This window comes from Myotis nattereri, assembly GCF_964212035.1.
Source record: "Myotis nattereri genome assembly, chromosome: 5".
In the NCBI taxonomy this organism is placed as follows: domain Eukaryota; kingdom Metazoa; phylum Chordata; class Mammalia; order Chiroptera; family Vespertilionidae; genus Myotis; species Myotis nattereri.
Genome location: NC_138080.1, coordinates 4,914,440 through 4,985,864, shown reverse-complemented (window position 1 = coordinate 4,985,864; position 71,425 = coordinate 4,914,440). Strand labels below are relative to the sequence as shown.

The 71,425-nt window shown below is 50.4% G+C and overlaps 1 protein-coding gene across 11 annotated transcripts; it reads right to left on the bottom strand.

Annotated features, from left to right (window-relative positions):
- Positions 1-17,094: 17,094 nt before the first annotated feature.
- Positions 17,095-47,472, bottom strand: MGAT1 (alpha-1,3-mannosyl-glycoprotein 2-beta-N-acetylglucosaminyltransferase). 11 transcript variants are annotated; one of them, XM_081091919.1, is made up of 3 exons: positions 47,028-47,170; positions 45,586-46,017; positions 17,095-19,642 (listed from the first exon to the last, which is right to left on the bottom strand). In XM_081091919.1, exon 3 carries the CDS (start codon positions 19,523-19,525, stop codon positions 18,182-18,184), a length of 1,344 nt encoding a protein of 447 aa, XP_080948045.1. In that variant the 5' UTR covers positions 19,526-19,642; positions 45,586-46,017; positions 47,028-47,170; the 3' UTR covers positions 17,095-18,181. The 11 variants fall into 11 exon arrangements, 6 of the variants coding, with proteins under 6 accessions (XP_080948045.1, XP_080948048.1, XP_080948046.1 ...); XM_081091922.1 differs by lacking the exon at positions 47,028-47,170 and adding an exon at positions 46,813-46,838; XM_081091920.1 differs by lacking the exon at positions 47,028-47,170 and adding an exon at positions 46,245-46,834.
- Between the last annotated feature and the right edge of the window lie 23,953 nt (positions 47,473-71,425).

Here is a 71,425-nt window from a genome sequence, read left to right as displayed (position 1 = left end):
GGGCCTAAGCCAGCAGGTGGACATCCCCTGAGGGGTCCCAGACTGTGAGAGGGCACAGGCCAGGCTGAGGGACCACCCCCGCCCCCCAAGTGCACAAATTTTTGTGCACCGGGCCTCTAGTATTACATATAATAATACATATTAAGCCCTAGCCAGTTTGGCTCAGTGGATAGAGCATCAGCCTGCGGGCTGAAGGGTTCCAGGTTTGATTCCAGTCAAGGGCACATTTCCAGGTTGTGGGCTCAATCCCCAATAGGGGGCATGCAGGAGGCTGCCGATCAATAATTTTCTGATCATTGGTGTTTCCATGTTTCTCTCCCTCTCCCTTCCTCTCTGAAATCAATATATATTGAGTATATATATTGCTCTTTGAATACACAGTGGAGGAAAAATTGGCTTGTGCCCAGACTTAACAGCTGGGTTTTCCATGGCCCAGCTGATGGGAAGTAGCACCACTTCATGCTTGTGAATGCTGACTGCTGATTTCTGTGTATGAGTCTATGGGATGGCAACCCATGCACTTGCTTTCCCTCTTCTCACCTGCCCACTGGCCTCACTTTGAGCTACATCATACATACCTACTGTATGTTAGGAAATGACTCATGTCAACTTTACTCTTTAAAATTTTTTCTAGTTTTCTATACATTTAGATCAGATAATCCCATCTAGTCTTCACCAAGCTTCTTTTTTTTTTTTAAATATATTTTATTGATTTCTTACAGAGAGGAAGGGAGAGGGATAGAGAGCCAGAAACATCCATGAGAGAGAAACATGGATCAGCTGCCTCCTGCACGCCCCCCACTGGGGATGTGCCCGCAACCAAGGTACATGCCCTTGACCGGAATCGAACCCGGGACCCTTGAGTCCGCAGGCCGAAGCTTTATCCACTGAGCTAAACCGGTTCTGGCACCAAGCTTCTTCTTATGTTAACAACTTATAGAACAACTAGAGGCCTGGGGCACAAATTTGTGCACAGGTGGGGTCCCTCAGCCTGTCCAGTGAGTGATCAAGGCCTATCCGGGGGCCAGTTGGCAGGGGGGAGGGGCTGTGGGAAGTTGGCCAGGGGGAGGAACTGCAAAAAGTTGGCTGTGAGAGCGCACTGACCACTAAGGGGCAGCTCCTGCGTTGAGCATCTGCCCCCTGGTGGTCAGTGTGCATCATAGCGACTGGTCGACTGATCGTTCTGGTCATTCGGTTGTAACAGTCTCTTAGGCTTTTATATATGTAGATTATTGAAACCAGAAAATTAACACTGATACAGTGTTACTAGCAAAACTTCAGCCTTTAATTAGATTTCCCCATTTTTCCAGTAAAGTTTTCTTTCTGCCCCAGTATCAATCCAGAATCCAACAGTGCATTTGTTTTTCATGTCTCTTTAGTCTCCTCCAAGCTGTGACCATTTCTCCATCTTAATGTCTTGTGTGACCATCTATATCTATAAAAGCTGATAGGCATTTAAGTTCAAACACATTTTTTTTCAAATATATATTTTATTGATTTCTGAGAGGAAGGGAGAGGGAGAGAGAGAAACATCAATGATGAGAGAGAATCATTGAGTGGCTGCCTCCTATATGCTCCCTACTGGGGATCGAGCCCTCAGTGGGGTCATGTACCCTTGACAGGAATCGAACCTGGGACCCTTCAGTCCCCATGCCGATGCTCTATCCACTGAGCCAAACACATTCTATAAGCACTACGTTTTTATTCCTCCTCCATGCTTTATTTTTATGATCTCCTATTTTATATCTTATTGTTTTGTGTATCCCTGACTATTACTGTTATAGTTAATTTTGCTACTTTTGTTTTTTAACCATCATATTAGCTTTTAAGTGGTTGATTCACTGTGTTTATTATATACTAGTGGCCTGGTGCACAGATTCGTGCACATTGAAAGGAAAGTAATTAGAAGAAATATTTTAATATTGCTATTCGCGCTTCTCTATAATAGAAGTGCCAACTAAATTCACAGTCAACAATGACAGATCAAAACACACACATGCAATTGGCACCAGCGAGAGCTCTATATGTATCGCGCATGTGCAAGTCAACATTTATTTTTAAATTGCCAGTGCACGTCATATGTACCGGCCGGTCAGTCAGTCAGACTGTTGGACGGACGGACGGTCAGTCACTAGTATTTTATATATATACTAGAGACCCAGTGCACGAAATTCGTGCACGGGTAGGCTCCCTAGGACTGGCCGGCGATCAGGGCCGATCTGTGGGGCGACCAGCGGGGCGATTGGGAGGCCCCTGCTGACACCCACCTTGGCTGGCCTGGGGCCTGTGGGCTGGGGGAAGCTCCTGTGTTGAGCGTCTGCCCCCTAGTGGTCAGTGCACGTCATAGCAACTGGTTGTTCTGCCGTTCAGTTGATTTGCATATTAGGCTTTTATTATATAGGACTAGTAGATTTGCCTTTATCGGTAAGATTTTTATTTTCTGTATTTTATTATTTCTGGTTATGACCTTTTCTTTTCTACATAAAGAGGACCATTTAACATTTCTTATAAAGCCGGTTTAATGGTGATGAACTCCTTTAGTTTTTTGCTTGTCTGTGAAAGTCTTTATCTCTCCTTCAATTCGGAATAACCTTGCCAGGTATAGTGTTCTAGATTGTAGGTTCCCTGCTCTCAGCACTTTAAATATTTCTTGCCACTCCCTTGTGGCCTGTAAAGTTGCTGCTTGATCCTGTTTCAATCTTTTTAAAAAATATATTTTATTGGTTTTTTACAGAGAGGAAGGGAGAGAGATAGAGAGTTAGAAACATCGATGGGAGAGAAACATCGATCAGCCGCCTCCTGCACATCTCCTACTGGGGATGTGCCCACAACCCAGGTACATGCCCTTGACCGGAATCGAACCTGGGACCTTTCAGTCCGCAGGCCGACGCTCTATCCACTGAGCCAAACCGGTTTCGGCTCAATCTTATATTTGTTAGGCAGCTTTCCTGTTTAGGTTTAGTCTATATTTTGTAAGCTTGAGTTTATCTTTCAGAGTCCTCTCCTGGGGCTGCTGGGCTCCTGCTTCATCCCTACTAGCGCTGTCTAAGGGACAGAAAGTGTCCCTGGGCTGCCTGAGATCCTCGGGCCAGGGGGCTGGTTCAGAAGCCATTGTTTCTGGGTCTCCTTATGTCAAGGAGACCAAGGGTTATTACTGCTGTTGGATTATTTTTCTTTCCTTTCCTTTTCTTTCTTTCCTTTCCTTTCTCTTCCTTTTCCTCTTCCTTTTTTTCTTTTTGTATATGCCTGTTGGTAGTTCCAGGCTGACCTGGCTGCAAGTCCTAGAGGTTTTTAAAATATGCCACAGGGAACTCATTACATGCCATACCTCAAATCCCTAGTCAGCCTGCTTTCTTCCTTCCAGCCTTCAGTAACCTTTACTTATCTGCGTGAATATTCCCGAGGCAGTAGAAGGGAGAAGCAGGGGAAAGTCCGTCTGCAGTATCTTGTTGTGGAGCTGGTGTCTTGAGCATTGCTTGTGAAGAGAGGGTGTGTAGGCCTCCCTGCTCTGCGATTCTGGAAGTCCCATCCTAAATCAGTTTAATTATAAATTCCCTAACAGAAGTTACATTTATTCCGTATGTCCTTTTCAAAGGTCCTAGCACAGTTCAAATACCCATTGACTATTCCCATGAGTTTTTATTGTTATTTATTTATTTATTTAAACACATTTTATTGATTTTCACAGAGAGGAAGGGAAAGTTAGAAACATCGATGAGAGAGAAACATTGATCAGCTGCCTCCTGCACACCCCCCACTGGGGATGTGCCCCCAACCAAGGTACATGCCCTTGACCGGAATTAAACCTGGGACCTTTCAGTCCGCAGGCCGATGCTCTATCCACTGAGCCAAACCGGTTAGGGCTTTATTGTTATTTAGACATTTATGTTTTTTAAATGGGTAAATAAACTAATTCTATTAGATGATTACACATTTCTGGGGTCGTTTTTCATGCATCCCTGGTATATTCTCTGGGTCCACCTTTGTTCTTGCTGTAATCATTTTTCAATAGTTCATGTAGTGGGGCTGTATGGAAGTAGGCCTCTTAAACATTCTGCATCTTTAATGACTCTTTTTAGCCCTCAGTTTTGAAAGATAGTGTAGATAGGTGCAATTTTTCTATTTCTACATAAATATTCTCACCACTTTGATAGTAGTGTGTGATCATTTGAAGACACTATAAGGTTTGAGTCTGCTGGGCAAGTACACTTTCTTGGATAAGATTTTGTGTTTTGGCCCTAACCGGTTTGGCTCAGTGGATAGAGCGTCGGCCTGCAGACAGAAGGGTCCCAGGTTCAATTCTGGTTAAGGGCATGTACCTGGGTTGCGGGCACATCCCTGGTAGGAGATGTGCAGGAGGCAGCTCATCGATGTTTCTAACTCTCTATCCCTCTCCCTTCTTCTCTGTAAAAAACCAATAAAATACATTTAAAAAAAAAAAAAGACTGTGTTTTGGTGTCAGGATCAGTCATTCCAGTGTGGGTGCCGGTACCCCCCGGCCTGTGCCCTGGGTAAGTCGCCGATCCTCGGTTTACTTACACGTAAAATTGGGGTGATAAGTGGGAGTCGCACGGCGCCATGAGTCCTCCGTGGTGTCAGTGCTTTGTCTCTACCTCCCCCTTTATTTTTCACTGCAAAATCATTGTTGTTTTTGTCTTCGCAGGTGATGGAGCTTAGATCCAGAGCAGTTTAATAACTTGAGGATGGCAACATCGTGACTCATCCCTGTATGAGCCGACCCTTAGGCCTGAGGCCATACTCTGTCTTCATGGTGCAATATCATATTCCTTGTAGGGTCATTTGATACTTAAAAAATATAGTCGCCTAAAGAGCTAACTGTAGTGTCTGTCTTATTAAGTGTTCGTACATGTAATCGCTTATTACCACTTCCTCCCCCCTCTGCCCGCCACATGGGTTGCTGGGGTCCAACCCCAGCAGGTCCAGGGGTTCCCAAAGGTGTGGACGGAGTCGGCGAAGAAGGAATGACACGGAGACAGCGTTCAGTTGATCAGCAGCCTAGCCAGGATCTCCAGCCAGGCTCTCCAGCCAAGTTCTGGTCTGGATCTCCAGCGAAGTTCTGGTTAGGATCTCCAGCCAGGTTCTGTGTCCATGTTCTCTTGCTAGGTTCTCCAGCCAGGTTCTGTAGCCATGTTCCCTCACTGGGTTCTCCAGCCAGGTTCAGTCACCAGGTTCTAGTCAGGTTCTCTTGCCATGTTCTATCCAGGTTCTGTAGCCAGGTTCTGTCTCTAGGTTCTTCAGCCAGGTTCTCTCGCTAGGTTCTGTCTCTAGGTTCTGTGGCCAGTTTCTGTCCAGGATCTTTTGCCATGTTCTCTCCAGTGAAGTTCTTCTGTCTCTAGGTTCTGTGTAGGTTCTGTCTTCTAAGTTCTGTCTTGTTACATCTGTATTTATACCAGTTGATTCCAATCCTATCAATCTCTATTCCAAAGGTTAGGGCGTTTCTTATCTCCATTCCAGGGAGTAAAGATTATGTAGCTTAAGCATGATTGTTCGTAGTTAAAGTGATTAATTACCCGCCTGGCACTTAGTTAAGGGGTTTTATTCCCTCCCTAACTTCAGGGGAAAATCCCTACCTGGGGAAACAACCTTTCTCAGAGAGGTGACCTTGGTTAAAACACATAGTGCCAAGAAGGTGAGCAAACATATTAAGAACAGTATGCCATATATGCCAGGTCCCTTGAAACAGCAAGCATGGACCGGCTCCCGGCAATGGGTGGCCCACGCAGCCCCTTGGAGAGTCCTCCCCTTCCCATGGTGTCAGGAGAATTCTCACGGTCCACGGAGGCCCTGGCTCAGGGTGCTCCTCAACCCCCTCCTCCTCCGTGCACCCCCGTGGGGCCAGTGTCCAGCAGCCTGGGCGAAGCCCTTTCCTCCTCCTGGAGCACTCTATGCCTCGTGCCACTGAAGCATCCGTACCTGTGTCTTGAGCATCTTAAAACCCTTCTTCAGTGGCACCAGCAGCTTCAACCTCTGCCCGCGCCCCCCCCCACCCCTTACCGAGGTGCTCAGCTCAGGTGTGTGGGACCAGGTGGAGGGCAGATGCCAGTCCACTGTCCTGCACACACTCTCCTCCTCCTCTCGCCTCTGTTTCTCCAAACTTCCCAGGACACTGTCCCACTCCCAGGCACCAATCTCCACGTCAAGCTTTATTGAATCCAATAGAGAGAGAGAGAGCCTGAGACCTGAATCAGAGATGAGTCCTGAAAGAGGAGGAGGAGGCTGAGGCCAGACGTGCCACCCACAGAGGGCTCCGTGAGACCAGTGCCAGAGGAGGGAGATTTTTCTGGATTTGGGGAGGACAGGTCTGGTGAGGAGAGAAGCTAGCATTAGGTAGAGAGGGGAGCTGCACCCTAAGTCATCCCCCTGCTCCCCAAGGGCTGAGGAGTGGCGGTCCCATTGCAGCCTGTCTTGGGCTGGAGTCACTCACTGTGGAGTGAGACACCAGAGAGGCAAAATGTGAATGGCCTGCTGCGTGGGGGTGGAGCTGCCATGTGTTTCCTGGCCAATGCCGAGCAGGAGGGACTCACAACAGGACTGGCGGCTCCGGGGAACCTGGCAAACTCCACAGGCTGAGCTGCAAGGGGAGTGCTGGGGCAGCAGCTTCCGGGGGAGTAAGTGCCAACGGGGCAGCGTCCCCTGCTGCTGCTCTGAATGGTCCCCGACAAAAACAAGGCCCGGGCTCCTACAGGTGAGCCTCTCTCACAGGCTTAGCTGTATGATCGGAGATGTTGCATTTTGTATATATATAATTTTTTCTTGATTTCAGAGAGGAAGGGAGAGGAAGAGAGAGAAAGAACTATCAATGATGAGAGAGAGTCATTGATCAGCTGCCTCCTGCATGTCCCCTATTGAGGATCAGGGGCAACCTGGGCATGTGCCCTGACTGGGAATTGAACCCGTGACCTGGCTGAGATGTTGCATTTTGTGTTGTATCTGCTTTGTCTGTTGTGGCCATGAGAGGCGGGGTCTGGGTTGTTCCTGAAGGATGTGGATAGCACTCTCGCTCCTCACCTTGTGAATCAAGATGTCCACAGACAGCGGACAGACATGGAAAGGTGGGCGGAGTCAGGAGAAGAGGGGAGGTGGGGACCAGGGGTTGCTTCCTGTGAGGTCAGTGGGGTCAGAAGAGGTGCGTGCCTCTTCTTTCAAAGTACAGCTTTGAAAAATGTTTTACTCTCCTTGCCTTTTATCCAATATCAATGACATTCACACGTGAATGTGTATGTATAAGCATACAGGGTGGGGCAAAAATAGGCTTATAGTTGTTTATAGGGAAATAGTACACTAATAATAATACGAGATAATCTATAATAATGAAAGCTTAATATGCTAATTAGACTGGATGTCCTTCCGGATGAAACTGGGGCTGCGAGAAAAGCCCAGTCCCGGCTGTCAGAGGGAAGCCGATGCCAGCAGCCAGGAGAAGGAAGGTCTACTCTTGCACATATTTCCTGCATTGGGCCTCTAGTAAATAATAATAAAACTATAAATAATAAAAATTAATAAAACACTGTGTTTCATGTACTCACAATTGTAAACTACTTTTGCCCAACCTTGTATGGCACACAGAAAAAGGTTGGTTGTCATCTGTTTTACAAAACTGGGATTATAGCCCCGCCAGTGTGGCTCAGTGGTTGAGCATCAACCTAGGAACCAAGAGGTCACGTTCGATTCAATGTTTCTCTATCTCTCTCCCTTCCTCTCTAAAAATCAATAAAAACATATTTTAAAAAATAGGATTATAATATATGCATTTCTCCGTATCTTTTCCTCCTTAACATCTAAGAGATCTGTATGAATCAGCACATTCCTTGTATGACCCTAATCCTGAGTCACCTTAACCTAAGGCCCTAACCTTAAGGCAACAAGCCAAATCCTAACAGTGAAATCCTAAATTTAATGCCCTACCAGTGAGGCCTTACCCCAACCCTAACAGTAGGGTCCTCAGGTCCCACAAACCCTAATGCTGACACCGAGGCCCTAACCCCTGGTGGAGATAAACTGCAGTGTACTGGGTTCTCAGTATTGAGGAGCACCAGGAAATTTTTGGTAATATCATCCTTGTATGTGACCTTAGTGATTCTTTCCTCAGAATGGATATCCAGGAAGGATTTATAGAGATAGAGATAGAGATAGATAGATATAGATATATAGATATCCTATCTAATAAAAGAGAAACATGCAAATTGACCATAACCCCGACACCCTTCCCATTGGCTAATCAGCAGGATATGCAAATTAACTGCCAACCAAGATGGGGGCCAGCAGCCAGGCAGCTGAAGCGAACAGGAGGCTTGCTTGCTTCAGTGATGGAGGAAGCCAACGTTCCCCGCCTACTGCTGCCGGCCTCTGAGCTGCAGTCTAAGCAACTATGTTGCAATTATAGAACCTAAACAAACTCCAGAAACCTGCTTTCAGTCAGCCAGGCTTCAGCCAGCAGGACCACAACAGTGTTTCAATTATAGAAGCCAAACAAACCCAGTACCTGCTTTCAGCAGCCGAGGTCTCAGAGCTGGAGCCAAGCCTCAGAGCTAAAGTCAGCTCTCAGCTCCAGTGACAGCCATAGAAATAAATCCCAGAATTAAAAGAAAAAAAGGAGAGGTTGGGAGCTTCAGTCACCTGCCAGCCTGAAAACAACCCTCAGCCCCTCACCCAGGCTGGCCAGGCACCCAAGCGGGACCCCTACCCTGAAGCAACAAGATGGCGGCTAATTTGCATACTGAAGACGGGCAGCAGCGGGCAAGGCTGTCTGCGGTCCAGGACCCAGATCTGTGACCCTGCCGGGTGGGGGGCAGCGCTTGAGGTTGTCCACGGTCTGGGACCTGGATCTGTGACCTGGCAGGCAGGGGGTAGTGCTTGAGGCTGTCCATGGTCCTGGGACCTGGATCCGTGACCCTTCCCGGCGGGGCGGCAGCTTGCACAGGGGCGGATCGGCCAGGGTTGGGCAGGGCAGGATGTCTGGCTTCCACCCAGCCCCAGTCACTCTGGGCAGGTGAGCAGCGCAGAGAGCCTCTGGACAGGGGAGGCAGGCCGGCAGAGGGCGGCCTGTACTCCTCACATGGCGGTGGTGACAGCTGTGAGCGCACCAAGCAGAGCCTGCAGGCTGAGCTGAAGTAGTGCCTGCAGGCCATCAGCGCCCAGGAGTGGCTGAGCAAGATCTGCCTCCTGGCCCAGAAGGTGCAGGATCGCAGGGACAGCCACCGTGGCAGGCCAGATTGACATCCTTCTGGCCGCACCACGGGGGTTTGCGGATCTGCAAAGCCAGAGGCCTCCGGTGTGCACATCCCCCCCCTGGCATGCGAACATCCCCCAGCACACTGTCACCCCCCCGCGCCTGCAACAGTTGCAAACCAAGGCATGCACAAGTTCCCCCCGCCTCTCCACCGCACTTCCATCAACCCAGCATGCCTAACACCCCCACAGGATGTGCACACATCCCCTCAGATGCGCTCACATCCTTTGGAGAGTGTCTGGGTGTTCTGGGTGCTGAGGGTGGGCGCCTGTGAGATGACAGTGAGAGGGCAGAGTGATGATGCCCTGTTCCCACGGAGGCCAGTGCAGCTAAGAGATCACCTCTGGGGGGTTAATGCAGGTGCTGAGGCGGAAGTAGGTGCAGACAGACACACCTGGTGGGCACGGGCGGCCCTCGCTGAGGTGCCTTCAGTCAGCGTTCAAGATCAAGAACCCAGAGGCAGAGAGGAATTCCGTCCTCTCAGTGAAACAGAGGGATAGTCGGGGCAACTATAGAGGAGGAATGTGCACTTTGGGTGCCAGCACCCATGAGCAAAGGCTGCCCTGACTGAGCCTCGCTTGCTTGGGGCCTAGCGCACTCCTGCCAGGCAGCGGGTGACAGGACGTGCTTTTCCGAATTAATGAGAGAAAACGTTGATTCTCCTGCTGCCCACGAAGGTGGAAAGTGAAGTGGGGAGACATGTGAGGAGTAAGTGAGGTTCCCTGTCTGGGGGTTCCAAATCTGCTGTTGGTTTCTTTCACCGCTGACTAGAGATATACAGGGTGTCCCCCCAAAATGTATACACACTTTGAATACCTACTAATTCCAATGGTTTTAAGCATAAAGAAAAATCAATGGAGCTGTTATCTGTTAAAAGTGTGGGCACAAACAGGTAGTTGGACATTCCCTGAGGGGTCTCAGATTGGAGAGGGTGAAGGCCAGACTAAGGCCCCCCCCCCACCTCAGTGCACAAATTTCGTGCACTGGGCTACTAGTATAGATATATAGATATATAGATATAGATAGATATAGATTTCAGAGAGGAAGGAAGAGGGAAAGAGAGATAGAAACAGCGGGTCCCTGGAGACCCCCCCGGAAGGAGGGCACAGGCCAGGACAGGTGTGGGCTCATCACAGGGTAAGGAGGGGCAGAGGGTCCTCCTGGTGCCCCTCGGGCAGGGCACGACCCCGCTCTCCTTGTCGCTTGCCAGAAGCCTCCAGGCCACACAGCTGGCGTCCGTGAGCCCCACCAGACCAGGCCATGGCCCGCTTCTCTGAGCCAGCCACCTGCACGTTAAACATGGGAGCACATTGCCCTGACCGGTGGGTTCCGTGGTTACAGTGTCAGCCTGCACCGAGGGGTCGTCCAGGTTTGATTCCCCATCAAGGGTATTTGTATGTGTCTGGGTTGCGGTTTGATCCCCGCCCGGTTGGCGGGGCAGGAGCAACCAATCCACGTGTCTCTCTCACATAGATGTCCCTCTCCCTCGCCCTCTCCCCCTCTCTCTCCCTCTCTCCCTCCCCTCCTCCTTCTCCCCCTTCCATTCTGTCTGACAACCAATGGGGAAAATATCCTCGGAGCACAGCTGTTTCATTGGGGCGGGAAATCCAGATGGGACATTGGCAAGAGGGTGGGGGCAGAACGGGCCAAAGGAAAGCAAAGCTGGGAGGGGAGGCCGAGTGAGCGAGAGGGGACGCAGGCGAGAGGACAGAAGGAAGGAGCCGAAGCTGCTGACGGGGCTCCCTAGGTCCCCAGCCCCGCGCCAGCTCTGAACCCCAGGAGCTTGGGCTAAGGATTCTAGGAGCGTTGCAGGCCCGCCCCCCACCCCCTACCACCACCCCCTGGCCCCCATCCCAGCAGAAGAACCGCAGGTGGCAGGGCCCCTGGGACTGGAATGCTCTTGCCATTATCAGGCGCAGCAAAGGCAACCCATTGTAAGAGCATCATGAAATGAGAATTTCTAGGGGGAAAACAGCACACGACAGGGGTTGCAGCGTGAAGAGCAGGGAGAAGGAAAGGGGAGGGGAGAGAGGAAAAGTCAAGTGCACCCACAAAATGTGGGACGGAGGAGAGGTGGCCATTAGGTGCCTCCAGCCTCAGGGAAGGGGGGCAGCTCTGGGGGTCCTAGGGGCGGGCTTAGCCCGGAAGGCAGAGGGGTATGCCCTGGTCTTCCATGTGGGCCTCGCTCTCATGTTGGTCTGGCCTGCACTGCGTCATGGGGTCCCAAGGCTCTTTCTAAGGTTTGGAAGATGAACACTGTTTCTTATCTTCAAATGGGAAGTTTCGCCAGGGGGCCCTGGTTTCACGGCAGCTTGAATGATGCCTGGTCCCCTCCACCATCTCCAGTCCAGCAGGGCCCCCTGGGCCAGGCCACAGTCAGGGCGGCCTGGCCACCGTGCTGAGGTCTGGGCTCTGCTGGGTCTGGGTGGACATTCCTCGGGGGCCAGGAGCCTGGTCAGTAGTAACGGACAGGCTTAGCGGCAGGCCAGAGGTGGTGGCTATGCAGGCGCCTTGAGAGGAAGGACAGCCTGCCTGTGACAGGGCAACGGTGGCCTCTCTGGGGACCCCACAATAGGCAGAGAAACAGGACAGAACCCCCTGAAATGGCGTCTCTCTTCAGGAGGAGCCTGGGAAAATAGCCTGAATCTTCTACGAGTGGCTTTTCCTTTGCCCTCTCTCTGGAGGCTGCCCCTGCCTAGCCCCTGCAGACCACCTGCTGCTTGGCCCGGGAATCCAGCCCCACCCACCACCCTGGGGCCTGAGAGACGGAGACCAGAGTGAGAGGGGCTGAGGAGGCAGCCTTGCATGAAGGCGGTAAAGGGTGGAACAGCCCAGCATTAGGGAGTGGTAACAGCATGGGTTCCATTCAAATCTCTGCTCCACCTCAACCACGTGTAACCCTGGGCCAGGGAACTTCTATGTGTCCAATTCTCACCTGTAAAACAAGCAGGAGCAGTACTTACTACCACAACTGCTTTCAGGATTAAACGAGTTAATAAATCATTATCCATGATTTGTGGGTTTCCCTATCCACAAATCATGGATAATGACCATGTCCCTACCCCAAACAGGGTTAATTATTCCATCCAGCAACACATGGGAAGACAAAACTAGCTCTACAAATGTCTAAAAGGTTAAAATGAATGTCTGAGCATGTTAGGGACAGGAGGGAGAAACAGAATATTGGGGTCCAGCTATAATTATAAGAAATATCAATCAGGCTCTGTCAATTGTGATTTTGTTCTGATTAAAGAAAGCACATTCTGGGAGGAACCAAGATGGCGGCATAGGTAAACGCCTATACTTGCTGCCTCCCACAACCACATCAAAATTACAACTGAAATACAGAACAACTACCATCCAGAACCACAGGAAAGCTGGCTGAGTGGAAGCACTACAACTGGAGAAGTAAAGAAGAAAGCGCATTGAGGCTGGCAGGAGGTGCGGAGGCGCGGAACGGGCTGGCACCCGGGTGTGCCGCTTCTTTAATCAGGAGGGAGATCGCCTCTTTGGAGGCTGCCTGGAGGAGCAAGGAGTCCCAGCCCCACACCAGACCCCCAGCCCAGGGTTCCAGAGCTGGGAAAAGAAGTCCCCACAGGCAGTAAGAACTACGGACTGTAAAAACCAGTACGGATTGGGGCTGAGTGACACACAGGCTGCTGGAGACCCAGCTGCTCCTCTTAAAAGGCCAGCTCCACGAACTGAATTTACAAGCTCCCACTTACTCTGAGCTCCAGTGCCAAGCGAGGCTCTGGGGGACCCAGACAGGTACGGGGAGAAACTGGACTGTCTGGCATCAGGGCAAGAACGCAGGGGCGGCTTTCTTCCAAACAGCAGTGCTTTCAGTGGTCATTGTTCCCATGCTGGGACCTCCCTGGTGCAGGGCTGACTGGCAGACATCTGTTCACTCTGCCCTGGAGATTCCCTGAGACCCTGCCCCTCTGAATTTACAACCCCACCCAAGCTGTGCACAGCAGCTTTTGCATATGAATGGCCTGTCCTTTCTCAGCCTAAAACCTGTCAAACAAGCTGCAGCTGGGTCAGGGAGCCCCAACTATATCAATAAAAGGCCCAAGGCCAGCACCAGCACCAGCCTGCCTTGCTTCACAGCTGTGCCTCATCTGGGCACTTCCAAACCTGATACAAAGAGGAGAAATCTGCAGATCTCTCTGTAGCTCTTGCTGGGTGGTCTCAGGCAGTAGTTGACTTTGCACCTCCTTGGAGATCCAAGAACGTGTACCCAGTGCTGAGTGGGAGACCATACAAGATTATACATCCATAAGTGACACACTCAAAGGGCAGACTCAGTGAGCACCAAAGCCCCACTGAAGCAACTCCTGCCCCATAAGGGTGTCTCCTGCACAGCAGCTCTTCCACTGTAGTCGCAGCTGGTGCCCACAGCCAATTGGCCTGGAGGTCAATTCCTCCCAGTGATACCAACAGCAATCAAGGCTCAACTATAACAAGACTGTGCACACAGCCCACGAAGGGGTGCACCAAGAGTGTCCATCTCAGGTGACTGGGGAGGCTGAGCCACTGGGCCCTATAGGACACCTACTACACAAGGCTACTCTATCAACTCAAGGAGACTTAGCAGCTACCCAATACATAGAAACAAACACAGGGAAGCAGCAAAAAGAAACATGTCACAAATGAAAGAAATGAAAGAAAGCAAACTACTGATACAGAGTTCAAAACTACAGTTATAAGGTTACTCAAGAATCTTCTAGAAACCTCCAAGGAACTTAGTGAGACCTTCAAGGATCTTAGTGAGAATGCCAAAAAAGTGGAAAAGGACCAGTCAGAAATTAAGCATACACTGACTGAAATAAAGAATAATACACAGAGATTCAGCAGACTAGAGGATCCCAAGAATCAAGTCAATGATTTAAAATACAAGGAAGCAAGAAACACCCAACCAGAAAGCAAAAAGAAAAAAGAATACAAAAATATGAAGACAGTGTAAGGAGCCTCTGGGACAACTTCAAGCGTACCAACATCCAAATTATAGGGGTGCCAGAAGAACAGAGAGAGCAAGATATTGAAAACCTATTTGAAGAAATAATGACAGAAAACTTCCCCTACCTGGTGAAAGAAATAGACTTACAAGTCCAGGAAGCGCAGAGAACCCCAAACAAGAGGAATTCAAAGAGGACCACACCAAGAGACATCATAATTAAAATGCCAAGGTGAAAAGACAAAGAGAGAATATTAAAAGCAGCAAGAGAAAAATAGTTAGTTACCTACAAGGGAGTACCCATACGACTGTCAGCTGATTTCTCAACAGAAACTATGCAGGCCAGAAGGGGGTGGCAAGAAATATTCAAAGTGACGAATAGCAAGAACCTACAACCAAGATTACTCTACCCAGAAAAGCTATCTGTTAGAATTGAAGGTCAGATAAAGAGCTTCACAGACAAGAAAAAACTAAAGGAGTTCATCATCACCAAACCAGTATTATATGAAATGCTGAAGGGTATTCTTTAAGAAGAGGAAGAGAAAGAAAAAGGTAAAGATAAAAAATTATGAACAAAGTGACAACAAATACATATCTATCAACAAGTGAATCTAAAAATCAAATGAATAAAAAATCTGATGAACAGAATAAACTGGTGAATGGAATAGAATCATGGGCATGGAAATGGAACAGACTGACAATTCTCTGAGGGAAGTGGGTGTGGGGGTGTGCGGGAAGAGATTAGACAAAAATCTTATATGCACGTATGTAGTACCTATAGACACAGACAAGAGGGTGGCAAGGGCCTGGGGTGGGGTGGGAACCGGGAGGAGGGGAGCTATGGGGGGAAAAAGAGGGACATCTGTAATAATCTCAATAAAGATTAAAAAAAAAAAAAGCAAGCAAGCACATTCTGACCTGGCTGGGAGTTAAAATGTGGTCCGTGGTCCATTCTCCTTATCAGAGAAGAGAACTGCCTATCAAGGAAAGATTAACAACCTTGTTGCCAAAGCAATGGAGTCTTGGAGGTGCCCGCCCTTTGCAACCCTCAGCCCACATTGCCTGTGGTATGTAACCATTATACCCATTCTTATTCCTTTTGCTTACTTCCCCATGTAATTTTTGTCTTTCTACCCACTATATGAGCTAGCTTAAGAGGGAAAGGGGGGGAGACAGCAGAGATGATTTTTGTGGATGACCTGCTGCTCTCCCATGCTGCCCACAATATTGGAAAATAAAAATGCTCATATTCTGCTTAATTGGCTCAAGTAGTGACAAGCAGCCCAGACCCATTCCTGGTCCGGTTTCAAGCACACTGGGAATTCCTGAGCCCGGAAGAGGGGCCGCAGCTGCTCCGGTAGTGACCAAGTGATTGCCCACTGACCGCTGGCCCATCTGGTGTGAAGCTCCAGAATGGTGTCTGTCAACAAAGCCTGCAGTTTTCAAATCCATTAATGAAATCAAGTGGGTAGGTCACGGCAGCATTTAAACAAACTGGCAAATAGACACTCTCGGAATGCATTACACGATATGGGTGAAAGTTCCAGAAAACGTTAGCCAGTATGTGCATTCTGAGTGGCAGTGTAAAAGGCATTCACACGGGGGCCCTGGTCACTAACACAGCTTATCAGGAGTGCATGAAAAGGGGCCACAAACTAAACCCGACAGGCTCTGAGGAGGCCTGCATGGCAGCCTTAAAAACACAGAGACTCAAAGTAACCACATAGGATGGTCTGAAACTAAAACGTTTTTAAAAATCCTCACCTGAGGATATTTTTTCCATTGATTTTTTAGAGAAATTGGAAGGGAAAAAAGGAGAGGGAGAAAGAAAAACATCTGTGAGACAGACACATTGATTGGTTGCCTCCTGCTCGTGCCCCAACCAGGGCTGGCTATCAAACATGCAACTGAGGTATGTGCTCTTGACTGGGAATCGAACCCTTCAACCGTGGTCCGCAGGCCAACGTTCTAACTACTGAGCCAAACTGGCCAGGGCTGAAATTAAACCTTTTAACTAAAAGCAGTTTATGGTGGGTGGTCATGTCCTAGGCTAGAACATTCCCTGACAAAGGCCAACTTTCACCTTGAGCCTGTATCTTTGGAATGTCAGGGTAGCCTGCCTTTTTCCTGACCGCTCAGGGCAGACGCTACACATCCTCTCGTTGTTATAGTTAATGGTTGACTGTAACTGCCCTGCACCCACCTATGTAAAAGCAGCATGTGTCTATCATTTACTTTTTATGCAATCCCACAGGTTTCCCGCTTTGCTTTCTCCCACCTCCCCCACTCTGTCACCAAGGATTTCATGTAACCCACCCACTTAGGTCTTCTCTTTTGATTGTAATGTAGAAAATAACATGCAAGACTGCCATTCTCTGGAGCATTATCTCCATCCACTGAGATTTTGCTTCCTGGCAATTGTCAGTTTGGCTCAAATAAACTCACAAAAACTCCCTACAGGCTGGAATGTTTCTTAAGCTGACGGAGTATCAGCTCTGCATCCTGGAGGTCAGGGCAGTTCCCGAGGCCCAGAAATGCTGCCTGAGCCAGCAGAGGGCACCCTGCACACAGCACCCACTTGAGCTCTCCTCCCGCCCAGGGCTCACAGGAAGCCCAAGCCCACCGCAGCCCCACAGCCCCCTCTAGAGATGATTATGGTCTTGGGTCCTGTCCATACTCAAGCCTGGACTCTGTTTACCCCAGACCCTGCAGCCTTCCTGTGCTCTGCCCCTCCTCCTCGTCATCTGCTTTCCCTTCCTCCAAACGATGCACTCACTTCCTCTTGCCGATGCACTTCCTCTTGCCGGCTCAGCCTTCCTGTAATCTTCATTCCCCCTCTTCCTTTCCTCCTCCACCCTCATCTCCTTTTCCAGGACACATACACACGTTTTTCAGACAATTCAGCCTTTTATTTTTGAAAATAATTCTGAAGCTTCAACTTTCTTCCATGAACTGAGGTCGCGCAAGAAACAAAAGCACAGACGTTGCTCTCCAAGCCCCCATCTGCATCCTAACCTGAACAGATACAGGGTGTTGAGGGGTGGGGTGGGCACAGGAAGGAGGGTTGTGTGGGTCATCCTGTCCTGGCTGCTTTGCCTCACACTGAGGGGACCTCTAAAAGCCAAGGTCTCAGGGAGGAGCTAACCTCCCTCCCAGCAAGCCGGCTCAGAACCCTCCTGGAATGACAGGAAAGGACCCGCTTGCAGACAGGATGGGCTGAGGGGCAGCTTCTGTTTCTTCGAGGCAGGATGAGAGAGGGTGCCCCGCACACCAAGCTTCCCCCCATCCCCTTTCCCCCACTGCCAGGGAGGAGCCAAACTGGCCAGGGCTCTGGTGAAGGTCTTACTTTTCCCCTTCAATTTTCCATCTTGGAATCATAACTGCTAGGCTGCAGGGAAAGAAGAGCTGTGATAAGGAGAGAGGAAAAGAGGGGGGAAATAGGCGGGAGGCATAAACCCTGACAACCTAACAAACTCTGCCCAGGCCTAGATGACAAAACCCCTTTGCTTGGTCTCGTTCTGGCCACAAATCTGTCTGTTCTCTTCTCACCGGACCCAGCTCCCGCTCCAAATGGGGGTGGGGTCAGGCCCAAGAGAAGGGCCCATACCTGGCTGTGAGAGCCAGGACAGGGAAAAGCGGCCTGGGCAAGAGAACTCAAGTTGCCAGCCTCTCTGCAGATGCCCTAGGAGGAAAATTGGCACATGAAAGCATGTGGCCCCAACAAGCCGTCTCTGCCTACCACACAGTGAATTCTTGCTCAACATCCCCCAACGTACCCCAGAAAGTTTCCCCTGATTTGAACCTCTCAATGGGCGAGTCATCTTCACCTTCTCATCTGTGCACTCGAACGCCACTCAAAAATAAAATAAAAAGATAAATGGGCCCAAGAGAGACACACAGAGGAGGGTGCAGCCAGGACTGCAGTCTGTCTCAGCATGTGCCGTGGCAGGGAAGGGGCCGGGAGACAGGCAGCACTAATTCCAGCTGGGATCGTAGCCCTCCCAGGTTTGCGGGGGCGCCAGGTGGACACGGCGGCCCCTGAAGAGAAAGCTGACGATGCCCCTGTAGCCGGCCCTGGGGACCCCCGACTTGAGGTCATCCATGACTCCTAGGGCCTTGGCGAAGGCTTTGAAGCTGTCCCTGCTGGTGTACTGCACCCGCACCTCCCCCAGTTCATTCCGCTCACTGGTCCTCACTTTCTCCACCTGCAACAGAGGGGCGCCATAGACGCGGGCAAGGAAATCCCTGTCATAGGCCTCCTGCCGCAGGTACGACAGATTCAGCTGGGTGAAGGGCACAAAGTGCTGGTTCAGCTTGATGAACTTGAGATGCTGGTCAAAAAACTGCCCGTGGCTCACACCCTTGCGGCCGAAGGTCATGGTTCTGGAGATCTCCGGCCGCAGGCAGGCCCGGCCCTGCCGCTGCTCAGGCCGCCGCATCCAGTCATCCCAGAAAGCCTTGGGCCACTTGGGCTCCAGCTCGGCCCACAGCTCGGCCAACAGCAGCCAGCCCAGGCCGGGGAAGAAGTCGGTGCGGTAGAGCAGCTCCGGCTTGCTCGAGTCCACCATCTGCTCCTTGCCGTTGTCGTTCCAGGCAGACACACACCAGAGGGAGGGGTCGGCCCTCAGCAGCGGGTATGTGGCCTGGAAGTACTCGAAGAAGTCCGGGGCCACCTCCAGGTCATCCTCCACCACGACCACCGCGGGGAACTTGAACTTGTGGAAGATCTGGCCCAGTGCCCAGCGGTAGTGGCGCGCGATCTTATAGTAGCCCTGGAACTTGCGGTGGTCGGGTGGCACCGCAATAGTACTCAGGTCAGGCTGTCGGATGTGTGTAATGGCGCTGCCATAGGAGGCTATCACCTGAGCTGTCTCCTCGTGCCCACAGTCCTGGCTGACAATGATGGGGAAGCGCTCGGCTGAGGGCCGATAGTGCAGCAGCTTGTCCAGACAGCGCCGGACAGTGCTGCGGTCACAGGCGATGACCAGGACGGGGATCACAGCTGGCGGCAAGGTCACAGGCCCTCGTGGCGGCACAGGTGGGACGGCAGTGGGCACCCTCCACCGCTGGCCCCGCCGCACAGAGTACTCCCAGATCTGCTGCAGCAGCCCCCGCTGCCGCTCCAGCTCCACCTCGGTGTCCTCGGCCAGGCGGATCACCTCGCGGGTGAGCCTGGTGGGGTCGTCATCCAGAGCGCTGTCTGAGGGCAGCCTGCTGGGCACAGGGCGCGTCCAGAAGAAGAGCAGCAGCAGGGCGTTCCAGGCCACAAAGAGGATGGCGCCCCACAGCACAAGACCTGCAGACTGCTTCTTCAGCATCCTGGCCCCCGCGGGGAGCCACGAGAGGGGCGCTCAAGCTGCCCTGCTGGCCGGCCTCACCCGCACAGTTCTAGGGATGTGTCCTCTGGGCTTTGGGATTAGGAAGCAGCCATGCACCTAGGGAGAGAAGAGAGAACAGCAGCCATCATCACAAAGGCATGTGGCAGCATGGGGTGGGGTGAGGGGTATTCCAGGAAAAGGTGAACAGTACAGGAGGCAGGCATTCTCTTAGAAAAGAACTGCCCATCCCCTAATCTGGGTGGTCATCTGAATAAGAGAATAGGGCTGGGACAACATGCTTCCCCATTCGAAGATGAGTTTGGCCCAGTCATGGTGGCTCAGTGGTTGAGCGTCGACCTATAAACCAGGAGGACATGGCTCAATTCCTGGTCAGGACACATGCTCAGGATGCAGGAGGCAGCCAGTCAGTGATTCTCTCCCATCACTGGTGTTTCTATCTCCCTCTCCCTCTCCCTTCCTCTCTGAAATCAATCAATCAAACACACACACACACACACACTAAAGGCCCAATGCATGAAAATTGTGCAAGAGTAGGCCTTCCCCCGCTGCCAGTACCAACTTCCCTCTGGCACCCGGGACCCATGCTTCCCTCCGGCTTCCAGGAGGCACCCAGGACTCGGGCTTCCCTCGCAGCCCGGGCTTTGTCCGGAAGGACGTCCGGTCTAATTAGCATATTACACTTTTATTATATATCTACACTAATAAAAGAGAAACATGGTAATTGGCATACGACCCCTACCCTTCCCATTGGCTAATCAGGGAGATATGCAAATTAACTGTCAGCCAAGATGGCAGCCGGCAGCCAGGCAGCTTGAAACTAACATGAGGCTTGCTTGCTTCAGTGACGGAGGAAACCAACGTTCCCCTCCTGCTGCTGCAGGCCTCTGAGCCTGCAGTTTCAAACACTGTAACAAATACAGACACTAAACAAAACTCCAGAAACCTGCTTTCAGCAGGCTGGGATCTCAGAGCTGGAGTTGATACAGAGTTTCGAGAACCGAAACAAACCAGATACCTGCTTTCAGGAGCGGAGGCCTAAGAGCTGGAGCCTCAGAGCTAAAGCTGGCCCAGAATAAAAAGAAAAAAGAAAAAAAGGAGCAGTTGGGAGCTTCAGTTCAAGCCTGAAAACAGCCCTCAGCCCCTCACCCAGACCGGCCAGGCACCCCAGTGGGGACCCCCACCCTGAAGGGTGTGTGACCAGCTGCAAACAGCCATCATCCCCTCATCCAGGTTGGCCAGGCACCCCAGTGGGGACCCCCCCCCCGATCCAGAACACACTTCAGGGCAAACCAGCCAGCCCCCACCCATGCACCAGGCCTCTATTCTATATAGTAAAAGGGTAATATGCCTCCCAGCACCGGGATCAGCGGAGCTGAGAGGCCTCCCGGCACCGGGATCAGCGTGACAGGGGGCAGCGCCCAAACCCCCTGATAGCCCTGCGGCTCTGTGTGTGACGGGGTGGGGCCACAACCTCCCTATCTGCCCTGCTCTGTTCGTGACAGGGGAAGGCGCCCCAAACCCCTGATTGGCCCTGCTCTGTGGGTGATAGAGAGCGGCGCCCCAACCACCCCCCCCCCACGGGCCCTGCTCTGTGTGTGATGGGGTAGCGCCATAACCTCCCCATCAGCCCTGCCCTGAGTGTGACAGTGGCGGTGCCCCAACCCCCTGATCCACCCTGCTCTGTGTGTGACAGGGGGCAGTGTGCCAACTCCCCTATCGGCCCTACTCTGTGAGTGACGGGGAGGGGGGGAGCTCCTCAACCCCCTGATCAGTCCTGCTCTGTGCGTGACAGGGTACGGAGCCCCAACCCCCTGATTGGCCCTGCTCTGTGCGTGACAGGGGGCAGTGTGCCAACTCCCCTATCGGCCCTACTCTGTGAGTGACGGGGGAGGGGGGGGGGAAGCTCCTCAACCCCCTGATGGGCCCTGCTCTGTGCATGACAGGGGGGAGCTCCCCAACCCCCTGATCAGCCCTGCTCTGTGCGTGACAGGGTACGGAGCCCCAACCCCCTGATTGACCCTGCTCTGTGCGTGACAGGGTGTGGCGCCACAACCTCCCCATCGACTCTGCCTTGAGTGTGACAGGGGGCGGTACCCCAACCCCCCAATCGGCCTGACTGAGGCCTGAGCATGACTGAGGATGGCATCGCAACTTCCCAATCTGCCCTGCTCTGTGCATGTCAGGGGGTGGCGCCCCAACTCCCCAATCGATCCTGCTCTGAGCCCAACCAGGGGCTGCACCTAGGGATTGGGCCTGCCCTCTGCCACCCAGGAGCAGGCCTAAGCCAGCAGGTCGTTATCTCCCGAGGGGTCCCAGACTGCGAGAGGGCACAGGCCAGGCTGAGGGACCCCTCCTTCCCCCCGAGTGCACAAATTTTTGTGCACCAGGCCTCTAGTATATATATATATATTTTACATGAGTTTGTGAGTCCTCAGAAAAGCAATACCTGTATATGTTTGAAGGGTAAAGTGATGTTGGTGGAAGTAAAGAAGCAAAGGAACCCCACCTCTCCCTTCCCTACCTGACAGATTTCATTTCCCATTTTCTAGCCCAGGGGTGGGCAAACTTTTTGACTCGAGGGCCACAATGGGTTCTTAAACTGGACCAGAGGGCCGGAACAAAAGCATGGATGGAGTGTTTGTGTGAACTAATATAAATTCAAAGTAAACACCATTACATAAAAGGGTACGGTCTTTTTTTTCAATAGTTTTATTCATTTCAAACGGGCCGGATCCGGCCTGCGGGCCATAGTTTGCCCACGGCTGTTCTAGCCAGAGCTCAGGGGGAGGATGGATGGGACCAGCTGCCTCCCATTATAAATCAAAATGCCCAAAATTACTGAATTAATCAAAGTCAAATATCACACTTCAGGACTAAAGCCAGCACCTTGTTCAGTAAGGAAGACTGGAGGCATTCCCACCAGCAATGCCAAGCACATGCGATCTACATGGCTATTTAACATTCTATTGGAGGGATCAGCCAGTGCAACTGGAACACAGAACAGAATTAACAGTGAAGACGTGGGAAAGAGGCAAACTACCCTTATTTGCTGATTCTGTGAGAATATGCCTGGAAAATTCTACGAGAATCAATGATAAAACCAACCCAATCAAAGACATGACCAAGGTTTCATGATATAAAAATTAACACGCAAAAACCAATAGCCTCCATACCCACAAGTAACTCATTAAAGAAACAATACATGAGAAAACCCTATTTCAATAGCCATGAAGACAATAAGCTATTTAGGAATAAACTTAACAAGGAATATTCAAAACTTATATGAAAAAACTGTATCTCCTAAAAGACACAAAAGACTTAAAAATCCCTTGTTCTTGAATAGGACATCTCAGCATAATAAAAATTCTCAATAAGGATACCTTTCTATGGAGCTAGACAGACACTACTAGTTGTACTGGTTAATAATGCGGATTTTTTTCAATAGATGGAGTTACACATACTATGCTGAAATATATGCGATTTGATGTGTATGCTATTTGGTGCATTGACAGCAAGCTTCAAAACTTCATATGTCAAATTTCCTGAAGGTGTTAACATCATAGATATTTTTACGCTTAAAAATGTCGAATTTCATGCCAAAAAACGAGCATTTGCGGGAAGTTTTAATTCATTACTTTATTTTGAAGAAAAAGTTATCATATACTTCAGGAAGCTTATGGTGAACATGCTCCATCTCAGGATACTTGTGAACGCTGGTTTAAACGCTTTAAAAGTGATGACTTCGACGTGGAAGACAAGGAACGTCCAGGTCAACCAAAAAGTTTGAAGACCAACAATTACAAGCGTTATTGGATGAAGGTGCGTGTCAAACTCAAAAACAACTTGCAGAAAGATTAAACGTTGCTCAGCAAACAATTTCTGATCGTTTACAAGCACTGGGAAAGATTGTAAAGGAAGGAAAATGGGTGCCATATCAACTGAAGGAAAGACAAATGGAAAACTGAAAAGTCATCAGTAAAATGTTGCTTCAATGGCACAAAAAAAGACTTTTTTGCATCGAATTGTGACTGGCGATGAAAAGTGGATTTATTTTGAGAATCCCAAATGCACAAAGTCATGGGTTGATCCAGGTCAACCATCAACATCGACTGCAAGGCCAAATCGCTTCAGAAAGAAGACAATGCTCTGTGTTTGGTGGGATCAGGAAGGTGTGGCGTATTATGAGATTCTAAAACCAGGTGAAACCGTTAATACTGATCGCTACCGGCAACAAATAATCTATTTGAACCACACTTTGATCATAAAATGACCAGAATGGGCCAGAAGACATGGCAAAGTAATTTTGCTTCATGATGACGCACCATCACACACTTCAAAACCAGTTAAAGACACATTAAAAGATCTTGCCTGGGAAGTATGAACCCACCCGCCGTATTCACCAGACCTTGCTCCTTCAGATGACCACTTGTTTCGATCAATGGCACACACACTTTCTGAGCAGCACTTCAAAACACACAAAGTGGAATTGGGTCTCTGAATGGTTTTCCTCAAAACAAGAGAAGTTCTATTGAGACGGTACCCACAAATTACCTGAAAGATGGGGGAAATGTGTAGCTAGCGATGGACATTACTTTGAATAAAGCACTTTTGATGTTTCTCTTGAAATTATCGTTTTCTTTGATTACAAAATCCGCATTATTAACCGATACTCCTAGTAAAGTTCACATGAAAAAATTAATCTGCAACAATATCTAGAAAAATAATGCAAGCAAGTAGGAGAGGGACTCACTGTAAACAGATAGTAAAATACTATACATTACAAAGCCTCTATCACTTAAGCGATTTAGCACTGCTTTGGCCTGTATGTTCAGTGGTTAGAACGCTGGCCTGCGCACTGAAGGGTGGTGGGTTCAATGTCTAGTCAAGGGCACGTACCTGGGTTGCAGGTTCGATCCCTGGACCCCGGTCGTGGCGCATGTGGGACGCAACCAATTGATGTGTCTCTCTCACATCAATGTTTCTCTCTCTCTCTCTCCCCTCCTCCCCCTTCCCTTAAACTCTCTCTAAATATCAATGTAAAAAATATCCTCTGGTGAGGATTAATAATAACAAAACAAAGGAACTATGTAGCTCTGTTATGTAATAAACATCATTCAAGGGAATAGAATTTTTTTATTTTTATTTTTAATAAATCTTTATTGTTCAGATTATTATAGTTGTTCCTCTTTTTCCCCCCATAGCTCCCCTCCACCCGGTTCCCACCCCATCTCCTGCCCTTACCCTCCCCACTGTCCTCGTCCATTGGTGTATGATTTTTGTCCAGTCTCTTCCCACACCCCCTTCCTCCAGAGAATTGTCAGTCCACTCCCTTTCTATGCCCCTGATTATATTCTATTCACCACTTTATTCTGTTCATCAGATTTTTTATTCATTTGATTTTTAGATTCACTTGTTGATAGATATGTATTTGCTGTCACTTTGTTGTTCATAATTTTTATCTTTACCTTTTCTTCTTCTTCCTCTTCTTAAAGAATACCTTTCAGCATTTCATATAATCCTGGTTTGGTGCTGATGAACTCCTTTAGTTTTTTCTTGTGTGTGAAGCTCTTTATCTGACCTTCAATTCTAACAGATAGCTTTTCTGGGTAGAGTAATCTTGGTTGTAGGTTCTTGCTATTTGTCACTTTGAATATTTCTTGCCACTCCCTTCTGGCTTCCATAGTTTCTGTTGAGAAATCAGCTGACAGTCGTATGGGTACTCCCTTGTAGGTAACTAACTGTTTTTCTCTTGCTGCTAATATTCTCTGTCTTTTGCTCTTGGCATTTTAATTATGATGTCTCTTGGTGTGGTCCTCTTTGGATTCCTTTTGTTTGGGGTTCTCTGTGCTTCCTGGACTTGTAAGTCTATGTCTTTCACCAGGTAGGGGAAGTTTTCTGTCATTATTTCTTCAAATAGGTTTTCAATATCTTGCTCTCTCTGTTCTTCTGGCACCCCCATAATTTGGATGTTGGTACACTTGAAGTTGTCCCAGAGGCTCCTTACACTATCTTCATATTTTTGGATTCTTTTTTCCTTTTGCTTTTCCGGTTGGGTGTTTTTTGCTTCTTCGTATTTCAAATCTTTGACTTGATTCTTGGGATCCTCTAGTCCAGTGGTCGGCAAATTCATTAGTCAACAGAGCCAAATATCGACAGTAACGATTAAAATTTCTTTTGAGCGCCAAATTGTTTAAACTTAAACCATATAGGTAGGTATATTGTTATTAACTTAATTAGGGTACTCCTAAGGCTTAGGAAGAGCCACACTCAAGGGGCCAAAGAGCTGCATGTGGCTCACGAGCCGCAGTTTGCCGACCACAGCTCTAGTCTGCTGTTGGATCTCTCTATTTTATTCTTTTTTTTTTTTTTTTTTTTTTTTTTAAATATATTTTATTGATTTTTTACAGAGGGGAAGGGAGAGAGATAGAGAGTCAGAAACATCGATGAGAGAGAAACATCGATCAGCTGCCTCCTGCACATCTCCCACTGGGGAGGTGCCCGCAACCCAGGTACATGCCCCTGACCGGAACCGAACCTGGGACCCTTCAGTCCGCAAGCCGACGCTCTATCCACTGAGCCAAACCGGTTTTGGCTCTATTTTATTCTTTATTTCAGTCAGTGTATGCTTAATTTCTAATTGATCCTTTTTCATATCCTTGAGGGTATCACTATATTTCTTGGAGATTTCCAGAAGATTCTTGAGTAGTCTATAACCATGGTTTTGAACTCTATATTCAATAGTTTGCTTTCCTCCATTTCTTTCATTTGTGACCTTTTTCTCTGTCTCTGCATTTTGGCTGGTTCCCTGTGTTGATAGAGTGGCTTTGTGTGCTAGGCGTCCCATAGGGCCCAGTGGCTCAGCCTCCCTAATTACCTGAGGTGGACACTCTTGGTGCACCCCTTTGTGGGCTGTGTGCACAGTCTTGTTGTAGTTAAGCCTTGATTGCTTTGGTATCACTGGGGAGAATTGACCTCCAGGCCAATTGGCTGTGAGGACCAGTTGTGTCTACAATGGGAGAACTTCTGTGCTGGAGACACCCTTATGGGGCAGGACTTGCTTCAGTGGGACTTTGGCACTCACTGAGTCTGCCCCCTTAGTGTTTCTCATGGATGTGAAGAGTTTTAATCTGGATGGTCTCACTCTGACCACTGGGTACACTGGCTCTTGGATCTCCAAGGAGGTGCAAAGTCAGCCACTGCCTGAAGCCACCCAGCAGGAGCTACAGAGAGATCTGCAGATTCCTCTTCTTTGTTTGGGGTTTGAAGGTGCCCAGATGAGGCCCAGCTGTGAAGCAATGCAGGCTGCTGACTAGCCTTAGGCCTTCTTTTGAAAGCTCTGGGGTTCTCTGACCCAGCTACAGTTTGACAGGTTTTTAGGGGGAGAAAGGCCAGGCCATTCGTACGCAAAAGCCTCTACACACAGCTTGGGTGGGGTTGTAAATTGGGTGGGGCGGGGTCTCAGGGAATCACCAGGGAGGAGCAAACAGCAATGGTTGCCAGTCAGCCCTCCCCCGGATAGGTCCCTGGGTTTCTGTGTCCCGCGGCCCTGTGCAGGAACAATGATTGCTGCAAGCACCTCTGCGAGATAGACGCCCTCAAGTTCTGGCCCAATGCTAGACAGTCCAGTTTCTCTTGGTATGAGTCTGGGTCCCCAGATTCTCACCCAGAACTGGAGTTCAGAGCAGTCGGGAGCTTGTATCTCCCTCCCAATTGAAAAAGACAACAGCGTACCCAGCTGCCAGCCCCTTTCGCAAGCGCCTCCGTACCTCCACACTTCCACACCTCTGCACCTCCTACAGGAAGGACTCAATGCGCTTTTCTCTTTCCTTCTAGTTATAGAATTTCCACTCAGCCAGCCTTCCCCTGGTTCTGGATGATATTCGTTTTGTCTTTTAGTTGTAGTTTTAATGTGGTTGTGCGCGGCAGCAAGTTCAGGTGTTTACCTATGCTGCCATCTTGGTTTCTCCCCTCAATGGAATAGAATTTAAACTCCAGAAATAGACCCAACTACACATAGAAATCTAATGTTTAGAAATCCTGGGGCAAAATATGGTCTTATTACTAATAACAACTATATAGCTTTTTGGAAAAAATAAAATTAGATCTGTACACAAGAATAACTTCCAAGTAGCTCAGAGATTTAAAAAAAAAAAAATACACACACACACACACACACAACTATAGCCCAGCTGGTGTGGCTCTGGTTGACGAGCATCAATCCATGAACCGGAAGTCACAATTCGATTCCCAGTCAGGGCTCATGCCCGGGTTATGGACTTGATCCCCAGTAGGGGGCATGCAGGAGGCAGCCAATTCTCTCTCGTCATTGATATTTCTCTTTCTCCCTCTCCCTTCCTCTCTGAAATCAATACAAATATATTTTAAAAATCAATTAAAAGTAACATTAAAAATAAAGTGCTAGAAGAAAACATGGATCAAAACCTCTATAACTTGGGTATAGGGAAAAGCTTTCTAAATGAGTCAAAATCCTGATACAATAATAAATAAAATACTTTTGCACAGCTAAAAACACATAAGCCAGTGTGGCTCGGTGGGTTAGAGCGTCATCCTGTACACCAAAGGGTGCGGGTTCGATTCCTGGTCAGGGCAGGTGCAGTAGGCAACCAATCGATATTTCTCTCTCATATTGATACCTATGTCTCTATGTCTCCCTCTCTTTCTCTCAAATCAATGAAAAATATCCTCAAAAAACAAACAAACGCATAAGCCAAGTAAAAAGTCAAATGACAAACTGGAAGAGAATATTTGCAATATACATCATAAAGAACCAATACCCTATAGGCAAAAAACTTAAACCCCTGAGAGCAAAAATGGCCAAAAATATTTCTCTAAAAGACAAGGGCAAAGACACTAAAATGGTCCTTAGACATATGAAAAGATGATCCATAATAAGAAAAATGTAGCCCTGACCGGTTTGGCTCAGTGGATAGAGCGTCGGCCTGCAGACTGAAGGGTCCTAGATTCGATTCTGGTCAAGGGCATATACCTTGGTTGCCGGCACATCCCCAGTAGAGGTTATGCAGGAAGCAGCTGATTAATGTTTCTCTCTCATTCATGTTTCTAACTCTCTATCCCTCTCCCTTCCTCTCTGTAAAAAATCAACAAAATATTATAAATATGTAAATTAAAACTAATTGAGATAACATTCCTCACCCATCCGACTGATACAAATGCAGAAACTTGTCCTTCCATCCTAAGTGTCAACAGAGAAAGGAAATTCTTAACTTTGATGATGTCCAACTATCAGGGGCTTTTTCTTTTATGGATCATGCATTGTATCTAAAATCTCTGCCTAACCCAAAGTCACAAAGACTTTTCCCTGTTTTCTTTTTTAATTTTGTAGTTTTAGGTTTAACATTTAGGTTTATGATTCATTTTGAGTTAATTTTTGTATATAGTGTGAGGTATGAAACTAATATCCTTTTATAGCAGTTTGTCAGTTTGTCAAAATGCTAAACAGAGAATTACCATTATGACCCAGCAAGTCCACTCCTAGATATATATCCGAGAGAAATGAAAACATATGCCCATACAAAACCTATATGGAATGGTTATAGCAGCTTTATTCATAATCGCCAAAATCTGGAAACAACCCAAAAATCCATAAACAAGGCACTACGAAAAAACAAATTGTGATTTACCCATACAATGGAATAATATTTAGCAATAAAAAGGAAGAAGCTACTGATATACACAATACATGGATGAATCTCAAATAATTAAGCAAGATGTGAAAGACCAAAAAAAAGTACATACACTATGAATCCACTTATATAAATCTCAAAAAATACAAAGTAATCTATAAAGACAGAAAGAAAATCAGTGGTTGCCTAGGGATGGGGGCAGTGAGAACAGCGGGGGAGGTCTAACAAAGGCGCATGAGGAAATTGGAGGGTGGATATGTGACAAGAGCTTCACACTTATCACATTGTACTTTTTAAATATGCACGTGCAGTTTAATATATGTCAATTACACCTCAATTAAACTGTGTGTTTTTTTAATGACATGTTTGGGTCAAATGACAAAACTGGAATACGAGGTGGACAACAGTAGGTTTATAATTGTGAGGATTGAAAAGCACAGAGTTTATTCTATTATTCTTTACTAATTGTTGTATTTTCCAAACAAACAATTGTAAACCTGCTTTTGCCCACCCCTGGCACAGCAGTTAAGGGCGATGGGATAATCCCTGTGTCCTGAATTCCTCAAACACTCAACGACGTGCAACACACACCTGCAGTCTACCAGGCTCGGGAAAGGGGCTGGGACACACACCCAACAAGAAACAAGCAGAGTCCCACTAACCCCTCACTCTGCCAGATTCCATGACTTGAATGTGGAGAGCGGCTACAGTGTTTGGACAGGTTCAAGCCTCAGACTAATGAGAGGGCACAGACTTCTCATTGCCACATGCAAGTCCTCCCAGCACAATTATAGCCAACAGCTATAGTTGTAAGCTTGAACCTATGGTCCGAACACGTGGCCCCACGTGCCTGAGTGATATGGGCTTGATAGAGTTCAGGTGCATGTAATTGAGTAGGATCGAAACCCACAAGAATGCTGTAAACATCTTGACCACGCCCTTACTTTGCCTCATGGAATGTGGCTATAAAATAAAGACAGGGCTTGTAGTCTCTCTCCATCCAGGAGCAGCGTCCCACCCAGACCCAGCTTTTATTCTCTTGTCTGTCTTTTCTCCATCCTTCACCCCCACCCCCCGCCCCGTCTCAGGGTCACTGAACCAGGCTGAGCTGACATGGCTCATAAGGCGCCCTGGGGCTGAGTATGCCATGGCCATGCTGGCTCGCCACACTTGAAAGGACCTACTAAACCAGGGGTCCTCAAACTTTTTAAACAGGGGGCCAGTTCACTGTCCCTCAGACCATTGGAGGGCCGGACTATAGTTTTAAAAAAAACTATGAACAAATTCCTATGCACACTGCACATATCTTATTTTGAAGTAAAAAAACAAAACAGGAACAAATACAATATTTGTATTTGCATGTGGCCCGCGGGCCATAGTTTGAGGACCCCTGTACTAAACCCTCCAACTCCTGGACAGCAGCCATTCCTGACCATGTGATCTCTCGTTTGCCTTCCTGCCTCTGGTCTTGCCCCTTTACACCCCAAACAGTCAGGTATGTGCCCTCCTATGACAGCTTCTCTGCCAGATACCCTCTGCCTCACAGCCCAGTTCTCTAATCCTGGTCAAAACCTTGGTCCAGATGCGATCTCTGTGCTCCTGGGCTCTCAAGCAGGCAGTCTCAAAGGGGCTGGTCCTGAAGGGCCTCTGAAGGGACCTGGAGACGCCCTCAGTGCCTGCCAGCACCGAACCACCTGTCTTTCCTCCCAGAAACCACCCACCTGCGGCTCCACACCCCCAGCCTTCTCAGAAACCACAAGTCTATTTCCGTTTTACGGTGTCATTAACTTCCTATCTTATCAGTGGCCATATGCCAATCAGGCTTTCCAGTTTCTTCCTCACTCCCCCTCAGGATGTGGTCCATGTCTGAACCTTCACCATGCAGATCAAAGCAATTTCTGAAGGCCCTCAGCAGACTGGATTCTTAGCAAGTCTGTAAACATGACAGTGGACCCATGGCCAACAGGAAACAGCTGCCACAGTACAGGCAGGCCTCCGCCTTAGCACTCTGGCCCTTGTTCACCAACCCATGACCCTTTTCTCTAACTTCCCAAACAGAACGTGTTCCTCTTGCCATAAAAGAACACAACACACCCGTTCCCCGACCCCACAGCTTCCTTCCCCACACAAGCTGTTCGAGTCCCAGTGCCGTCTCCTACTGCTGTCCACAGATTCTCCAGAGCAAGACTGTCCACTCTCTGGTCCGGGTGCATGCACAAACGTGAGTGCATGCACTTCTAGCAGCCGGCTGTGCCCTAGAGATGAGAAAGCCCTTTGGGCCAGCAGAGCCCACATACTCCTCCAGGAAGCACTGCCCTGAGTCCTACCATCAGGAAGACATCGGAGTAACAAGGGCAAGCCGGAGAGCCTGGGGCCATGCTTGGCATCACCCCACATTTCTTCATATCTCTGAGACTCAATTTTCTCACTTCATCAAATACCCCATTGGATGCTGTGAGGACTGGGAGAGATAATCCATATCAGGTGTTTAGAGCAGTGCCTGGCACATGACAATATACACACTAGCCAGTCACTCATCTGTCCCCTTTCTGCTGGCTCGCTTTGCTCCACTCTTACTAGTTTCCTTCCAGGCCCCAAATACGCCAGCCCACCTCAGGGCCTCTGAATGTGCCTGATGCCTGATCTGCTCTTCCTTGTCTTCGCCTGGTGCACTCTGACCCGTATATCTACCAGGACAACTTTCCTGATGTCTAAAGACTAGGGGAGCTCCACCTCCCCTTCAAACCATCAGCACCAGCATCTCTTGCTCAACATCTGTCAAATCTCTCAGCTACAAGCTACTTGGGGATGAGGATCAGCTGCCTCAGTGTGCCAAACTGCTGTGCTGGGATCCTCAACATTCAAGAGATTTGCTGTGACCTAAAAACTGGCCACACACCCACAATCCCTTAATGGCAATTCCCAAGTCCACAGAGAGCTAAAAAACAGAAGTTTTCTACACTCATTTGGCAGTAAAATCCAACTTACCCTCATTTGGTGAAATCTGATCTAATCTAATGTGAGGCTATTTATAGTCTTTATTTATCCCACTTAGTGTGACTAGTCATACATTTTGCTACAGAAATAAATATGTTGGATTATGGTGTGCTGCTCCAGACCTTACACTACATCATTTATGCACCAGATTGTTACTTATTTATTTACATACATACATGGGGGTGACATTTGTTAAGAGGATCATATAGGTTTCAGGTGTAAATTTCTGATACAAGATCTACATATTATGCTGTGTGTCCATCATTTACATACATGGGAGTGACATTGGTTAATAGAATTATACAGGTTTTAGGTGTAGATTCTGATACAAGATCTATATATTATGCTACGTGTCCATCACCCAAAGTCAAATCATATGTTATACCCACTTCACCCACTCACTTGCCACTGGCAACCACCACACTGTTGTTTATGTCTATGAGTTTCAGTTTTATATCCCACATATAAGTGAAATCATATGGTTCTCAGATCATCTTTTTTTTAAAATATATTTTTATTGATTTCAGAGAGGAGGGAGAGGGAGAGAGAGACAGAAACATCAATGATGACAGAGAATCACTGATTGGCTGCCTCCTGCACACCCCTACTGAGGATTAAGCCAGCAACCTGGGTATGTGCCCTTGACCGGAATCAAACCTGGGATTCTTCAGTCCGCAGGCCGATGCTCTATCCACTGAGCCAAACTGGGTAGGGCTCAGATCGTCTTTTTAAAATCCAAAAAATTCTAAATTCTGAAACACATCCAGCCACAAGAATTTCAGAATTATGAAAATAGAAGACAGTTACTCACTGCCATTATCCCATTATAAGGCCTCAAACCCTTTATTCTGAACCGTTTTTCCTTATTATAAAACTAGAGGCCTGGTGCACAAATTCGTGCAAGGGTGGGGTCCCTCAGCCTGGCCGGCGATCAGGGTAATCGGGCCATCTCGCCCAGTGGGAGAGCACTGACCATCAGGGCAGCTCCTGAGTTGAGCATCTGCCCCCTAGTGGTCAGTGCGCATCATAGCTACGGGCCAGTTGTCCAGTCATTACGGTCACTTAGGTTTTTATATATATAGACTAGAGGCTCAGAGCACAAAATTCGTGCAGGTGGGGGTTCCCCCCAGCCCAGCCTGCACCCTCTCCAATCCGGGACATCCCTCTCACAATCCACGACAGCTGGCTCCTAACTGCTCACCTGCCTGCCTGTCTGATTGCCCCTAACTGGCCCCCCTGCCAGCCTGGTTTTTAAAATATTTTGGATTTTATTTTACTTTATTTTTAAATGAGTTTATTAAATTGATATGCAAACACAGCAGGGCCATGGTGCAATAGCATATGGGATGGTTATACATATTTTTTTTAATATATTTTTATGATTTCAGAGGGGAAGGGAGAGGGGGAGAGAGATAGAAACATCAATGATGAGAGAGAATCATTGATTGGCTGCCTCCTGCATGTCCCCTACTGGGGATTTGAGCCAGCAATCTGGGCATGTGCCCTTGACCGGAATCGAACCCAGGACCTTGCAGTCCACAGGCCAATGCTCTATCCACTGAGCCAAAGCGACTAGGGCTAAAATTTTTTGGATTTTAAAAAGAACTGCCCCCCCCCCCCCCCGCCAGCCTGGTTGCCCCTCACTGCTCCCCCTACCAGCCTGGTTGCTGCCAACTGCGCCCCTTGCCGGCCTGGTCGTCCCTCACTGACCCCCCGCCCCTCCCCGCTGGCCTGGTCGCCCCACGCAGCCTGCTGTTCGGTCGTTTGGTCGCCCCTCACTGCACCCCCTGCCGGCCTGGTCGCCCCACACAGCCTGCTGCTCAGTCATTTGGTCGTCCCTCACTAACCCTCCTGCCGACCTTGTTGCCCTACTCAGCCTGTTCGGTCGTCCGTTTGGTTGTTTTGGATGTGACAGCCGCTGGCTCTTTATATATAGACTAGAGGCCCAGTGCACAAAAATTTGTGCATGGGGGGGGGGCAGAAGGGGTCCCTCAGCCCGGCCTGTGCCCTCTCGCAGTATGGGACCCCTTGGGAGATAACGACCTGCTGGCTTAGGCCTGCTCCTGGGTGGCAGAGGGCAGGCCCAATCCCTAGGTGCAGCCCCTGGTCGGGCTCAGAGCAGGATCGATTGGGGAGTTGGGGCACCACCCCCTGTCATGCACAGAGCAGGGCGGATTGGGAGGTTGCGATGCCACCCTCAGTCACACTCAGGGTAGGGCCGATTGGGGGGTTGGGGCACAGCCCCCTGTCACACTCAAGGCAGGGTCGATGGGGAGGTTGCAGCGCCACCCCCTGTCACGCACAGAGCAGGGCCAATCAGGGGGTTGGGGCGCTGCCCCCTGTCACTCACAGAGCAGGGCCCATCAGGGGGTTGGGGCGCTGCCCCCTGTCACGCACAGAGCAGGGCCCATCAGGGGGGTTGGGGCTCTGTACCCTGTCACACACAGAGCAGGGCCCATCAGGGGGTTGGGGAGCTCCCCCCTGTCACGCACAGAGCAGGGCCCATCAGGTGGTTGAGGAGCTCCCCCCTGTCACTCACAGAGTAGGGCCGATAGGGGAGTTGGGGCACCGCCCCCTGTCACACACAGAGCAGGGCGGATCAGGGGTTTGGGGCGCCGCCCGCTATCACCCACAGAGCAGGGCTGATCAGGGGGTTGGGGCACCACCACTCTCACACTCAAGGCAGGGCCGATGGGGAGGTTATGGCTCTACCCTGTTACACACAGAGCAGGGCTGATCAGGGGGTTGGGGCGCTGCCCCCTGTCACACACAGAGCAGGGCCGATCCGATCAGGGGGTTGGGGCACCGCCCTCTATCACCCACAGAGCAGGGCCAATCAGGGGGTTGGGGCACCGCCACTCTCGCACTCAGGGCAGGGCCGATGGGGAGGTTATGGCTCTACCCCATCACACGCAGAGCAGGGCCCGTGGGGTAGGGGTTGGGGCGCCGTCCTCTATCACCCACAGAGCAGGGCCGATCAGGGGGTTGGGGCGCCGCCACTCTCACACTCAAGGCAGGGCCGATGGGGAGGTTATGGCTCTACCCCGTCACACACAGAACAGGGCCGATCAGGGGGTTGGGGCGCTGCCCCCTGTCACACACAGAGCAGGGCCGATCAGGGGGTTGGGGCGCCGCCCTCTATCACCCACAGAGCAGGGCCAATCAGGGGGTTGGGGCGCCGCACCCAGTCACACACAGAGCCACAGGGCGATCAAGGGGTTGGGGAGCTCCCCCCTATCAGGCACATTGCAGGGCGATCAGGGGCTTTGGGCGCTGCCCTCTGTCACACGGATCCCAGTGCCAGGAGGTCTCTCGGCTCCGCTGATCCCAGTGCTGGGAGGCATATTACCCTTTTACTATATAGGATAGAGGCCTGGTGCACAGGTGGGGGCCGGTTGGTTTGCCCTGTAGGGTGTCCTGGATCAGGGTGGGGGTCCCCACTGGGGTGCCTGGCCAGTCTGGGTGAGGGGCTGAGGGCTGTTTTCAGGCTGGCGGTTGACTGAAGCTCCCAACCGCTCCTTTTCTTCTTCTTCTTTTTTTTTTTTTATTCTGGGCCAGCTTTAACTTTGAGGCTTGGCTCCAGCTCTTAGGCCTCCGCTGCTGAAAGCAGGTTTCTGGCCTTTGTTTACCTTCTGTATTTGAAATAATGTTGCGATCCTGTAAAGCAGGTTTCTGGGGTTTTGTTTAGCTTCTATATTTGTAACATAGTTGCTTAGAGTTGCAGATCAGAGGCCAGCAGCAGCAGGAGGGGAACGTTGGAGTCCTCCGTCACTGAAGCAAGCAAGCCTCATGTTCGCTTTAAGCTGCCTGGCTGCTGCCCGCCATCTTGGCTGGCAGTTAATTTGCATATTGCCCTGATTAGCCAATGGGAAGGGTAGCGGTCGTACGCTAATTACCATGTTTCTCTTTTATTAGATAGGATATTATTTTTTGTTGTTGTTAACCCTCACCCGAGGATATTTTTTCCACTGAGTTTTAGACAGAGTGGAAGGAAGCAGGAGAGACAGAGAGAGAAACATCGATGTGAGAGAGACACATTGATTGGTTGCCCTGACCTGGGCCAGGGATCAAGCCTGCAACCAAGGTACATGCCCTTGACCAGAATCAACCCTGGGACCATTCAGTCCACGGGCCGATGCTCTAGCCACTGAGCCAAACTGGCTAGGGCATAAAATATTATTTTAAGCCTGAATTAGTGATGGGGCCTCTCAGCTGGCCTGTCTATCACTAACCTTGCTTCCCTCTAAGCAAAGTCCCCAGAGGACAAACATCCTTCTTTTTTTAAATATATTTTATTGATTTTTTACAGAGAGGAAGGAAGAGGGATAGAGAGTTAGAAACATCAATGAGAGAGAAACATCAATCAGCTGCCTCCTGCACACCACCTACTAGGGATATGCCCGCAACCAAGGTATATGCCCTTGACCGGAATCAAACCTGGGACCCTTTGGTCCGCAGGCTGACGCTCTATCCACTAAGCCAAACCGGTTATGGCCAAACATCCTTTCTACCGTGCAGCCTGGTCACACACTGACCTATCTTGAAAGTCACAAGGCTGTCCTGGCTGGTTTGACTCAGTGGACAGAGCACTGGCCCTTGAATTGAAGGGCCCCAGGTTTGAGTCCCATCAAGGGCATGTACCTCAGCTGCAGGCTTGAACCCTGACCCTGGTGGGGGCTCGTGTGGGAGGCAACCAATTAATATGTCTCTCTCACATCTGTGTTTCTCTCTGTCTCTATCCCTCCCTTCCTCTCTCTAAAAATCAATGAAAAAATATTCTCAGATGAGGATTAACAACAACAACAACAAAACATGAGGCTGTCACTGCTTGCAGAATAAAACTTAAACTTAATATTATGACACACAGTCTTCATAACAAACTGACTCAAACATCGCTTTTCAAACTCACCTCCAACCACTACCCCACGAAGCCCATCCTCTGGCTCCAGCAGGTTACTTATTTCCCCCAGAAGTATACTTGTGCGCTGCTGTGTCTTTGCTCTGGCTGGTTCCTCATCCTGAAGTATTATCCACTGCCCCACTTGCAAGGACCACACATCTTTTATAGCCCAGTTCAGGTTAGTCCTTCTGTAACATTCCTGGCAGAGCCAAGTCTTCCCATGACTATACTCCCACCACACTCTCCCACATCTGTGTTTGTCCTCCACACTATAATAGAATCTGTGGCCGTGCCTTCCCTGGCTCCGTAGGAAAAGGGCTCTATGACCTCTAAGCCTATCACAGCTTGGCACACATATAAAATACAAGTAGTTGGAAGGAGGACTGCCTGCATTATTAACTAAATCAAGGAGCAACAAGACCAAACCAGCAGCATGAGTGAAGGATTACGTTTTCCAAAGACGACTATGACAAGTCCCACGTCAATGAGGACAGCCCTCCGTCCAGCGGTGGGAGAGGAGGGCCTGTTCCCTCCCTTTGAAACGTGTGACTTTGAAACTAGTTTGAAACGTGTGACTTTGAAACTAGTCATGAAAGGCAATCGTTTCCACCTGGTGCTCCTGAGATGCTTGCTCGTGGACCCTCCAGCCACCAATGCAAGAGCAAGTCCAGGCCACATGGACAGGACACCCTTAGGTATTCCAGTTGACTGGACATGAGGAAGCCTTTCAGATGACCCCAGCTCAGCCACATCTGACTGCAACTTCACAGAAGACCAGGAGCAAGAACCACGTAGCTGAGGTAGGAATAAAATGATTCTGTTGTTTTAAGTCACTTAGTTTTGGGATGATTCATTATGAGGCAAAAAGTACCTGAAACAATGAGTGAAACAGAATTTATGTAGCCTTGACATGGGCAAGAGTTCTTCCTGCCGCTGTGCTCAGGCCCCATGCCCAAACTCTGAAAGCTGCGTCTACTCACATCCCCTTCCTTATTAGATATCAACTGCTGAATGGAAGCACTTACTGGCTTAAAACGAGAGCAATCATGTATTCCCTCTCACAGTGTCCAGAGGTCAGGACTTTGGACAGTGGGACAGAGGGGATGACCTGCCTCTGCTCCACAATGTCTGAGACCTCGGCTAAAAAACTCAAAAGCTGTGGATGGGCTCCCCTAAATGCTTATTCTCACATGTCTGCAAGTTGATGTTGGTGTTGGCTAAGACAGTAGCTGGAGCACTGGCTGGAACCCTCCACTGGCCTCTCCATGTGGCCTAGGCTTCCTCTGAACATGATGGCTGAGCTCCAAAGGTGAGCGTCCCAGGAAAGACAGCAAGCTACGTGTCCTTTTCAGGATCCAGCCTTGGAGCACGTCTGCCTTACTCACAGGTCAGGAGTATCACAGTCCCTGCCCGCATTCAAAGGGGGAGAGCCACAAACCCACCACCGGGTGGCTGGAGGACACTGTCTGCTTGTAACGTGTGGACTGGGATATTTACGGGTGTGCCATTCTGGGAAAATACAATCTGCCACACCTTCCTTTCTAAAATAGATCAACAGTCCAGAACACTGACTGGAGTCTCTCATGTTCTGTTATTAATGACATTTGTCTGCAAGGCACAGACTCAAAACTGTTTTTGACTTGCTACGGTTTTTCTTTAGGGAAGTGACATACAGCTGTCCACACCACCAAGTACAAAGACACCTGCACCATAGTGGGAGCCTTTTTCATACATAAAACCCTCAGCCAAAACCCAGGAGGCACTGGGCAAGCCCCACCATCCCCTGTGGGTCTCCATTTCTTCATCTGCAGGGCTGCCTCGGAGCTGTGAGATCCCTTTCTAACACTAATCCCATGGCATTCTTCAGCCAGTTCCCTCTTTCTGGTAAAAATGTTTCTTAAATACCAAGAGAACCCCAGATAGTCAACTTCCCATTGTAGGCAATAATGGAGAAGTCATATTTAGCTTCTTAAAAGTAGAGGAGCTGAAGGAATATTGACAGACTTTCCCTTCTATTTCTGCCTTGCTTAGTATGTTTAAAAGCACTACCTAGCCCTAGACGGTTTTGCTCAGTGGATAGAGTGTCAGTCTGTGGACTGAAGGGTCCCGGGTTCGATTCCAGTCAAGGGCACATGCCTGGGTTGTGGGCTCAATCCCCAGTAGGGGGCATGCAGGAGGCAGTAGCTCAATGAATCTCTCATCATTGATGTTTCTATCTCTCCCTCTCCCTTCCTCTCTGAAATCAATAAAAAATATCTTTAAAAAAAAAAAGCACTACCTAAAATATCCAGAAAACAAGAGAACATGGCACAAGTAATGAAGACCTAACTGAATTACTTTCTTGTTCAATATTAGACCTCCACTAGACTCCTGTATCACATACCAGGCTCCATAATTTCAGAAGGATGGAAGAACTGAAAGGGAGTCAGAGAAGATACACTAAATAATTCAAGGGCTTAGAAAATAAGACCTAGGACAGAAAGGGTGCAGGTTATATCCTGGAAAAGAAAAGGCAAGGGGGAAGTATGATGCTAGCCCAACAAAAGCATGAAGGCCTGGGTTTCAGGCAATCCAGCACCAGCAAACAGGTGACTCCGGGCAAGTCACTTGACCCCTTGTGACTTGGTTCCCTCATGTGAAGAGAGAGAGGGTTGATCTGGATCATCAAAGTCCCTGATCTCTGATGATGAAGAGAAAATGAGTTTAAGCTGTCACATATGCCACTGAGGTGAGACACGCGACAATGCGTCCGAACTGTGAGCACAAGGACACGGGAGTGGGGACCCGGAGCTCAGTGGTCTCCAGGATGGGGTCAGGCAGCAGTGACTCACCCTGGGAGGCAGGGCCTGGAGGATGACATCTCAGAGAAAAGGCTACATACCCTGGAGTGCGCTGCAAGAATTTTTAACACATGCGATGCCCTGCTAGGTAGTCAGAGGCACTGACCTCTTTTCCTTAGACTGTCAAATACAGAAAGGACAACAGCCAACACAATGACAGCATCCGGTGTGAATGAACCGAAATTATACCTACACTTCTGTCAGATCATTAAAGGTTTGGTAACTGGTTTGTGTGCCATGAGACGGAAAAGGTTGAACATCGCTGTTCTAAAGCAAAGACTAAGTAAACACACACAGGAGCGAGGGTTAACCCGGTGGAGCCTCGCCGGCCCGCTGTTCTGTGGAGATGCAAACCGGCCTGCACGTCCCTGCGGCTCCAGTTTACAAGATGGGACCGTGCACGTCCCGGGAGCCCCTACTTCACACCCAGCAGCAAACAGGAAAAAAGTTTTCTTGCCAATTTACATATTTTCACATAAAGTTACGTCTTCCTTGCGGCTGAGAAGAAGGAGCCCCTGTAGCTTGTGGACAGGACGCTGGGTGGTTTGGGGACAGGCCACCTCGTATCTGGCTCCCCAAACCCTCCCCGGCGACCCCACCTCTCCCGCCCGCACCCACGACGCCCTGCGCCTGAGTTGCACAACCGCCTCCGTCCAGCAGCCGGAGGCCCGCGCTCCCAAGGCGGAGCCACAGCCGACTTCCAGCTCGGGAGGGGCGGCGGCCGGGCGGCGGGCTCACGGCCCGGGGCTGTCGGGGCCACGATGGGCTCGGAGAGGGGCCGCTGCTCCAGCCGGGACCGGAGCCGAGGCGCCCTCTCCCCTCCCGCGGGCCTCCCTCGGTCGGACTCCGTCACCCCCGGGGCCAGCTCCGAGCTGCGGCCGCCGGCTCCCGGCCCGACTCACCAGGTCCCAACTTCCCGGTTCCCGCTCGGCCGCCTCGGCTGCGGGAGCGAGCCTGGCGCCCGGCGCCTTCCGCCTGCCCGGCCGCCGACGGGCAACGTGGCCCTTCCCCGGGGGCGGGGCTGCCAGGGGGCGGGGCTGCCAGGGGGCGGGGCTGCCAGGGGCGGGGCGGCCGCCGGCTCCCAGGCCGCTCCTTCCCCGCCCGCCCTCCCGCCTGACAGCGCGTTTCCCGGGGCCCCGATGTCGGGAGGCGCTGTGAACGCCGGGCCCTTTCCCGCTCGCATCGGCAACTGCACCGGTCGCTACCGACCCCGGGACACCTTGACTCTCCAGGCCCGCCCTCTCGCCTCTCCCTGCCCAGCCCCGGACTGGGGAGCAGAGCCTCCTGAGACGGGCAGTCCTGGGGAGTGCGTTTGCCAAACTCGAGGCCAACAGTCTGGGGGCCAGCTCTCCCGAACCCCGCAAACGCTCCTTCCGGGAAGGAGTCAGGGGCAACATAGGGGCCCCAGTACAACGTGAGAAGAGGAACCGGCACCAAAAGGGAGGGGGGGTGCATGACACCTGTTGCCCAAAGCAGGAGAGGCCAGCTGCGTTTCCCTCTTTCTTTTCGGTGGGGGTGGGGGTTAGGGGGTGGGGGTGGAGGGTGGGGCTGGGGAAGGAGAGCGGTTAGTCTGAGCAAAAGCAGAGACGGACATGTCCCAGGGTAGAACCAGCACCCACCTAGGGAGGAAAGGACTCACTCACAGGGTTGAGAGCCCTGTGAAAGGGGGTGGGGGCAGAATCCAGAAAAGCCTGCAGGCCAGCGTCTGACATGAGCTGTGAGGGTGGGGAGCGGAGCACTGCCTGCTCTGCAGACTTCCCTGAGAAGGGCCAGCGCTGACCTGTGCTCAGGACACCCTGCACTGGCATCGCACCTCCCATCCGCTTCCCTCCCGCCGCGGGCAGAGCAGGCTGACCTCTGTGCTGCTGGTTCCTCACTGACTTCGCTGGCTAACTCGTTTCTACATGAAACGTGAATTGTGCAGGTTCTAAAGAAGCAAAAGGCAGGGCATGCCCTAAAGGCCCTACATGGACTAGAGGTGCTGAAACCAAAGTACACAGAGGCCTCCACAGGCCAGACCCCTCCCTCAGCCTCTCTAACCCCCCTAGCAGCTCTGCATTATCATCCTGTTCCCCAGATGAGGAACGTGAGGCGCAGGGTGAAAGTGCCAAGTAATGGAGGTCATAAGACCTAGAGGGGACCTGGCTGAGTTTTAGACCCAGGCACCCCTGCCTCCAAAGCTGGAGTCCTCACGCACCCTTTCAGCAAGCGCTCTCCGAGATGTCTGTGTGTCCAGCCTGACAGGCGCAGCGTGGGCAGCAGGGAATCTTGGTAGAAGTAGCTGGAGCTCAGCCCTGAATGATCAGAGTGAGAAGAGAGCGGACACATCTGTGAGGCGGGACTGTGTGTGTCCCCGTCTCCAGCCTAGCCGACTATGTGGACTATGGCGGGCGAGGCGAGCCCGTGCTCATGTGCCGGCCAGTGGCCAGCATCTGCACCTCTGCCCTCTCGAAGCTTTTCCTCCTGTAAGGGGTATGGGAGGTCTACACACTCACACTCCATGTCAGAGCAAGAGGGAAAGCAATAGTTTCCTAAAAGTGTAAAAGGTTAGGAAACAATGGTTTGTAGATCCAAAATATCAGTAGCCGAAACCACTCTTCAGGACAAAGGACATAGTGTGATGCTGTAAGGTGGGGAGCCCAGCCAACCCATGAGATGTCAGATTCCCACCTCTAACAATAATTCTTCTCCATCGAAGGCAGTTCAATGGGGAATAAGATGGAGGACTGTCTGTGCACCAACACTCATACCACATCACTACCGTCCTTTGTTTAAATGCCAAGGCTCACAGGAGGACCTGAGTAGAAACCAGCCAACTGCAAGAGGACTGTCCCAGACAGAAAAGGCCGTTAGAAGATTGGGAGGGGCTGATGGAGGTTTCATGGGGAAGGATTTTGGGGGAATAAGGACAGAAGAAACAAGGAGTCTGATTCCAGGGATGAAACTCAGAATTGATTATGTAAAAATGGGTAGAATAGAAGGATCTGCTTATAGGATAAGAGAACACAGAAGGGGCAATACTGTAACCTGCTCACCCTACCACTTCCAAAGGATGACTAGAGGGGTAAGGTGAAGGAGGTGAAAATTATTCCAGGAAACTGCCCTCCATAAATCATGCCCAAGATAACCTGAATTTTTTTCCAATTTGGAAAGAATTCATGCTCTGAACTTCAGACAGATCTTGGCTTGAAACCATCGGAAGTAAAAGACATGTTTTAAATCAATGTTATTTCTATTTTCCCCCTCCCTTCCTCTCAACATTCCCCACTCCCCATGGAGACCCAGAAACTCAGCTCCTCAAGATCAAAGAAAGGAGAAAAGATTAACACAATCGTTATTGAGCAATGTGTGTGAAGGGGAACTTTTCATTTTGGAAAAACGGATATAAATAAGTTCAGTTAAAACACACTCACATTTGGTCAAATCTGTCACTGGTCCTGGCTAATCGGCCTAAGCATCCTTCCTGGCGCCTGTGAGAAGGCCGACGGCTGTCTTGAGGGGACTGTCTTGTGGACGGGTCAGGCCGAGGGCAGGACTAGTGATTTCTATGGAAATGACAGGGGAGAGGAATCTGGCTCACTTACCAGAGAGCCTGTATGACCGAGTTCCCCTCCCTGGGGACTTGCAGCAGAATCCACATGGCCCTGGCAGGTCAGACGCTACAGAAGAGCACAGTGTTGGCAGCCCACCACAGCCTGCCATTCCATTCTCAGGCAAGCATTTCTTGCTCAGCGCTTCTGTAGCTTCCCCTCACATATCAAACTAGGGAGATAATCCCCTCTTTCCTCCTCACAACAATGTGGTGACACAACACAACAGCCTGGACACTTCATATAATGTAAGCACTATGTAAACACAGCACAGCCCCATGGTGCTCCACGTGTGCCGAAGTACTCGCAGGCCTCCCAGTAGGATGAGGGCCACAGAGGCATCCTGGGAACCACGTCTACCCGAGGGATTGTTGTGACCCCAGTTCCAAGCAGTAACTGACACCAGGAATCTGCTGGGCGAAGCTGGGAGAGGTGGCATCCCCCCCTGAAATCTGGGCCTTCTATAGTAGAAACGTGGCCTCAGAGAGAGCTCCCCCAGGCATCCGACCACAGAAGAAGGAACAACTCGGACCAGTGACTCCACCCAGACCTGCCTGCCCCGCCCTCGGGCCATTAGGGGAATCCGGGGCTCCAAAGGCAAGGAAGGAAGGAGGGGGTAAAAAACTGAATCATAAGTACAGGATTTTCAGCTGGCAAACGGCCGTATTATGGTGCCAGCCCCGCCCAGATGTTCACATAGTTAGATGGAGGGATTCTCCAGTAGAGGGATGCTAGAAGCCAAGCGTCCTGCCCCTCACCCAGGCCACCATACCCCACTGTCTATCAACATTCCCAACACCTCTCCTTTCTCCCAATACTTTCTCCTTTGCTGTCACTGAGAAACGCATCTTGGCCCAGGTAAACTGGAGTCCCAAGAAGGAACGGGCAGGAGGTGAGAAGGTAACTCTGAACAGGTCTTCTGTAGGCGGGTTCAGAGCCTGTGAAAATATAAAGGGCTAAGAGATGGCAGTTAGGAAAAACTGTCATCTTCAAGGGCAGGAGAGAAGACTACAAGGAAAGGCCCAGTGCGCACTCCAAGAATGAAGCTCCATCTCCTAACCAGACACGTGGCCCTGAGGCCTTGGGACGGAAATTCCTCCCCGCTCTTGAAGGGGCACCTTGCACACGGACGGAGAACCCCGAGGGCTAGAGTCCCTCCATCTAAGTCCCATTACCTTCCCACAACTTGATGACCCCAGGTATTTAATAACAACAAGATGAGACACATTCAGGGTAGGCTTTTAATTGAGGCCATTAAGGCTTTGCCAGCACGCTAATTCAATAAAAGAACAGAGCTTTTCTCTATATAACAGTTACACAAGCATATCAAACGATGTCAGTGTTACTGTGATATATGTACATGGCCCTGGACACTTGTCAAAACCTATCGTTTCCTTTGCTCCTTGTAACAGCCTGTGAGGGGCCTGGAAAGCTGGTTATTCCCATGTTGCAGGTGAAGAGAGCACGGCAGAGATGAACCAACATACGTATCTAGGGCTGTGCAATAAGAGAGCAAGAGCTAGAACACAAATCCTACTGATGCCCAATCCTGTCTGTTCCTCTGCTCTTTCCACGAGGTTTCACAGCCTAAACTCCCTCGTAGGAGAAGGTGGAGAGGCAATTTAGGAGGTTTCCTAGACCATCTCCAACCCTCTCTCGACGCAGTTCTACTCAGCTCCTCAAACATAACAGCCTGCCCCTGCCTCGTAGTTTGGCCCCAACTGACTTGGAATCCTACCATCTCCGTGTTAGAAAGGTCCTTACGGGTCCTCTAAGCCAACCTCCCTTCAGAGGGCTGAATTCTTTTCATGTTCTCCTTGGCCTAACCTCATAATTGCTATTGCTGACAACCCCTCACAGGTCCTCCTTCCCCGGGAGGAGTGGCTGGGAACAGGCCTGCTCCCCGAGAGTGAGGGAGGTGAAGCTTCCTGTTGCCCAGCCCAGGGGGGCACTTCCTGAACGGCAGCATCCCCACACTGGCCCCACTCCACACTTTCTGCAAAGGAGCAGCAAGACACACAAGTGGAAAACGAGACGGGAGCCTTACCTTTCTTCTCTTCTCTCAGCTGCTCCCCTGGAGATCCTCACACCCCATCCAGCACTCCATTTCCAAAACTGAGACTTCCAAACCGGAGACACCAAACAAAGTGCAGCTTCTCTCCTCTGATCCGCGTCCAAAGTCCATGGCTGAGTGTCCTCTGAGGGGGAGGAGTCTGGGGGGGAAGGGGCAGGTCCGGACCCCTCCCCCCCCTCTGCGGGCGTCAGTGTCCCTCCCAGGCGTCTGGTATGGCCCTTCATTCAGCTGGCTTCTCAGGCCCAGATCCTGGTGGTAGGCGGGTCCCAGCTACTATCCCATCTGGGGCTCAGGGAGGGGAAGTCATCCACTGCGAACACTGGCCCCTCTGTCTCCTGCTGGGGCTCCGGAGAAGACACAGGCCTTCGAACCGGCATGGCCCAGGCGGCTGCCTCCTGCGTTAACCTGCAGAAGATTTAAACATTACGCCACTTTCTAATCTATTCTACTCCCAAGTGGATTCCCAAGGCTTCCCACCTACATCAGAGCCCTTGATTACGCTCTACCGTGAAAAGCCCAGCCTCACACACTCCACAACATACACAAGGTACCTTCTCCACTCACATACGGCCCCACTGCCACCCTGGCATGGATCCACCTGGCATGGATCAGGATAAGGCACCTACTCTCACCAAAGAAAAGCAGCCAGAAGCACTGACGGGCGTGTGGGGGCTGCCTTCCCAGAAACGTGGACAAGAGCCTGCCCTCCCGTCCTGCCTGGTGGGTGCTGCATTGATCGCCCTGCATCTCCCAGGCTCCTCAAGGTGTCAGCGCTCCAACCACCGCTCTCCGCGACGGAGCTCCATCCACTCGGACCTTCCACTTGCACTCGGCAACCTCGCCTACATGCAACTCTGCAACCTCACCTACATGCAACTCTGCAACCTCACCTAACATGCAACTCTGCAACCTCACCTAACATGCAACTCTGCAACCTCACCTACATGCAACTCTGCAACCTCACCTAACATGCAACTCTGCAACCTCACCTAACATGCAACTCTGCACCGCCACCTCCCCCTCTGCTTCCAAAACTGCGCCGGGGATGTAACTCCTCATCGCTGTCCCACTCCTTCCCGGGCCACTCCCGGGAGTGTGCGAGGCCCGCCCCGGCCTGCAGCAACCCCACGGGGTTCCAACTCCTCGGTCCCGGAGCCCACCCGGCGCCCCTCCCCTCCGAGTTTATTCCTCAACACGCACACAAACACACACTCCCATCTCCTTCCTGTAGGGGCGTGACGGCCACATGACCCCCACCCGTGCCCCGCCGCCAAGAACTTAACTCCTCCCACTCCTCTCCTCCGAAACGCCGGGCTCTGGGTTCGCCGGAAAGGGGGTGACAGCGACCCTGCCCACACGACCCCCACCCCTCTACCGCCGGGCCGAGCCTCGCCCTATCTGCGCTGGGTCGTTACCTCGATCCCGCCCGCCCCGTCTCGGCAGGAAGCCGCGTCCCGCCCCGGGTCCGACAACAGGCCCCATTCCGGGTCCCCAAGGCCGGCCCAGGCCCCACCCCCTCGACCCTCGGCGGCCCGGCCCTCCCCTCGCGCTCGTCCCCGCCCCTCCCCATCCACCGCGGCCACTTCCGCCCGTCCTCCGGAAGTGAGGCCAAGCAACGGCCACCTCCCCTCTTCCCGCCTTATCTACCCCACAGCCCCTGCCCATCACCACCGCCGGCACGGGAGCGTGAGACCTGGGTCTGCAGGGCCTGAGGTGGTTCTACAGTCACTGTTCACAGGACTGGAGACCAGGTGTGGACGCGGCGGGGCCTGGGAGGGAACAGAGCGGGGGGCTCAGGTGCTGCCGCGCCAGGAGGGGCGGAGCAGAGAGTGTGGCGAGAGCCGGCGGAGGCTTCGCGGGAAGAAGGGCGCATGCGTCACGAGCCTCAGCCTGTCGCGAGTGTTGGTGCTCGGCCGGCGTGGCTCGGCGGGATGGGGGCGGGGCGGGGGCGGGGCGAGGAGGGCGGAAGTGGGGGCGGGGCCTGCGCGCTGCGGCCAAGTCCCTTTCCCTGACCTAACATCGCCTGGCGACCTGGATTCTGGGGAAGCCTCCGGCCGCTCCTCTCCCGGACGGCGGTCTCCGGCGGAAAGCGGTTCAGAAGCTCTAAGGCCCGGGTCGGCCGTGGTTGTGTTGACAGCTGCGGCAGGGCCAGAGGAAAGTTATCTTTTGTTCAGCCCTTGCTCTCCCGCTGCGCCTCGCGGACCTTCCTCGGCGATGAAAAGAGAAAGAGAAGGGTGAGCGGACTCCAAGCCCTTCTCCCCGCGCGCACTGCGAGCTGCCGAGGGATTTGCCGGCGGCGACCCGCCTAGAGAGCCCTGCAGGCCGGACGCGATCTCCCTGGGGGCTGACCACGTCTGAAACACTAGCCGGCGGGGCCCCTGTTGCATGCCCCCTGGGACATGTCTCCTCCGAGAAACCTCCCCCCTGCCCCCCCCCCCAAAACAAGGGGTCCGGGCCGCCTGTCCCTGCTTGAGCCAATTCAGCAGAGACAGGGGTGAATCATGAGCGTTTATTGCAATAGCGCCGGCAGCAGGGAGAGCAGCAGGTCGTCCACAAAATCGGCTCTGCACCCCACCCCGCCATAAGCCAGCTGCTTATATAGGGTAGAAGGGCAGAGATTCGGTGAAAGCAAGAATTACAGGCATGGGAAAGTAGGCAGGGTATATGGTTGCAGGTAATGGGACTGGGGGTGCCTTTAACCATTATACCACCGGGACTAAGTTGTTTCAGCGAGATGGTAAATATTTCCATAATGATAGGCAGCTCTGGGAAGAGGAGGGTGGGCTGCATTCCGATGTTAGCGCCCATGTACCAGGGTGTGCAATGCTCAGCCAGGTTAGAATGTGCGTTTTCTAATCAGCAAAACAGTCACGGTTAACAGAGCATGATTAAGATTTTTTGTAGGGGAAAAAAAAAAAAAGATTTTTTGTAATTATAGCTGGTCCCACTATTCTATTTCTGCCCCTAATAATTAGACTTACAAGTTCCGAAAATGCCTTTTTTCTAAATATATTGAGCTGACTTGTCCCTGACTTAACACTGAATCCAAGAGGAGTTACTGAGTTTTGGACTCCATTATGTCGTCCATTTAATGACATGCTCTAGAATCTTGCCAGGACCATGGATAGGCAGGCTGTTGTTTGTTTTTGTTTCTATCCTTTTTGAAAACTGGAACCTAGAGCACCCTTTTGGCATATCTTCTGTGATGTGATGAATTTGTGGATGAAAAAGGGGCCACATGCTAAACCTGACCTCGTCAGGGGAGGCCTGCAAACTCAGAGACCTACAGTGACCATGCAGGATGATCAGAAATTAAAACTTTTTAACTGAAAGCAGTTCGTGGCGTGCTCATGTACTAGGTCAGTGGTCGGCAAACTGCGGCTCTCAAGCCACATGCGGCTCTTTGGCCCCTTGAGTGTGGCCACGAAGTTTCAATCCCACTGTACGTGGGCGCCCGCACGTGGTATTTTGTGGAAGAGCCACACTCAAGGGGCCACAGTTTGCCGACCGCTGTGCTAGGCTGGTGTTTTCCCCTAACAAAGGTCAGTCTTCACATTAACTGAGCTTGTCTGGGTATTTGTCTGTTTTTTCATCCCTGATAACATACCTTTGGAATATAAAGTAATTTCCTTTCCCCACCCCTCAAAGCCTGAGCCAGGGCAAGAAACCACAAGTCCCCCTCCCCCCTTTTTTTTTAATGTATTTTTATTGATTTCAGGGAGGAAGAAAGAGGGAGAGATAAAAAAAAAAATCAGTGATGAGAGGGAATCATTGATTGGCTGCCCCCTGCACGTCCCACACTGGGGATCAAGCCCACAACCCGGGCACTTGCCCTGACGGGGAATCATCCCTAACCTACTTCATAGGTCAGCGCTCAACCACTGAGCCACACCGTCTGGCAATCCCTCATTCTTATGTTGATTGTTAACTGTTAACTGTCTTACACCTGCCTTTGTAAAAGAAGGATATGTCTGTTCCTTTTACTTTTTATCCAATCCCAGAGATTTCCCAGGTTGACTTTCTCCCACCTCCCTAATCTATCATCAGTGAATTTCATGTAACCTCATTACATGTCTTCCCCTTTGATTCTGATGTATAAAATAAGTGGTAAAACTGCCATTTTCGGGAGCACTTTCTCAATCCGTTGAGATTTTGCTTCCCAGCAGTTGTCAGTTTGGCTCAAATAAACTCATAAAAAATTCTTACAGGTTTGGACAATTTTCTTACCTCAACACTTAAGAAATATGTATTTGGCCTTCACCCACCCTTCCTGTGTCTGGCACAGAACCCTACACCCTTGGAATTTCCTAAGTGATAAGAGCACTAGGAGCCTCTTTTGTTTTGATATTTGGTCTTAACTGCTGTTCCTGACACGCTCCTTAAACTCTTGTGGTTCTGGGTGATAAGAGGGTTTTCTTGTAATGAGCTTCTGAATGAGGCCTGGTCACCAGAAAGACCAAGCCAGGATGAACGCTTGGACTCTTCAGCCCCACCCCCCCACCCCCACCCCCCCATTCTCCTGAGAAGGGAGAAGTGCTGCCAGTGGAGTCAGCGATCAAGCATGCCTGTTGTGATGAAGCCTCCATTACATCCCAACAGTACGGGCTCAGAGGTCTTCAGAGTTCGTGAACTTTTCAACTTCCTAGGAGGGCAATGCACCCCCAGCTCACCCGGGAAGGATGCGCCAGTGCTCGGGACTCCGAACCTCGCGCTGTGCCTTTCTTCATCGGGCTGTACGTCCTTTGGTAAACGGAGTTTTGTGAGCTGTTTTAGCAGATGATCAAGTCTAAGGGGAAGGGCGTCATGGGTAACCTGGGGACCTACTACTCAGGATTAGCAGCTGGAGTCGGGGGAGTGAGAGCCAGTGTCATGGGACTGAGCTCTTACCCCGTGGGATCTGATGCTAGATGTTTCAAGTAGATCGTGTCAGAATTGAGTTAAATTATAGGACAACCAGCTGGTGTCACAGAGCATTGATTGACACCCCACATATTTGGTGTCAGAAGTGAAGTATTCATATAGTAAAGAAGGTGCACAGGTGGGAAAACTAGGGTTTTTGTCATTTTTGGTTAATCCTCCCTCGATATTTTTTCTATTGATTTTTAGAGAGAGTGGGAGGGAAGGAGGCAGAGACAGAGAAAGAGAGACAGAGAGAAACATCGAAGTGAGAGACACATCTATCGGTTGCCTCCTGCATGCACCCTGGCTGGGGCCGGGATCAAACCTACAACCCAGGTACATACCCTTGACTGTGAATTGAACTTGTGACCCTTTTATGCATAGGTCAACACTCTAACCACTGAGCAACACCGGCTAGGGCAACACTAGGTTTTTCTAGTATGTACAGGGTGGGACAAAAGTAGGTTTACAGTTGAGTATGTGAAATAGTTTATTCTTGTGTTATTTATTATTGTGTTATTTTCCATATGAACAACTATAAACTACTTTTGCCTCATCCTGTATATTGGTCTCACTTACGCTTGACTTCTAACTGGATCCTAAAGGGGCTACTGCTAATTTCTGGACTTCATATGTCATCCATTCCTGATATGTGAAATCTTGTCAGGACTGTGGACAGATTGGCAGCCTCTGTCTCCTCACCTCCCTCCACCCTTGAAAACGAGCCTGGCTCTAGTATGTTCTGGCATATCTTCTATCCCTGTGATTTCTTATATTACTAGAAGTGACTAACTTGCATATTTTCAGTACTGGGAATATAATAGTTGCTGGGTCAGGAGTCTTGAAATTACCTTTTTATTTGGAAAGATATCATCATTAGAAACCGTTGAACAAACTCAGAGCCTGGAGGCTTTGGGTAAAAATAAATGATAGATTTATTAAGGGTCGTAGTTTGCACACTGGGAACACAGCTATGCAAAAACCCAGAAGTGCTCTGAAGAAGAAAGAAAAGTTAAGATCTTTTATAGTAAAAAGTGCATTCTTGAGAATAGGCAGCCCTGCATTCTTAGCCCAAGGAGTGGTCCACAGGTTGTCAGTCAGATGTCAGGCTGGATGATGGGTGCCAGGTGGTCTAGGCAGCAGTTGCCAACCTTTTGGACCTCACGGACCACCAGTGGTCCACGGACCACCAGTTGGTGACTGCTGGTCTAGAGGATGGGCGCCAGGGGGTCTGGTCACATCGATGGTCTGGATAATAGATGTCAGGTTACCTGGATATGTGGGTCCTTCAGGGGGTAATCAGAGGGTTAGCTGGAGGTGGTAATCACGGGGTTAGCTGGAGGGGGTAATCACAGGGTTAGCTGGAGGGGGTAATCACAGGGTTAGCTGGAGGGGGTAATCAGAGGGTTAGCTGGAGGGGGTTATCAGAGGGTTAGCTGGAGGGGGTAATCAGAGGGTTAGCTGGAGGGGGTAATCAGAGGGTTAGCTGGAGGGGGTAATCAGAGGGTTAGCTGGAGGGGTAATCAGAGGGTTAGCTGGAGGGGTTATCAGAGGGTTAGCTGGAGGGGTAATCAGAGGGTTAGCTGGAGGGGTTATCAGAGGGTTAGCTGGGGGCGGGAAATCAGAGGGTTACCTGGAGGGGTTATCAGAGGGTTAGCTGGAGGGGGTAATCACAGGGTTAGCTGGAGGGGGTTATCAGAGGGTTAGCTGGAGGGGGTTATCAGAGGGTTAGCTGGAGGGGGTTATCAGAGGGTTAGCTGGAGGGGGTTATCAGAGGGTTACCTGGAGGGGTTATCAGAGGGTTAGCTGGAGGGGGTAATCACAGGGTTAGCTGGAGGGGTTATCAGAGGGTTAGCTGGAGGGGTTATCAGAGGGTTAGCTGGAGGGGTAATCAGAGGGTTAGCTGGAGGGGTTATCAGAGGGTTAGCTGGGGGGGGGGGAAATCAGAGGGTTACCTGGAGGGGTAATCAGAGGGTTAGCTGGAGGGGGTAATCAGAGGGTTAGCTGGAGGGGGTAATCAGAGGGTTAGCTGGAGGGGGTAATCAGAGGGTTAGCTGGAGGGGTAATCAGAGGGTTACCTGGAGGGGTAATCAGAGGGTTAGCTGGAGGGGGTAATCACAGGGTTAGCTGGAGGGGGTTATCAGAGGGTTAGCTGGAGGGGGTTATCAGAGGGTTAGCTGGAGGGGTTATCAGAGGGTTAGCTGGAGTCTGGTGTCTGTCCAGATATATGTCTAAGCATTGACACAGGACTGGAAAGTACAAAAAAGCTTAAGTTGGAAGGAAAGGAAGAAAGGAGAGAGAGAGAGAGAGAGAGAGAGAGAGAGAGAGAGAGAAGAAGAAGAAGAAGAAGAAGAAGAAGGAGGGGGAGGGGGAGGGGGAGGGGGAGGGGGAGGAGGAGGAGGAGGAGGAGGAGGAGGAGGAGGAGGAGGAGGAGGAGGAGGAGGGGAGGGGCGGGGGGGGGGGGGAGGGGAGGAGAGGGAGAAAAAGCTTAAGTTCCCAGGCTACTTAGAACAAGAATAGAGTCCTTCCTCATGCCTCTGTTTTCATGATGTTAACAATTTTAGCAGCTTGATTCCATTTTCTATATTCCCTACTTTGCTCTTTCCTCAAAACATCCTGCAAACAAAATTTATAGTGCTGCTACATTCAGACAGAACAGGTCCACAGGTAAGTTCCTAATCCTCCCCAACTCCAAACCCACTCCACCCAGTTGTCTTTCTTATCCTAATTAACAGCAACTCCACTTCCCTTAGGCCAGAGCCCCGAGAGCCGTGCTTGTGCTCCTCTTTCCCACATTCTCTACCCAGCCCATCTGGAAACCCTGATGGCTCTACCTTAAAACCATGGCTCGGATCCTCCACCTCAGCATCCCCTCAGCCTCCTCATCCCTCACCTGAAAACCAGATCTCTCTGCCCTCCTGCAACCCCAACCCCAGTGGTCCAGTCACACAGCAGCCAGAGAGATTCTGGAATGTCTATGCTCAAAACCCACAGTGACTCCCCACTTCCTTGCAATAAAAAGCCAAAGTTCATACAGAGGTCTACAGAACCCAACATTAGTTAACTAGCTGCTTACCTCTGACTGCTCTCTCCTTGCTAACCCTGTCTCAGCCTCACTGTCATTGCTGTTCCTCGAACTCGCCTCTGGGCCTTTGCACTGGCTGATCCTTCTGGTTAGAAAGCTCCTCCAGATATTTGCGTAACTCCCTCCCTTATCTCTTTCAAATCTTTTTTCAAATGTTACCTTCTCAATGAGGCCTTCCACTGTGTTTGCTTAACTACCTCTCTCTCCCTGCTGGAGTGTAACTTCCACTAGGGCAGTGATGGCCGACCTATGACACGCGTGTCAGAGGTGACACGCGAACTCATTTTTTTGGTTGATTTTTCTTTGTTAAATGGCATTTAAATATATAAAATAAATATCAAAAATATAAGTCTTTGTTTTACTATGGTTGCAAATACCAAAAAATTTCTATATGTGACACAGCACCAGAGTTAAGTTAGGGTTTTTCAAAATGCTGACACGCCGAGCTCAAAAGGTTGGCACTAGGGGATATGTATTTGGTTGTTTGATTTCTTGCTGACTCCCAAGTGCTTGGAACAGGGCCATGTGCCTGGCCCATAGTAGGTGCTCAATAAACATTTGTGGAAAAAATGAATGAACTTGAACAACTATTTTCATGATAGAATATTCCCATGCAGGCCTCCCATCCAGTCCTCTCTCACATGCAGATCAATGAATATAGTTAGAAGCATGGTATACATATTTTGCATTATGATTTTGTATCATCAAACCATGGATACTATCTGTGTTTCTAAATATTTCTATAGTTATACCCATTTTGCTTTCTAATTGTACTTAGATTTTTGCATGCTTGTTATAACAAGTCCAATAATAGAGTTGTGTAAAGAAAAATTGTCTTCCCTCTCCCTCTAATCTCACTCTGCTGAAGGGAACCATTTTAAAATTTAGTGGAATCCAGCCGGTGTGGCTCAGTGGTTGAGCATTGACCCAGGAACCAGGAAGTCACAGTTTGATTACTGGTCAGGGCACATGCCCAAGTTGTAGGCTGGATCCCCAGTAGGGGGCATGCAGGAGGCAGCCAATCAATGATTCTCTGTCATCGATGTTTCTATCTGCCTCTCCCTTTCTCTCTTTGAAATCAATTGTGTGTGTGTATCCTATCTAATAATAGACAAACATGGTAATTGACCATACCTTCGCTATGCCTCCCATTGGCTAATCAGCACGATATGCAAATTAACTGCCAACAAAGATGGCGGATAATTTGCATACTGCAGGCAGATCCCACTGCACCACCCAGCCTGGGACTGGCAGCAGTGCAATCCCCAGCCGCTGGCCGCCCCAGCACGAGACCCTGGCCTGCCGTGTGCGGGGCAGGGCAGGGCGGGTGGCAGCGTGATCCCGAGCTGCCACCCGCCCCAGGACAGGAAGAGGCTGGCAGCCCCCCCCCCCCTCCACTGGGGTAGGAGCCCCGGGCACAGGCAGCTCCTCAGAACTGACACCGGAGCTGCGAGCCCCAGGTGCACAGCCAGGAGACCCGAACCTGCCTACTGGAGCGTCAGGCTTCTGCTTATTGGAACTAGGCACCAGTACATTAGAGAAGTTATTTTAGAACAAACAACAAAGAAGAAAATAGGTGTCAACACCAGAACTATTGTCCCCACAGGGAGTGGGTGACAGCCAAGAGGAGCGCAGGGCTGACACGCTGCGGGCGGCGAGGACAAACGGAGCTGAGGGAAGCAGCGGTGCCAAGGCCCAGCTGTCTGACTCCACTTACCTGCAATGCCGGGAGCGGGAAGCGACCAGTGCTTTCCGGGGGGTTGAGGGGCTGGGCCTAAGGGAGAAATGATTTTAGAGGAAGCGCAGCCGCTTGCGGGTGCAGGAGGCCTGGCTCCCAGGTCCAAAATCAGAAAAACAGCTCAGAAAGGAAACCTGAAGAAAGCCCGGAAGCACCCAAAGGAAAGAAAGGTCTGGCGTCTCCACGGAAGAGCGAAGGGCGCGGGCACTGCAAGGCGGGGGCGCTGGAAGCGAAAGGAGCGTCCGGAAAGCGGAGCGCAGGGGAGGCGGGAGACTGCTGTGAGGGGGCCGGCGCGGGCTGGGGGGTGGGTCTGAGGACGTGGAGGGCCAGGGCCAGGACCAGGACGGCTCCTCGGGAAGAAACACGACCCCCACATCGGCCAGAGGCGGACAGAGACCCGGAGTGACCAGCAAGTCTGGGACGAAAAGTGAGGGACAGCGGGGCACCGGCAGCAGCTGCGGGAGGGAGACAGAGCCACGCCGGGGTCCCATCTCCCGGGGGCGCTCCAGCACCGCGAGCTTAGACTCGGACAACACAAGCAAGCACCCCAAGCTTTAAGGCCTCACTGGGTGCTTGAGCTATTCTTTTAAAAAAAAATTTTTTTAACACATTTCAATTTCAAGAAGTAAAAACAAAACCAAGAAAGAAAAACTACGCTTTCGGAGCCTGAACATCCACAGGGACCTCAGCGCCCGCCCCAGCACGGGATCTGGGCCTGCTGTGTGCTGGGTGGGTGGGCGGGGCAGGCAGCTCGGTCTGAGCAGCCGCCTGACCCAGCCCAGGATCCGGGCCTCCCACCAGGGAGACAGGGCAGACACCACGGGATTGGGCGTGCCATCTGCCACCAGGGGAGTGGGCCTAAGCCAGCAGGTCGTTATCTCCCGAGGGATCCCAGACTGTGAGAGGGCACAGGTTGGGCTGAGGGACCACCCCGCTGCCAGTGCACAAATTTTTGTGCACAGGGCTTCTAATACACACACACACACACACACACACACACACACGCACTAATGGCCCGGTGCACAAAATTCGTGCATGGGGGGGGGTGTCCCTCAGCCTGGCCTGCACCCTCTCCAATCTGGGACCCCTCGAAGGATGTCCTACTGCCGGTTTACAGGGATCGGGCCTAAACCAGCAGTCGGACATCCCTCTCACAATCCGGGACTGCTGGCTCCTAACCACTCACCTGCCTGCCTGCCTGCCTGATTGCCCCTAACCATTCTACCTGCCAGCCTGCTCGCCCCCAACTGCCCCCACCACTAGCCTGCTCACCCCCAACTGCCCCCCGCACCAGTGTGCTCTCTCCCGACTACCCCCCCTGTCAGCCTGCTTGCCCCCAACTTCCCTCCCTGCTGGCCTGCTTGCCCCCACCTTCCCTCCACACTGGCCTGCTCGCCCCCACCTGCTGGTCTGCTTACCCCCAATGGCTCCGACCCCCATCAGCCTGATCACCCACAATTGCCCTACCCTCTTGGACTCTAACCGCCTCTACCTCGGCCCCGCCACCATGGCTTTGTCCAGACGTCTGAAAGGTCTCCTGGAAGGTCTCCCAGTCTAATTAGCATATTACCCTTTTATTAATGTTACTAGGGGCCCGGTGAACGAAATTCATGCACTGGGTGTGGGGGGGGTGGGAGAGTGTCTCTCAGCCCAGCCTGCCCCCTCTCACATACTGGGAGCCCTCAGGCGTTGACCCCCATCTCCCTCTGATTGCTTGCTCCACCCCCGCCCAAGCCTGACGCCTCTGACCCAGGCTTCAGGCCTGGGCAAGGGGACCATCATATCCCCCCAATACCCGGCTCCGCCCCCCACCCAGGCCTGATGCCTCAGCCAGAGGAGTTGACCCTCATCACCCTCCGATCACCAATCACCGGATCGGCCCCTTGACCAGGCCTGAGGCCTCTGGCAGAGGTGTCAGGCCTGGGCAGGGGACCCCCAGCTCCCCGCGGTTGCAGGCTCCGCCCCTGCCCAGGCCTAACGCCTCTGGCCTAGGCGTCCGGCCCGGGCAGCGGGGACCTGCAGTGGCAGCGGGGGGCGCCGTGATCGTGGGCTTCACTTTAGGCCCAGGCAAGGGACCCCTAGCTCCTGGGACTGCCAGCTTCGACCGTGCCCAGCTCCCATCGCTGGCTCCACCCCTACTTCCTGCTATCACTGGCCAGGGCGGAAAAGGCGCCTGATTCTCCGATCATGGCTGGGGGGCAGGGCAAAGGCGGCCCCAGGGCCGCCTTTGCCCTGCCCCCCAGCTCTTAGCTGCCCCCTGGGTTTCAGATCACTGTCAGTGGCAGGGGGCTTCTTCCTGCTTTCCCTTTCACCTCCCTGCATTGTGCCTACATATGCAAATTAGCCGCCATCTTGTTGGCAGTTAACTGCCAATCTTAGTTGGCAGTTAATTTGCATATATCCCTGATTAGCCAATGAAAACGGTATCGCTGTACGCCAATTACCATTTTTCTCTTTTATTAGTGTAGATACCCAGATTTCAGGATCCCCAAAAGACCACACCAGGGAGCCAGCCAAGTCCGATGAGCAGAGAGTCTTTATTCGAACTAGTTTGGCTCCCCGACCACACTCACCGACCCAACGGTAAGCCAAGTGGCAGAGAGAGGGCTAGCCCGGTGGGAAGGAGTTTTATAGGGGGGTGGAGTAAGGGGAGGAGAGGTGACCGTGGGCCCTGCCGATTGGCCAGGCGCAAGTCAGGTCCTGCCACACAGGATGTGGTCACATCCATGGCGCGCACATTCCTTGATTGTCATTGGTTAGTTTAAAGAAGTCCTGGGTGTGGCTAGCAGAGTAGCAGAGGCTTGGGCTTCCGGGAAGATGCCTTTGCCGAGCACATGGCCAAGGTAAGATGGAGGGCGTAGCCCTTACCCTGGGGCAAGATGGAGGGCGTAGCCCTCGCCCTTTCAATTAGTATAGATAGAGGCCTGGTGCACGGGTGGTGGCCAGCTGGTTTGCCCTTAAGGGCATCCTGGATCAGGGTGGGGGTCCCACTGAGGTGCCTGGCCAGCCTGGGTGAGGGGCTGAAGGCTGTTTTCAGGCTGGCCACGCCCCCCGGCAACCCAAGCTCCCAGCCTCTCCTTTTTTTCTTTTTCTTTTTTTTTTTTCAGCGCCTCCTTAAGTGGAGGCTGGAAGCAGGTATCTGGGATGTATTTATCTTCTATAATTGAAACTTTGTAGCCTTGAGTGGAGGCCAGGGCTGGCCAGGGCAGGCAGGAAGCTTGGCTTCCTCCATTGCCAGGTGCAACTCAAGCCTCCTGCTCACTCCAGCTCCATGGCTGCCACCATCTTAGTTGGGTTAATTTGCATACTTGCTCCTGATTGGCTGGTGGGTGTAGCAGAGTGATGGTTAATTTGAATGTTTCTCTTTTATTAGTGTGTGTATATATATATATATATAAAGAAAGGTGGCACTGCCTTATACCGCTGGCAAGATGGTCCTTTTCTCCACCCTGCCAGCACCATCTTCATCATTTTTTGTCATCTTTGTTAATTTGATAGAACAGTGGTTTTGTAATATTGTTTCAAGTTATATTTATTTAATAACTAGTAAATAAAACCTGTTTTTAGGCATCACTTATGTGAATTGCCTACTCCTATCTTGCCCCTTTAGACTTACGTTTGTCTCATTCATTTGCAAGAACTCTTTGTTAGCTACGTTGCAGATGTTTTCCCAGTTTGTTACTTGACCTTGAATTATGTCTGTGTGCTCTTTTGAGATTGTAAGAGCCCAAGCCACTGGGCCAGAAGTCTGGTCTTTCACAAATGCTCTGCCTTTGAATAAACTAAGAACACAGAGATTTTTGCATCAGTTACTCCACCTGGAGGACCAGCAGGCAGTCTCCTCGGCAGTCATTTGAACTGGGGGTGGCAAGGAGCTGTTTACACCATGTAGGTCCCACCTCCCCATGGGAGCCCCACATTTCCATCAGAAGCAGCAGGGAAATGGCCTCCACCTTTCTTCTGCCTCCCAGATCTCACTTAAAGGCCAAACCTAATTGCAAGGGAGTTAGCTCTCCAAACTCCCCAACTAGAAAGAAGGTAGTGAGAGACGGGAGCTAATGCACAGTCCTCACTCATGTCGCGGGGCTTTCCTTCTGGTTTGGTCGGTATCCATTCTGGAGCCTGGCCAGAAGTCTTCCCCTATTACCGTGTTTTTCGTTTTTTCTTGGCCATTTTCACAGATGTATTTTTTAGATACGTTTTTTTCAGGCATGTTTTTCAAATTATTATTTTGAATTAAAAAACACACCTAGATACTGTTTTGTAATTTACTGGGCCTCTCCTTACCCTGGTTAGTATTCTTTCTACTGTTTTTAGTCCCAAGTCTGATCAGTACAGAGGCAGTTTGTATATTTGCCATTTGTCATGTGCTGCTTTATCCTTGGAGGTATTTTAAAATTCTGACCCATAAGGCAACAGCACCACTCATCTTCTGCCTTTATCTTACTGTTCTTAGCCACTTCTGACGCAACTGACGGTGCTTCTCCTTCCAGAACTCTCGCCCACGGCTCCCATGCCACCACTCTCCCGGGTCTCCCCCTCCCTCTCTGACGCCTTCTCAGCCTTCCCATCCAGCTTCCTGCCTCCCTCTTTTTCTCTCCCCAACTTTCTTTCTATGTGAGTCACAGGGCTTCCGTGTCACCTAGTGCCAGACATCCAAATAAGTCCCCCAGCCGCCTCAAGGCCATGTAGCCAGCTGCCTGCTTGCCCTCTCAGCTGGGTCCTCTTGAAACCAAACGGTGGTGTTCGAGTCCGAGTTTGTTGTCTCACAAAACCGAAGAATGGCTTCACGGACAAAAACGGTTATGGAAGCAACGTTTATTGGGAGAAGCCAGTCCTGGAGAGTGTGCAGCTGGGGTTCCAAAAGCAGCCGGTGTCCAGAGCTCCCGTTCCATGTCGCAGCTGACGCAGTTCAGCTTCCAAGCTCATTAAAGTGTATTAGCCCATGGCCACGTGGACGCAGGGCATGCATCCCCAGATGCCAGAGGGTGAGGAAGAGGAAGCATGAGCTTTTTATCTCGGGTAGGTACATGCCTCGCTAGCTCCTGAATGGTCCTCTCAAAGAATTCTGCCTTAGCATCACCCTTGGGATTGGTTTATATGCCTCACTGCCTTGTGATTGGTTATCTGCAAGCTGCCTGTCTCAGCAACATCCATACATTTTTTTTTTTTTATTGCTTAAAGTATTACAAAGGGTATTACATATGTGTCCATTTTATCACCCCGCCCTAGACAGTCCCCTAGCCTCCCCTATCCCCCAGTGTCTTATGTCCATTGGTTATGCTTATATGCATGCATACAAGTCCTTTAGTTGATCTCTTACCCCCCTACCTCCTGCCCCCCAACCCTCCCCGGCCTTCCTGCTGCAGTTTGACAATCTGTTTGAGGCTGCTCTGCCTCTGTATCTATTATTGTTCAAAAGTTTATAATGGTCTCTATTATCCATGAATGAGTGAGATCATGTGGTATTTTTCCTTCATTGACTGGCTTATTTCACTTAGCATAATGCTCTCCAGTTCCATCCATGACGTTGCAAATGGTAAGAGTTCCTTCCTTTTTACAGCAGCATAGTATTCCATCGTGTAGATGTACCACAGTTTTCTAATCCATTCATCTACTGATGGGCACTTAGGCTGTTTCCAGATCTTAGCTATGGTGAATTGTGCTGCTATGAACATAGGGGTGCATATATCCTTTCTGATTGGTGTTTCTGGTTTCTTGGGATATATTCCTAGAAGTGGGATCACAGGGTCAAATGGGAGTTCCATTTTCAGTTTTTTAAGGAAACTCCATACTGTCTTCCATAGTGGCTGCACCAGTCTGCATTCCCACCAGCAGTGCACAAGTGATCCTTTTTCTCCACATCCTCTCCAGCACTTGTCGTTTGTTGATTTGTTGATGATAGCCAGTCTGACAGGTGAGAGATGATACCTCATTGTTGTTTTGATTTGCATCTCTCGGATGATTAGTGACTTTGAGCATGTTTTCATATGTCTCTTGGCTTTCTGAATGTCCTCTTTTGAAAGGTGTCTATTTAGGTCCTTTGCCCACTTTTTGATTGGATTGTTTATCTTCCTTTTGTTGAGTTGTATGAGTTCCCTATAAATTTTGGAGATTAGGCCCTTATCAGATATGACATTGGCAAATATGTTTTCCCACACAGTGGGTTTTCTTGTTGTTTTGTTGATGGTTTCTTTTGCTGTGCAGAAGCTTTTTATTTTGATGAAGTCCCATTTGTTTATTTTCTCTTTAGTTTCAAGTGCCCTAGGAGCTGTGTCAGTGAAGAAATTGCTTCGGCATATGTCTGAGATTTTGAGCAACATCCATACATTTTAAAGCTAGTGTCTCCACATGGGCCCTCCTTTCCCCAACTGGGCTGTCTTAGTAACTCTGCCTAGCTGGGTTCCCTGGTTCTACTCCCTACCCCCCACCCCCCCACCCCCACCCCCCACCATATACCTAGCTTCCCTCTGTCTACTCACTCTCACAGATATTTCTAATTAAGGTGTCCAAACTTAATTTCAGAGAGGAAGGGAGAGGGAGATAGAAACATCAATGATGAGAGAGACGGCTGCCTCCTTCACACCCCACACTGGGGATCAGGCCTGCAACCCAGGCATGTGCCCTGACTGGGAATTGAACCATGACCTCCTGGTTCATAGGTCTATGTTCAACCACTGAGCCACACTGGCTGGGCTTGGTGGATTGATTTTAAATTTGCATTTAACCCAGGTGCATTTGCTCAGCTCAGTATTTCCTTAGATCAGCTCTGTCAGTGGGGGGTTGTCGGTTACCTACTGACTATTTGACACCTTGGATCCTATTTTTCCTGTACTGGGCCCCCAGTAGCAGGGCATGGTGGGGAGAGGGGAGAAGAGGGAGAAGGGAGCAGTGGAGGAAGCACAGTCCAAAACAGAAGTGTCTGTTGCCTTCAGGATATATCCAGTCACAGGAAGAAAGACTCATTCTCAACAAAGAACAAAGTAACTTGCAAGCAAAAAAATGAAGACAATCCAGAAGTGCTGATGAAAAGAATCGTTTAGAGGGGCTGGAAGAGGTTAATAGGAGAAAAAAGAGGACCCATGCAATACTTTCAACAATAAAGATTTAAAAAAAAAAAAGAAGTCGTTTAGAGCAGCGGTTCTCAACCTGTGGGTCGCGACCCCTTTGGTGGTCGAACGACCCTTTCACAGGGGTCGCCTAAGACCATGCTGCATATCAGATATTTACATTACGATTCGTAACAGTAGCAACATTACAGTTGTGAAGTAGCAACGAAAATAATTTTATGGTTGGGTCACAACATGAGGAACTGTATTTAAAGGGCCAGAAGGTTGAGAACCACTGGTTTAGAGGACTATAAAGTTAACTAGAGGCCTGGTGCACAAAAATTTGTGCACTGGGGGGGGGGGGTTTCCCTCAGTCCGGCCTGTGCCCTCTCGCAGTCTGGGACCCCTTGGGGGATGACCACCTGCTGGCTCCCCGGGGGATTGGGCCTAAGCTGGCAATCAGACATCCCTCTGGCAGCCTGGGAGCCCTTGGGGGATGTCCACTTGCCAGCGGGGAGCAGGCCTAAGCTGCAGTCAGATATCCTTAGTGCGGCTGAGGAGGCGGGAGAGTCTCCCACCACCACTGCTGTACTAGCAGCTGTCAGCCTGGCTTGTGGCTGAGCAGAGCTCCCCCTGTGGGAGTGCACTGACCACCAGGGGGCAGCTCCTGCATTGAGCAGCTGTCCGCTGGTGGTCAGTGTGTGTCATAGTGACCAGTCATTCCCAGTCATTCTGCTGTTAGGGTTAATTTGCATATTACCCTTTTATTACATAGGATTAGGTATACCTCCTGGGGAGGTGGACCAATGTGAACCTAAAGATAAAAGGCCAAAGTGAGAGCAGCAAGCTCTTCTTTGAGATCCCAAAGATTCCTGCAGGAACCCAAACTGCCCCGAGTGTGAGGTGAAGGAAGGGGTTTAGGAGACCAGGAAGGGAAATAACCACATGAATAGGATAATTCCCATTGCTGCTGACCAGCTGTTACTCAAGCTCTACATGGATTCTATCTTAGAAAATGATTCTGTAATCAACAGTCCTTGTGGTCAGCATGTCTGCTATCCTGTTAGTTTTGCAAATAGCTGTCTGGCCCAGTCCAAAGGTTATTTTGTCCAGTTCAAACATTCCAAAGGTTCATGGAGCAAGACATGCAAGCAGTTCCTCTGGAATGGCTCCGCTTATGTCAGCTTTTCACCCCAGGAAGGTCTTGAAGGGACACCCTGTTGGGGGTAGTAAGTCCTTGGCTCCAGCAGAACCAAGCTGCAGTAGGACCTTGGCCCTCATGCTCTGAGCTGGGTCTGGAGCGGGGCACTGGGTGCTGGTCTGGCTGCGTGACCGCGTTCCCATACCCTGTCAGTCCGTAAAGCAGCGCCTCGTGTAGGAGCACTGAGAGCTTTGGAGAAACAAGAACAACTGTCACCCCCAAACCACAGTTATAGCTTTATCATAATGAAACACATGCATCCATGTTTCAAAGTGCCATCTCTGAGCTCTTGTCAGATTCCCTGTTTCCACCTTATTTTGGGACAAAAGTGTGGTCCACATGTGCCCCCCCTCCCCCTTCAGAACCCACACTGGACTCCTTCAGAAGAATGAAGGTTAAAGGCAACCAGCGCCCCAGCAAACACTCATTACATATTGCCTGGGAACTGCTAGGGCAATTTGTTTTTGTTTTTGGTGAGTTCTTACCCAAGGATGTTTTCCATTGACTTTTAGAGAGAGTGGAAGGGAGGGGGCGAGAGAAATACCAATCAACTGGTTGCCTCCCACATAAGCCCCCACCAGGGCCAGGGGTCAAGCCTGTAACCTACAACCAAGGTATGTGCTCTTGACCGGAATTGAACCTGGGACTCTTCATTCTGAGGGCTGAAGCTCTGTCCACTGGGCCAACCCGGCTAGGGTGGCAGTTTGTTTTTTAAAGAGGCCACTGGCTTTGGGAGTTAATCCTTCCCATGCCTGCCAGCTCCAGGTTGCTCACTGCTCTGTGGCAATCACCTCTGTGTTGTGTCACTGGGTCATTCCTAATGATTGTTAAGGGACTGACCTTTTCACATGATCGACGTTTCTAAATCGGACCCACATGGGGTCTTATCTGGGGAAATAGCAAGCTTACTTGCTTGCATTCTGACATACCTTCTTGAGTGGAATTTCAGCAGAGAACTGGGTGTGATTTATGAAATGGATCAGGTTACTCATCTACAACCCAGAGTGAAGAGAATATTCCAAGAAAATCTTTTTATTTACTTTTTTCTTTGTCAATGCCTGGAACACCACAGGTACTTCATTCTAGGGAAGAGGTCAGGGACGGGTGCTCCCCCCTCTTAGCCTGGGTGCCACCTCTTCCTTCTTCACCCAAAAGGTCCTCCGAAGTCTTTTATCACCAGCTCTAGCGCCACTCCCTCCTGGGAACCTCAGTAGGTGTCAGCACCGGTCCTTTGCCTTGTGTGAGAATTCACTGTTGGTAGCTGTCCCTGGGCCTGCTCCTGTGGACTCTTCGACTCCACACCACCCCAGCATTACCCTGAGGGACTCGAGTGGAGTGTGAATAGCTGCAGAGTGTAGTAGACAGAGCACCACGGAGGAGACAGAGCTTTAGTGAAGCGCTATCGGTGAGCCCTCCCAGCAAGGCTGTGAAGTCAGAGTTAAGAAAGAGGGGTAGAAATGAGGGCTATAAAATGTTGAAGATTTCACCTGATAAATTTTGGGGAAACCAAGAAAGCAATGTGATATGGTGGAGGCAGGACTTTGGGCTAAGCTCTGAGTGAAATGGGTAAACTCCAGTGAACTAGATCCCTAGAGAAGAGAGGACAGCCAAGAACATATTAAAAACTTGGTTGCATGAAGTAATGGAAAATAGGATAGGCATTCCAAGGATGCTATGCTGTTTTCCCATTTGGAAAAGTAAGGAAGTACAATCTGGTAAGTTAAGTATGGGAAAGTGGGAGTTCACACAGAGACACCATGGCATAGCCACTGTGCACACAGAGCCTGCCACCAGGGGCCCAAGATGCCAGCTCCTACACAGAGCTCTGTGCCCATGGGCAATCCCTCACCTCTCCACGCCCAAGTTCCCCCACTGCCAAGTGGGAAATGAATAATGGCCTCCTCATAGTATCTTGTAAGACTGCAAGTGTTGCTAGCAATGATGCCTGGTAAAAGTGAACACCAGATGGCGTTATTATATAAAGTTTCTAAGATTTAGTGGGTAATTTATTTGGAACAAATAAACTTTAGGGATAACCTGATTAAGTCGTGTGTGATTCCACAGATGATAAAACGCAGAGTCATTATATGACCTTTATAAGTCACTTCAGCCCTGGACGGCTTGGCTCAGTGGATGGAGCGTCGGCCTGCGGACTGAAGGGTCCCGTGTTCAATTCCGGCCACGGGCACATGCCTGGGTTGCGGGCTCGGTCCCCAGTGGGGGGCGTGCAGAAGGCAGCCAATCAGTGATTCTCTCTGATCATTGATGTTTCTCTCTCTCCTCCCTTCTTCTCTGAAATCAATAAAGAAATATACTTTTTAAAAAAAAGTCACTTCAAACACATATTATCTACTAGTCTCTTCCAGTCATTCTTAAATGGCTTTTTATGTACTTAAATCTTGTCTTCCAGTCTGATTCTTGAGTGTAAGAACTATGTCTTAATCTCATATGACCTACTGTTTTCAAATTTGGTGTTGAAAACAGTAATAATGTATTGCAAGAATGGATCTTTTGATTCCTCGGCCATTAAAAGAAGAGATAAATAGCAAGGCTAATAAATACCTGGGGTTTTTTAATACAAAATTTCAAATTTGCCCCAGTAGCAACCATTTACATATTAGCAATTATTATTATTATTATTTTCAATGCCACTTTCTAAGAACCAGACAGCCCTGGGAGAAAGGTCTAGATACATAAGTTTTTGAAAAGGGAGAGAAGGCCCCAGGAGGTGGGGCCTGGAGGAAGGTGTGTTTCCGGGAAAAGTTTGATGAAAGCAAAAGGGACCCCAGGGCTCCCAGCCTGTACTTAACAGCGGCCGCTCTGTCCAGCTGCAGCAGCCGATGCCACAATAGGGAGTCCCTCTCGGTGCTGCTCGCAGGCAGGTGGAGAAACAGACCTGCCAACAGCCTCCCAACAGAACCCAGGCCATGGAGGGAGACCCGCAAGGCCCTGTGCCCCGAGCCCGGACCCGGTGCCTGGCTGCCAGGGGCCTGGGAGGAGCCTTGACCAGGAGCGGGCATGTGTTTTTGCTATTACCTAAATGTAAGGGACCCACCTGAACAGGAAAGAGGCACTGAGCCATTTGCCAGCGATTTTAGACGATGACTAATTTTATGCGGGGGCGGTGGGCTGGGGAGGAAGGGAGACTAAGAGCCACGAAGTCCGAAGGTCCTGATTCTGAGAGGTGAGCACGCTTGGCCTGTGTGGGCAGAGTGCTTAGCGGAAAGGCAAGACTGTCCTTCGGGATGCACAGAATAGGAGGCTGGAGGGAGGCTGGGGGCGCAGACTGTCCTTCGGGATGCACAGAATGGGAGGCTGGAGGGAGGCTGGGAGCGCAGACTGTCCTTTGGGATGCACAGAATGGGAGGCTGGAGGGAGGCTGGGAGCGCAGACTGTCCTTTGGGATGCATAGAATAGGAGGCTGGAGGGAGGCTGGGGGCGCAGACTGTCCTTTGGGATGCATAGAATAGGAGGCTGGAGGGAGGCTGGGGGCGCAGACTGTCCTTCGGGATGCACAGAATGGGAGGCTGGAGGGAGGCTGGGAGCGCAGACTGTCCTTTGGGATGCACAGAATGGGAGGCTGGAGGGAGGCTGGGAGCGCAGACTGTCCTTTGGGATGCATAGAATAGGAGGCTGGAGGGAGACTGGGGGCGCAGACTGTCCTTCGGGATGCATAGAATAGGAGGCTGGAGGGAGACTGGGGGCGCAGACTGTCCTTCGGGATGCACAGAATGGGAGGCTGGAGGGAGGCTGGGGGCGCAGACTGTCCTTTGGGATGCATAGAATAGGAGGCTGGAGGGAGGCTGGGGGCGCAGACTGTCCTTTGGGATGCATAGAATAGGAGGCTGGAGGGAGGCTGGGAGCGCAGACTGTCCTTTGGGATGCATAGAATAGGAGGCTGGAGGGAGGCTGGGGGCGCAGACTGTCCTTTGGGATGCATAGAATAGGAGGCTGGAGGGAGGCTGGGAGCGCAGACTGTCCTTTGGGATGCATAGAATAGGAGGCTGGAGGGAGGCTGGGGGCGCAGACTGTCCTTTGGGATGCATAGAATAGGAGGCTGGAGGGAGGCTGGGGGCGCAGACTGTCCTTTGGGATGCATAGAATAGGAGGCTGGAGGGAGGCTGGGAGCGCAGACTGTCCTTTGGGATGCATAGAATAGGAGGCTGGAGGGAGGCTGGGGGCGCAGACTGTCCTTTGGGATGCATAGAATAGGAGGCTGGAGGGAGGCTGGGGGCGCAGACTGTCCTTTGGGATGCATAGAATAGGAGGCTGGAGGGAGGCTGGGGGCGCAGACTGTCCTTTGGGATGCATAGAATAGGAGGCTGGAGGGAGGCTGGGGGCGCAGACTGTCCTTTGGGATGCATAGAATAGGAGGCTGGAGGGAGGCTGGGGGCGCAGACTGTCCTTCGGGATGCATAGAATAGGAGGCTGGAGGGAGGCTGGGGGCGCAGACTGTCCTTTGGGATGCATAGAATAGGAGGCTGGAGGGAGGCTGGGGGCGCAGACTGTCCTTTGGGATGCATAGAATAGGAGGCTGGAGGGAGGCTGGGGGCGCAGACTGTCCTTTGGGATGCATAGAATAGGAGGCTGGAGGGAGGCTGGGGGCGCAGACTGTCCTTCGGGATGCATAGAATAGGAGGCTGGAGGGAGGCTGGGGGCGCAGACTGTCCTTTGGGATGCATAGAATAGGAGGCTGGAGGGAGGCTGGGGGCGCAGACTGTCCTTTGGGATGCATAGAATAGGAGGCTGGAGGGAGGCTGGGGGCGCAGACTGTCCTTTGGGATGCATAGAATAGGAGGCTGGAGGGAGGCTGGGGGCACAGACTGTCCTCCCGGAGACCCCTTCCGCACGGAGAGGTCACCTAGAGAGCCCAGAGTGACTGCAGGAGGAGGAACAGAGTTCTGTGCAACAGCCGGAGAGGGCTGGCCCCCTGGCATTTGCACCCCCAAGATTTGCCTGCCATGGTTCCAGGAGGCTCCCAGGGTCAAGTGGACAGATCAGGAGGAGGGCTTGGGCCACCTTGACAACCCAATTCCCTGTGCGAGAGGACACCCACCAAAGGAGGGGCTCCGGCGTGTGCAGCCAGGAACGAAAGCCGAGGAGCAGCAAGAGGCCCAGCCAGGCGTCCCCCTTCCTCCCAGCGGCAGCCAGTCCTGCCCAGCCTGGACCCACCCTAAGACTCAGGACCTGCAAAGGGGGGACAGGGCATGCAACCAGCTGGGCTGCCAGATAAAATACAGGACACCCAGTTAAATTTGAACCTCAGAAGCACGGAACAGAGTGTGGAATCCCAGAGGGAAGGCATGGGAGGTGGATGGGTGCGAGGTGATCAACCAAAGAACTTATATGCATATATGCGTAACCCATGGACACAGACAATAGGGTGGTGAAGGCCTGGAGGGGATCAATGGGGGGCAAAGGGGACATATGTAATACTTTCAACCATAGAGATTTTTTAAAATATATTTTTTATTTATTTCAGAGAGTAAGGAAGAGGGAGAGATAGAAACATCAATGATGAGAATCATTGATCGGCTGCATCCTGCACACCCCCCACTGGGGATCGCAACCTGGGCATGTGCCATTGAGCGGAATCAAACCCGGGACCCTTCAGTCTGCAGGCTAATGCTCTATCCATTGAGCCAAACTGGCTAGGCCTCAACAATACAATTAAAAAAAAAAATTTGGTGTTGAAAACAGTAATAATGTATTGCAAGAATGGATCTTTTGATTCCTCAGCCATTAAAAGAAGAGATAAAGTATATAACTTCTGAACCAATTTAGGGAAAATAGAATAGTAGGATAATTTTAACAGAATTCTAATAGAATAATCCTAACCCATCTGAAAGAAGGCAAGAAAAGAGATAACAGAACTTGGATCAGATGGGGCACATAGAAAGCAGTGAATAAGATTTAAGATTAAACATATCAGAAATTATATGTTAAAGGCCAGATGATCCTGTTAAAAGAAGTTATCATACTGAATTAAAACAACTATATGTTATTTCCAAGAGACACATCTAAACAGAAATACAGGAAGGTTGAAAGTAAAAGGATGGGCCAGATAGTGTGGCTCAGTGGACTGAGCATCATCCCATGGACCAGAGGTCCCGGGTTCAATTCCAGGTCGGGGCACATGCCTGGGTTACAGGCTTGACCTCCAGCAGGGGGCATGCAGGAGGCAGTTGATCCATGTGTCTCTCTCATAGATGTTTCTATTTCTCTCTCCCTCTCCCTCTCTAGCTAAAAATCAATAAAAACATATTCTTTAAAAAGTAAAAGGATGGAAAGAGATATGCCATGTAACAATAAAAAATAAGCTGATGTTATTAATACCAGAAAAATAAGAGTTTAACAAAAGGCATTACCACAGATAGATGTTTACTTCTTTTTTAAAAAAATATTTTTTTATTGATTTCAGAGAGGAAGGGAGAGGGAGAGAGATATAGAAACATCAATGATGAGAGAGAATCATTGATTGGCTGCCTCTTGTATGCCCCCTACTGGGGATTGAGCCCGAATCCCAGGCATTTGCCCTTGACCAGAATCAAACTGGGACCCTTCAGTTTGCAGGCCAACACTCTATCCACTGAGCCAAACCGGCTATGGCAGATGTTTACTTCTTAAAGTTTCAATCACCAGGAAAATATTGTGAAGGAAAACCCCTATTCTGTAAAACTACTGTTTGGAATTCTCTGCTATTCTTTGGACGGCCTCTATCTAATTCTGAAAAAGTAACTTTGCTTTCTAGCCTGCTTGAATAATGGGGGAGATAAACTTAGCTGACCTTGTAGGCCAGAAACTAGATACACCCAATGCCATGCCAGGTGCATTTTTTAATTGATAGAACTGTGTAGTTTTCAAGGCCGCCGCCAGCAAGCACACAAAGGGCTGGCTCTTCCATAAAAAGGGAAGTTCTGCTTGTAGCTTTGCTTAGAATTTGGATTCATTTCCCTAAGCCCACCGCGGTGAATAAAGTGTTTCTCTCTCATTGATGTTTCTAGCTCTCTATCCTCTCCCTTCCTCTCTGTAAAAAATCAATAAAATATATTTAAAATACATTATATATATATATATATATATATATATATATATATATATATATATTGAACTATGACTAAAAAATGTATACCCAGCCACAATGGCTGTATGGTTGGGTGTCCACCTGTGAACCAGGAGGTCACAATTCAATTTCTGGTCAGGGCACATGGCCAGGTTGTGGGCTCCATTCCCAGCAGGAGTTGTACAAGAGGTAGCCAATTAATGATTCTCATCATTGATATTTCTCTCTTCCTCTCTGAAATAAACAAAAATACATTTAATAAAAAGAAATATATTTGTAAGTTTCTGAATATAATGGGATGCCCAAGGTATCTTTATTAATAATTTCTAATTTAATTATGCAAAGAACATATTCTATAAGATTTCCATTTTAAAAAGTTTTAGATTTACTCTATTTCATCTAATATTAGTAGAGCTACATACCCATTTTCAGAAACTATTTGCTTTGTGTATTTTTTTTTTAAGGCAAGTCTTTTGTATGCAGCATCTGGTGGGGTTTTGTGCTTTTGTCCTGTTATGGTCAGAATGTTTGTATTCCCCCATCATATGTTGGAATCCTAATGCACAGTGTGATGGTGTTAGAAAGTGAGGCCTTCCAGAAGTGGTGAGGTCATGAGGGTGGAATCCTTATGAATGGGATTAGTGCTCTTATAAGACTCCACAGAACATCTCAGCCCTTTCCACCATGTGAGGATACAATTAGAAATCTGAAAGGTGGAAAAGAGCCCTTATCCAACCATGCTGATCTTCAACCACTCTGATCATGGGCTTCCTCCCAG

Coding starts and splice junctions, on each gene's coding strand:
- MGAT1 (XM_081091919.1), bottom strand. CDS start 19,525: ATGCTGAAGAAGCAGTCTGCAGGTCTTGTGCTGTGGGGCGCCATCCTC.